We start from the raw sequence: 62055 nt of genomic DNA on the forward strand, positions 1-62055 counted from the left end.
CCTTGAAACAGAACGTGGACATCAAATGCACTCGAAAATAGGCTAAATTAATCAGAGGAAAAGTTCTAGATCACCACAAATTGGATGAATTTCGCTGAAACTTGGAACTTCCAAGTGCGGTTTCTGTGTTTCGTCAGATGTTTTGGCGCAGCACCTGTTGTGGTTGAGTTGACTGAAAAAATGCATGTCTTATATGCGCTCCAGGAACACAGCGCATGCGCATGTGAGACACGGTGGTCAAGCTGTGACGAAGTCGACTGCAGAGTCAAGCGGTGAGGAAGAAGCGGTCTGTTAGACAACCTCATAATCATCATTGGAGACATGTGACATGTCCTTGAGGCTGGCTAATAGATAGATGGATGATATTTTTACTGACTGACTGATTTGTTTATATGTGAAGGCTTTGTATTTATTTATTATAACACTATTAAATGACATAATACATGCATCTATTATAATTTTTTTTAAATTAATGTATATATTCAGTCACCCATTTATTCATCCATTCAGTCTCATGCATTCATTTGTTTATAGGCAACCTACAGTTAAATTAAACACCATAGTGGTCACTCAACCACAATTCTGGTAAATAGATGAGGGATGGGGTTCGAGAAAAGTAACCGCTGTCAGAGAGCTATTGATTCAACTACATTTTCAAGCTATACAGTGTTTGTTTAGATGTATATTGTTTCAAACAATGTCATAAAAAAGTACATTTTGGGATTCTGTTGAGGTAAGACAGGTGAATTGAGCTCATGAGGCCTTTACAAGTTATATATTCTTCAAGAGTCAATAGGTAGCCTGCGTATCATTCATTTAAAAGTCCAAAATTGGATGTAGAAATCCCAGAAATTGCCCCTTTAACTAAGCATATTCAAGACGATGAAATGTAGTATTTTTAGGAATTAGGATTTAGGTATTGTTCTACTAAGCCTACGATAATGTAATCACAACACATTAGCACATTGGTTCATTTAGTCTCTCGTAAGTAATAAATAATCAAATGTTAATGTTAGCCTGATTATTCAGATACAGACGTTATAAAATGGTTGAAGATGCTAACAGTACGAGATCAATATTAAATAATCATCTCTCACTCCCTCTGTCACATACACACGCACGCACAGAGAGAGAAACAAACAAGCAAATAGCAGTTTTGTGAAGTACACACATTGTAGTAGGCCTTCCCTTAGTCCAAAAAAATGCTATTAGTTAAATAATGGTGTTTACAAAGACATAGAAGAGGTCTATTGCATTCATTGTAAAGTTAAGGGGACGATACTCTCTCTCTCTCTCTCTCTCTCTCTCTCTATGTCTTTCTTAGCAACGGTTGAGCCTATGACTTAAGGGGCAAAACTTTCCTAAATTCATTCATTTCAACTATTAATTTAGCGAGACACCCTTTCACTTTGTGTACATCCTTTAAATCCTCACTATTTAAGTTAACCCGCAGATATGGGATCAGACATCAGAACACAAACCACATTCTGACTGGAGGAAATTTGCAATATACTGGCAACAGGTAAGTCAACAACATGCTATCATTTGATCACTGCTTCAGGCTTCAAATAATTAATTATTTTCAGGATTATATTCAACTAACAATGACCATCTGCTGCAGATCATCTAACTACCATAAGAATGGCAATTCAGACTATCACTTGGATGAGCGCCTTCCTCTGCCTCGTGCAAGTTTTCTCGATGCCCATGCCTTGCCAGCTACAAGGACAGCTGGTGCGAACAACCCACAACCTACTGAGAGACATGGTAGATTTTATAAATTACTTTTGACTTGAGATGTATTATCCAACTATGTTTAACTGAATAGCTCAACGTGAAAAATGTGTTTTCTCCTTCTTTCAGGGAGGTCATTTTCCTCTGGAGTGCCTGCAGGAGAATGTATCATTGGCATCATTGCCACGGGTAAGGGCAAGCGAGCATATTCAAGTGTTCTTCACAGCATGAAAGAGTATTTGCAACCGTTAGGATTAGAAAGTAGAACACTTTACACGGCCATTTATGTTAATTGAAATTATTGTTGTTGTCCGTTTCAGTTGAGCAGCAGTGCTGCTAAGGCTATTTATGAGACATTAAAGAACATCGACACATTGTTTGGAACTGACGAACTGCCGACAATGTGGGACCAACAGAAGTTGGAGTATTTTCAGAACATTATCTACCGTCAGATTGAAGAGAGCGAGTGTGTGAGTACCTACCTAGGCCAATACAGATAGCTTAACTGTTTAAGTGTGGTATGGTGACATTTGAATTATTTTATTCTTGTGTCAGATGATGGGGAGTGTGGTTATCTAGTCAGGGCAAAGATGCTGAATACCTACTTTAGGAACATCGCGGCAGTCATAAAATAAAAAGTAGGGTACAAGCAAATACACTATAATGGATGCATTTTAATTATTATTCATCGCCTGCCTCTTTCTTCCTTTCTTTCCCATATCTGCGGATTATCTTAAATAGTGAGGATTGAATGGATGTACAAAAAGTGAAAGGGTGTCTCGCTAAATTAAGAGTTGAAATGAATGAATTTGGGAAAGTTTTGCCAAGTGAACCGCAAGACCGGATTTCTCTTTTCGTGTGCTCCACTTCCCTCTCATCATGTTTCGAGTTTTCCTTCATAGGAGGAACATTTTCCTAAGTAGGTTAAAAAAAGAACTCATAGAGAGAGAGAGAGCGAGAGAGAGAGAGAATAGAGAGAGAGAGAGAGAGAGAGATAATCGACCCCTTAATTTTACAATGCGTGCAGTAGACCTCTTTATGTCTTTATAAACACCAATATTTATCTAATAGCACTTTTATGAACTAAGGGAAGACCTACTACAATGTTTGTTTTTTAATCACAAACCTGCTATTAGCATGTTTGTGTGTTTCTCACTCTATGTGACACGCGTTCGTGCGTGTGAATGTGACAGAGGGAGTGAGAGATGATGATTTAAAATGGATCTCGTTCTGTTTGCATCTTCTGTCGTTAATCCCATTCATGTCGATACATTCGAATGAAACTGTTGATAATAACTGATGATGAAATAGAAATCATCCAGCATTTGATGACGTCTGTATCTGAATAATCAGGCTAACATTACCATTTGACTATTTATTACTTACTAGAGACTAAATAAACCAATGTGCTAATGTGTTTTGATAACATTGTCGTGGGTTTAGTAGAAAAATACCTAATTCCTAATAACACTATTTTTCATCGTCTTGGATATGCTTAGTTAAAGGGGCAATTTCTGCGAATGCTACATTTAATGTAGGACTTTTAACTGAATGATACACAGGCTACCCATTGACTCTTGGATAATATATAACTTTTAAAGGCACAATGAGCTCAGTTCACGTGTCTTATCCTCAACAGAACCCAAAATGTACTTTTTTATTACATTGTTTGAGACAATATACATCTAAACAAACACTGTATAGCTTAAAAATGTATTTGAAACTATAATGTTGATCTTTTGGATGGTCATTACTTGAATCAATAGCTCTCTGACAGCGGTTACTTTTCTCGACCCACATCCCTCATTTCCCAGAATAGTGGTTGAGTGACCACTATGGTGTTTAATTTAACTGTAGATTGCCTATAAACAAATGAATGCATGAGACTGAATGGATGAATAAATGGATGACTGAATATATAAATGAATGGAAAAAAACTATATGATAATAGATGCATGTATTATGTCATTTAATAGTGTTATAATACATAAATACAAAGCCTTCACATATAAACATATCAGTCAGTCAGTAAAAATATCATCCATCTATCTATTAGCCAGCCTCAAGGACATGTCACATGTCTCCAATGATGATTATGAGGTTGTCTAACAGACCGCTTCTTCCTCACCGCTTGACTCTGCAGTCGACTTCGTCACAGTTTGACCATGGTGTCAAGGAATTTTTAAAACTGCACCAGTTTGTAGCGAAGCTCCTCTCCCACGATCTCACATGCTCATGCGCTTTTTTACTGGAGCGCATACAAGACATGCATTTTTTTCAGTCAACTCAACCACAGCAGGTGCTGCGCCAACGCATCCGACGACACACAAAAAAACGGCGCTTGGAAGTTCCAAGTTTCAGCGAAATTCCTCCGATTTGTGGTGATCTAGAACTTTTCCTCTGATTAATTTAGCCTATTTTCGAGTGCATTTGATATTGGAAACCTTCTGTATCAAGATTGTGTTCAGCTTGTTGAAATACGTTTTCAGAGACCCTTTGCCTGAAGTCACTGACACTCCATCTCCAGAGGATGCTCCAACACCAAACCCGACCTGAAGACAATAGAAAATGGTTGTGAGTGAATTAGTTCCGTCTTAAGAAAAGTACATAAAAAAATATATCGCTTAGATTAAATCACAAAATAAAGACCTGTGCCAATTATTGTCTGCCCCCCAAATATAACTTAGGCTACAAGATGCGGGATCATTACTTACGCATCCCTCCAATTTCTTAACTTAACTAGGTCATCTGTTTTTGAACAGGTTCAGTGTTTCTTTGTTCCATGTGACAAGAGTCAGGCTGTTAAATAATTGGGCCATATACTCCAAAGCCTCTAATGCATTCACAGAGACGTCCTCGCCCTGTATGAAAGAAAACAACGTTTTTGGCATTAGGATGTCTCATAAATTCCATGGTTAAACTTCCAATTTATCATTTTGAAATGGAAAAACATCAAACTCTCTAGTTGATTCTATCCAAATCTTGCTACATGATACACTTCAGTATCTTACCTGTGTGTTCTTGTAAATCAATCAATCAAATTTATTTTATATAGCCCTTCGTACATCAGCTGATATCTCAAAGTGCTGTACAGAAACCCAGCCTAAAACCCCAAACAGCAAGCAATGCAGGTGAAGAAGCACGGTGGCTAGGAAAAACTCCCTAGAAAGGCCAAAACCTAGGAAGAAACCTAGAGAGGAACCAGGCTATGTGGGGTGGCCAGTCCTCTTCTGGCTGTGCCGGGTGGAGATTATAACAAAACATGGTCAAGATGTTCAAATGTTCATAAATGACCAGCATGGTCGAATAATAATAAGGCAGAATAGTTGAAACTGGAGCAGCAGCACAGTCAGGTGGACTGGGGACAGCAAGGAGTCATCATGTCAGGTATTCCTGGGGCATGGTCCTAGGGCTCAGGTCCTCCGAGAGAGAGAAAGAAAGAGAGAATTAGAGAGAGCATATGTGGGATGGCCAGTCCTCTTCTGGCTGTGCCGGGTGGAGATTATAACAGAACATGGCCAAGATGTTGAAATGTTCATAAATGATCAGCATGGTCGAATAATAATAAGGCAGAACAGTTGAAACTGGAGCAGCAGCACAGCCAGGTGGACTGGGGACAGCAAGGAGTCATCATGTCAGGTAGTCCTGGGGCATGGTCCTAGGGCTCAGGTCCTCCGAGAGAGAGAAAGAGAGAAGGAGAGAATTAGAGAACGCACACTTAGATTCACACAGGACACCGAATAGGACAGGAGAAGTACTCCAGATAAAACAAACTGACCCTAGCCCCCCGACACATAAACTACTGCAGCATAAATACTGGAGGCTGAGACAGGAGGGGTCAGGAGACACTGTGGCCCACTCCGAGGACACCCCCGGACAGGGCCAAACAGGAAGGATATAACCCCACCCACTTTGCCAAAGCACAGCCCCCACACCACTAGAGGGATATCTTCAACCACCAACTTACCATCCTGAGACAAGGCTGAGTATAGCCCACAAAGACCTCCGCCACGGCACAACTTAAGGGGGGGGGGGGGCGCCAACCCAGACAGGATGATCACATCAGTGACTCAACCCACTCAGGTGACGCACCTCCTCCAGGGACGGCATGAGAGAGCCCCAGTAAAGCCAGTGACTCAGCCCCTGTAATAGGGTTAGAGGCAGAGAATCCCAGTGGAAAGAGGGGAACCGGCCAGGCAGAGACAGCAAGGGTGGTTCGTTGCTCCAGAGCCTTTCCGTTCACCCTCCCACTCCTGGGCCAGACTACACTCAATCATATGACCCACTGAAGAGATGAGTCTTCAGTAGAGACTTAAAGGTTGAGACCGAGTTTGCGTCTCTGACATGGGTAGGCAGACCGTTCCATAAAAATGGAGCTCTATAGGAGAAAGCCCTGCCTCCAGCTGTTTGCTTAAAAATTCTAGGGACAATTAGGAGGCCTGCGTCTTGTGACCGTAGCGTACGTGTAGGTATGTACGGCAGGACCAAATCAGAGAGATAGATAGGAGCAAGCCCATGTAATGCTTTGTAGGTTAGCAGTAAAACCTTGAAATCAGCCCTTGCTTTGACAGGAAGCCAGTGTAGAGAGGCTAGCACTGGAGTAATATGATCAAATTTTTTGGTTCTAGTCAGGATTCTAGCAGCCGTATTTAGCACTAACTGAAGTTTATTTAGTGCTTTATCCGGGTAGCCGGAAAGTAGAGCATTGCAGTAGTCTAACCTGGAAGTGACAAAAGCATGGATTAATTTTTCTGCATCATTTTTGGACAGAAAGTTCCTGATTTTTGCAATGTTACGTAGATGGAAAAAAGCTGTCCTTGAAATGGTCTTGATATGTTCTTCAAAAGAGAGATCAGGGTCCAGAGTAACGCCGAGGTCCTTCACAGTTTTATTTGAGACGACTGTACAACCATTAAGATTAATTGTCAGATTCAACAGAAGATCTCTTTGTTTCTTGGGACCTAGAACAAGCATCTCTGTTTTGTCCGAGTTTAAAAGTAGAAAGTTTGCAGCCATCCACTTCCTTATGTCTGAAACACATTCTTCTAGCAAGGGCAATTTTGGGGCTTCACCATGTTTAATTGAAATGTACAGCTGTGTGTCATCTGCATAGCAGTGAAAGTTAACATTATGTTTTCGAATAACATCCCCAAGAGGTAAAATATATAGTGAAAACAATAGTGGTCCTAAAACGGAACCTTGAGGAACACCGAAATTTACAGTTGATTTGTCAGAGGACAGACCATTCACAGAGACAAACTGATATCTTTCCGACAGATAAGATCTAAACCAGGCCAGAACTTGTCCGTGTAGACCAATTTGGGTTTCCAATCTCTCCAAAAGAATGTGGTGATCGATGGTATCAAAAGCAGCACTAAGGTCTAGGAGCACGAGGACAGATGCAGAGCCTCGGTCCGATGCCATTAAAATGTCATTTACCACCTTCACAAGTGCCGTCTCAGTGCTATGATGGGGTCTAAAACCAGACTGAAGCATTTCGTATACATTGTTTGTCTTCAGGAAGGCAGTGAGTTGTTGCGCAACAGCCTTTTCTAAAATTTTTGAGAGGAATGGAAGATTCGATATAGGCCGATAGTTTTTTATATTTTCTGGGTCAAGGTTTGGCTTTTTCAAGAGAGGCTTTATTACTGCCACTTTTAGTGAGTTTGGTACACATCCGGTGGATAGAGAGCCGTTTATTATGTTCAACATAGTAGGGCCAAGCACAGGAAGCAGCTCTTTCAGTAGTTTAGTTGGACATGCTCTGGAAACATGCGCTCGACTTTTCTTTACGGAAACAGAACTGGAAATTTTCCACCCTGAAATAAAGTCATATCAATATCAAAAACTGAACTGTATTGGAATAGTATCCATAAATGAAACATTGTGGTACAGAGAGTGAAGGCATTGGTTATATAAAACGTCCTATAATAAAATAAAATAAATTGAGGTCTAATAATGAGATATATTGAGTATCAAATTTTGCACATCAAATAGTGGACAGGTGCAAAAATAACGCACTAGTGCATGAATTGCGTCCACATGCACAGTTCAGATGCTGCCGTGTATAAGCAGAACAGAACAGAGTCAGGTAGATACTCAACCATTTAAAGGCTAGCATGAATATTTGAATTTTTCGTCGTTCGGGGAGACTAGCAGACCTGCAAGAATAAACCACTTTACCAATGTGTTGTGATAACATTATCGTAGGTAAAACACGTAGGTAAAACATGGTACAGCTTCCAAATGTAGTTCAAACTAGCCCATAACTTTAATCTCGTAGATGGACATTCCTTTCATTCTTTGACAATGATTACTTTTCTCCAATCCACAGCTATTGAGAAAAATAGTGGTTCATTGACCGTTTTGGTATTGTTTGAACAGCAGACTGCTCCTTTAAAAAGTCTATAAACAAATGAATGCATGAAACAATGAAAGGATGAATGACTGAATATATAAACGAATAAAAAAAATGATGAGAGAATAATTATTTGATTTCATTATAAAGGAACAACTTCATAGCCTTCACATGTTTATAAATAAATCATTCAGTCAGTAAATATATCAGCTGTCAATCTATTAGCCGGGATCAGAAACATGTCACATGTCTCCAATGATGATTATGTGGTTTTCCAACAGACCTCTTCTTCCTCATGGCTTGACTCTGCTGTCGAGGAATTTATTGAACTGCACCAGGTTGTCGCGAACCTCCACTCGCGTGATCTCCCATCCGCATGCGCTATGTTCCTGGAGAGCACACAATATATATATATATATTTTATGTCTTCACTCAACTCAACCACAGCAGGTGCGCTGCCAAGGCGTCCTATGACACCACAAAGGCGCTTGGAAGTTCCCAGTTTCATATGTGATTTGTGGCAGCAAAATGCATCCTATTTGTGGTGATTTAGAATTTGCTCAGATTCATTTAGCCTCTATTCGAGAGCATTTGATATTGGACCCACCCAGTGGCGACCGGTTTTCCAACCGTACCCCACCTGTTTTGAGCCCCATATGTTTAACTACAACAAAAAAAGTTTAGCCACAACAGCAGAAAAATTACATTTGTTTAACTTTTTTTTGTTGTTGCCTGTTTTACTTGCTATTTTGGCATCAATAAGTTTCACATATCAGTTTGTAAACAATGTAGAAAAACAACAACAATCATTGAGTTAATAAAGCTGCATACAAAAATGGTCTCTTTTTTGCTTTCTTGAGTAATCGAATATTTTTAGATCGTTCATTGTCTGCTTATACGCCCCGTGTTTTAATCCTTCGGTTCTGACTTGGTGTACAGGGAAAACACTGTGAAGAAGGTTGAATGATTCCCTTGATAAGCCCCAATTTTCAACGGGTGACTCTTAGTTATGCTATTGTGAAATGAATCATGAAAAACGTAAAGACAGTGAACAGTTTTCGTACATGTCTATGCAAAGAATTACATTGGAGCAATGCATTTCATGATAACAGAATACACTGTGCACTTTTGCATTCTATTCGGCGAATATTACTCCTAATACGTTATTGATTGTGGAACACAATGACATAGATGGGTTGGAAGCGTAGAATTAGCAATTCTAATAATGAAATAGTATCTCCATGGTTGGAACGGAAGTTGTATAGGTGCTCAAAGTACACTGTTCAAAACAGGCCAGCCCTGTCCAAACCAGGCCAGCCCTGTCCAGTGATAAAACACACTTAATTGAAAAAAAGCATTTGAATATATCTACATTTTGAGAAGATACATTTGACTTGTTTTAATGGCTTTCCTTTATGGATTAGTAGGCTGGCTATAGGACTAATTGTACTGCCATCCGTACATATGTCCTGAGCATGTTTAATACAAATCTTAATGTCCGCTATGGGGGTGCCACAAGGTTAAATTCTCGGGCTGACTCTTTTCTATGAATATATCAATGATGTAGCTCTTGCTGCTGATGATTCTCTGATCCACCTCTACGCAGACGACACCATTCTGTAGACATCTAGTCCTTGTTTGGACACTGTGCTAACAAACCTCCAAACGAGCTTCAACGCCATACAACACTCATTCCGTGGCCTCCAACTGCTTTTAATTGCTAGTAAAACTACGTGCATGCTCTTCCATCGATTGCTGCCGCACCCTCTTGCATTAATAGCAACACGACTCTGGACGGTTTTGACTTAGAATTATGTGAAACAACTACAAATACCTAGGTGTCTGGTTAGCCTGTAAACTCTCCTTCCAGACTCACATTAAGCATCTCCAACCCCAAATTAAATCTAGAATCGGCGTCCTACTTCACAACAAAGCCTCCATCACCCATGCTACCAAACATACCCTCGTAAAACTGACAATCCTACCAATCCTTGACTTCGGCGATGTCATTTACTAAATATCCTCCTACACTCTACTTAGCAAACTGGATGTAGTCTATCATCGCGCCATCCGTTTTGTCACCAAAGCCCCATATACTACCCACCGCTGCGACCTGTATGCTCTCTCTGGCTGGCCCTCACTACATATTCGTTGCCAAACCCACTGGCTCCAGGTTATCTATACGTTTTTGCTAGGTAAAGTCCCGCCTTATTCCAAATCAGTGGTCACCATAGCAACACCCACCCTTAGCACGCCCTCCAGCAGGTATATGCAGGTATATTTCACTGGTCATCCGCAAAGCCAACACTTGCTTTAGCCGCCATTCCTTCCAGTTCTCTGCTGCCAATGACTGGAATTAATTGCACAAATCACTGAAGCTGGAGACACATGTCTCCCTCTCTAACTTTAAGCATCAGCTGTCAGAGCAGCTTACCGATCACTGCAGCTGTACACAGCCAATCTGTAAATTGCAAACCAAACTACCTCATCCCCATATTATTACTTACCCTCTTGCTCTTTTGCACCCCAGTATGTCCACTTGCACATCATCATCTGCACGTCTATCACTCCATTGTTAATGCTAAATTGTAATAATTTTGCCTCTATGGCCTGTTTATTGTCTTATCTCCCATACTCTTCTACATTTGCACACACTGCACATAGATTTTTCTATTGTGTTATTGACTGTACGTTTGTTTATGTGTAACTCTGTGTTGTTGCTTTTGTCGCACTGCTTTGCTTTATCTTGGCAGTGTCGCAGTTGTAAATGATAATTTGTTCTGAACTGGCCTACCTGGTTAAATAAAGGTGAAATAGAAAATAACTACATAAAATCACACCTTGGACTTGGATACAGAATGAGCACTGAGATTACCAATATTTAAAAGTATTTTTTATTTTATTAACTTAACATTTGATGAAGAGCAACAAAAGGCACGATTTTCAAATAGATAAATAGATTCATAAATAGGCCTACATCAATAAATAACCTTGATAAATAAATACATAAATAAATACATGTATGATATTGCTGTTTGACATTGCACATTGCATGATTGTAGAATAGAAGGCTTTAAAAATCAAGCACAATTGTAAAACACATTAGTAAAAAAAGATCTGCAAGTTCAAATTCATGTTCTGTTGGACCACAGAAGGCTGTCAGAGTTGTGTTTCAGAATGAATTCTAGGGTGTACAGGAGTTCTTTTCGAACCACTTCCCAGGCGCAGTAACTGAAATTCTGTGAAAATAAAAATAAATTGTTAGGGCAATATTATCCTATGTAGAGATATTATCAAAACAAAGTGTCTATTTGTTTTCAACCTATATCCTACCTTTTCCTTTAAAACTGCTGCAATGTTCCCAAAGTATGTCTTCAGGCCCTCTGCCCTGATGGGATAATCACTTGTATCCACACTGCTCATCTGCCAGAAAGGAGGAAAGAGGCAGGCGATGAATAATAATTAAAATGCATCCATTATAGTGCATTTGCTTGTACCCTACTTTTTATTTTATGACTGCCGCGATGTTCCTAAAGTAGGTATTCAGCATCTTTGCCCTGACTAGATAACCACACTCCCCATCATCTGACACAAGAATAAAATAATTCAAATGTCACCATACCACACTTAAACAGTTAAGCTATCTGTATTGGCCTAGGTAGGTACTCACACACTCGCTCTCTTCAATCTGACGGTAGATAATGTTCTGAAAATACTCCAACTTCTGTTGGTCCCACATTGTCGGCAGTTCGTCAGTTCCGAACAATGTGTCGATGTTCTTCAATGTCTCATAAATAGCCTTAGCAGCACTGCTGCTCAACTGAAACGGACAACAACAATAATTTCAATTAACATAAATGGCCGTGTAAAGTGTTCTACTTTCTAATCCTAACGGTTGCAAATACTCTTTCATGCTGTAAAGAACTCTTGAATATGCTCGCTTGCCCTTACCTGTGGCGCCCCGGAGGTTGCAAATGAGGTGGCTGGGAATGCCATGAAGACATTCTCCTGCAGGCACTCCAGAGGAAAATGACCGCCCTGAAAGAAGGAGAAAACACATTTTTCATGTTGAGCTATTCAGTTAAACATAGTTGGATAATACATCTCAAGTCAAAAGTAATTTATAAAATCTACCATGTCTCTCAGTAGGTTGTGGGTTGTTCGCAGCAGCTGTCCTTGTAGCTGGCAAGGCATGGGCATCGAGAAAACCTGCGCGAGGCAGAGGAAGGCGCTCATCCAAGTGATAGTCTGAATTGCCATTCTTATGGTAGTTAGATGATCTGCAACAGATGGTCATTGTTAGTTGAATATAATCCTGAAAATAATTAATTAATTGAAGCCCGAAGCAATGATCAAATGATAGCATGTTGTTGACTTACCTGTTGCCAGTATATTGCAAATTTCCTCCAGTCAGAATTTGGTTTGTGTTCTGATCCCATATCTGCGGATTATCTTAAATAGTGAGGATTGAATGGATGTACAAAAAGTGAAAGGGTGTCTCGCTAAATTAAGAGTTGAAATGAATGAATTTGGGAAAGTTTTGCCAAGTGAACCGCAAGACCGGATTTCTCTTTTCGTGTGCTCCACTTCCCTCTCATCATGTTTCGAGTTTTCCTTCATAGGAGGAACATTTTCCTAAGTAGGTTAAAAAAAGAACTCATAGAGAGAGAGAGAGCGAGAGAGAGAGAGAGAGAATAGAGAGAGAGAGAGAGATAATCGACCCCTTAATTTTACAATGCGTGCAGTAGACCTCTTTATGTCTTTATAAACACCAATATGTATCTAATAGCACTTTTATGAACTAAGGGAAGACCTACTACAATGTTTGTTTTTTAATCACAAACCTGCTATTAGCATGTTTGTGTGTTTCTCACTCTATGTGACACGCGTTCGTGCGTGTGAATGTGACAGAGGGAGTGAGAGATGATGATTTAAAATGGATCTCGTTCTGTTTGCATCTTCTGTCGTTAATCCCATTCATGTCGATACATTCGAATGAAACTGTTGATAATAACTGATGATTAAATAGAAATCATCCAGCATTTGATGACGTCTGTATCTGAATAGTCAGGCTAACATTACCATTTGACTATTTATTACTTACTAGAGACTAAATAAACCAATGTGCTAATGTGTTTTGATAACATTGTCGTGGGTTTAGTAGAAAAATACCTAATTCCTAATAACACTATTTTTCATCGTCTTGGATATGCTTAGTTAAAGGGGCAATTTCTGCGAATGCTACATTTAATTTTGGACTTTTAACTGAATGATACACAGGCTACCTATTGACTCTTGGATAATATATAACTTTTAAAGGCACAATGAGCTCAGTTCACGTGTCTTATCCTCAACAGAACCCAAAATGTACTTTTTTATTACATTGTTTGAAACAATATACATCTAAACAAACACTGTATAGCTTAAAAATGTATTTGAAATTATAAAGTTGATCTTTTGGATGGTCATGACTTGAATCAATAGCTCTCTGACAGCGGTTACTTTTCTCGACCCACATCCCTCATTTCCCAGAATAGTGGTTGAGTGACCACTATGGTGTTTAATTTAACTGTAGATTGCCTATAAACAAATGAATGCATGAGACTGAATGGATGAATAAATGGGTGACTGAATATATAAATGAATGGAAAAAAACTATATGATAATAGATGCATGTATTATGTCATTTAATAGTGTTATAATACATAAATACAAAGCCTTCACATATAAACATATCAGTCAGTCAGTAAAAATATCATCCATCTATCTATTAGCCAGCCTCAAGGACATGTCACATGTCTCCAATGATGATTATGAGGTTGTCTAACAGACCGCTTCTTCCTCACCGCTTGACTGCAGTCGACTTCGTCACAGTTTGACCATGGTGTCAAGGAATTTTTAAAACTGCACCAGTTTGTAGCGAAGCTCCTCTCCCACGATCTCACATGCTCATGCGCTGTGTTCCTGGAGCGCATACAAGACATGCATTTTTTTCAGTCAACTCAACCACAGCAGGTGCTGCGCCAACGCATCCGACGACACACAAAAAAACGGCGCTTGGAAGTTCCAAGTTTCAGCGAAATTCCTCCGATTTGTGGTGATCTAGAACTTTTCCTCTGATTAATTTAGCCTATTTTCGAGTACATTTGATATTGGAAACCTTCTGTATCAAGATTGTGTTCAGCTTGTTGAAATACGTTTTCAGAGACCCTTTGCCTGAAGTCACTGACCCTCCATCTCCAGAGGATGCTCCAACTCCAAACCCGACCTGAAGACAATATAAAATGGTTGTGAGTGAATAAATAAATAAAGACCTGTGCTAATTATTGTCTGCCCCCCAAATATAACTTAGGCTACAAGATGCGGGATCATACTTACGCATCCCTCCAATTTCTTAACTTAACTAGGTCATCTGTTTTTGAACAGGTTCAGTGTTTCTTTGTTCCATGTGACAAGAGTCAGGCTGTTAAATAATTGGGCCATATACTCCAAAGCCTCTAATGCATTCACAGAGACGTCCTCGCCCTGTATGAAAGAAAACAACGTTTTAGGCATTAGGATGTCTCATAAATTCCATGGTTAAACTTCCAATTTATCATTTTGAAATGGAAAAACATCAAACTCTCTAGTTGATTCTATCCAAATCTTGCTACATGATACACTTCAGTATCTTACCTGTGTGTTCTTGTAAACATGCTCTGGAAACATGCGCTCGACTTTTCTTTACGGAAACAGAACTGGAAATTGTCCACCCTGAAATAAAGTCATATCAATATCAAACACTGAACTGTATTGGAATAGTATCCATAAATGAAACATTGTGGTACAGAGAGTGAAGGCATTGGTTATATAAAACGTCCTAAAATAAAATAAATTGAGGTCTAATAATGAGATATATTGAGTATCAAATTTTGCACATCAAATAGTGGACAGGTGCAAAAATAACGCACTAGTGCATGAATTGCGTCCACATGCACAGTTCAGATGCTGCCGTGTATAAGCAGAACAGAACAGAGTCAGGTAGATACTCAACCATTTAAAGGCTAGCATGAATATTTGAATTTTTCGTCGTTCGGGGAGACTAGCAGACCTGCAAGAATAAACCACTTTACCAATGTGTTGTGATAACATTATCGTAGGTAAAACACGTAGGTAAAACACGGTACAGCTTCCAAATGTAGTTCAAACTAGCCCATAACTTTAATCTCGTAGATGGACATTCCTTTCATCCTTAGTTCTTTGACAATGATTACTTTTCTCCAATCCACAGCTATTGAGAAAAATAGTGGTTCATTGACCGTTTTGGTATTGTTTAAAGAGCAGACTGCTCCTTTAAAAAGTCAGTCTATAAACAAATGAATGCATGAAACAATGAAAGGATGAATGACTGAATATATAAACGAATTAATAAAAATGATGAGAGAATAATTATTTGATTTTATTATAAAGGAACAACTTCATAGCCTTCACATGTTTATAAATAAATCATTCAGTCAGTAAATATATCAGCTGTCAATCTATTAGCCGGGATCAGAAACATGTCACATGTCTCCAATGATGATTATGTGGTTTTCCAACAGACCTCTTCTTCCTCATGGCTTGACTCTGCTGTCGAGGAATTTCTTGAACTGCACCAGGTTGTCGCGAACCTCCACTCGCGTGATCTCCCATGCGCATGCGCTATGTTCCTGGAGAGCACACAATATATATATATATTTTATGTCTTCACTCAACTCAACCACAGCAGGTGCGCTGCCAAGGCGTCCTATGACACCACAAAGGCGCTTGGAAGTTCCCAGTTTCATATGTGATTTGTGGCAGCAAAATGCATCCTATTTGTGGTGATTTACAATTTGCTCAGATTCATTTAGCCTCTATTCGAGAGCATTTGATATTGGACCCACCCAGTGGCGACCGGTTTTCCAACCGTACCCCACCTGTTTTGAGCCCCATATGTTTAACTACAACAAAAAAAGTTTAGCCACAACAGCAGAAAAATTACATTTGTTTAACTTTTTTTTGTTGTTGCCTGTTTTACTTGCTATTTTGGCATCAATAAGTTTCACATATCAGTTTGTAAACAATGTAGAAAAACAACAACAATCATTGAGTTAATAAAGCTGCATACAAAAATGGTCTCTTTTTTGCTTTCTTGAGTAATCGAATATTTTTAGCTCGTTCATTGTCTGCTTATATGCCCCGTTTTTTAATCCTTCGGTTCTGACTTGGTGTACAGGGAAAACACTGTGAAGAAGGTTGAATGATTCCCTTGATAAGCCCCAATTTTCAACGGGTGACTCTTAATTATGCTATTGTGAAATGAATCTTGAAAAACGTAAAGACAGTGAACAGTTTTCGTACATGTCTATGCAAAGAATTACATTGGAGCAATGCATTTCATGATAACAGAATACACTGTGCACTTTTGCATTCTATTCGGCGAATATTACTCCTAATACGTTATTGATTGTGGAACACAATTTCATAGATGGGTTGGAAGCGTAGAATTAGCAATTCTAATATTGTAATAGTATCTCCATGGTTGGAACGGAAGTTGTATAGGTGCTCAAAGTACACTGTTCAAAACAGGCCAGCCCTGTCCAAACCAGGCCAGCCCTGTCCAGTGATAAAACACACTTAATTGAAAAAAAGCATTTGAATATATCTACATTTTGAGAAGATACATTTGACTTGTTTTAATGGCTTTCCTTTATGGATTAGTAGGCTGGCTATAGGACTAATTGTACTGCCATCCGTGCATATGTCCTGAGCATGTTTAATACAAATCTTAATGTCCGCTATGGGGGTGCCACAAGGTTAAATTCTTGGGCTGACTCTTTTCTATGAATATATCAATGATGTAGCTCTTGCTGCTGATGATTCTCTGATCCACCTCTACGCAGACGACACCATTCTGTAGACATCTAGTCCTTGTTTGGACACTGTGCTAACAAACCTCCAAACGAGCTTCAACGCCATACAACACTCATTCCGTGGCCTCCAACTGCTTTTAATTGCTAGTAAAACTAAGTGCATGCTCTTCCATCGATTGCTGCCGCACCCTCTTGCATTAATAGCAACACGACTCTGGACGGTTTTGACTTAGAATATGTGAAACAACTACAAATACCTAGGTGTCTGGTTAGCCTGTAAACTCTCCTTCCAGACTCACATTAAGCATCTCCAACCCAAAATTAAATCTAGAATCGGCGTCCTACTTCACAACAAAGCCTCCATCACCCATGCTACCAAACATACCCTCGTAAAACTGACAATCCTACCAATCCTTGACTTCGGCGATGTCATTTACTAAATATCCTCCTACACTCTACTTAGCAAACTGGATGTAGTCTATCATCGCGCCATCCGTTTTGTCACCAAAGCCCCATATACTACCCACCGCTGCGACCTGTATGCTCTCTCTGGCTGGCCCTCACTACATATTCGTTGCCAAACCCACTGGCTCCAGGTTATCTATACGTTTTTGCTAGGTAAAGTCCCGCCTTATTCCAAATCAGTGGTCACCATAGCAACACCCACCCTTAGCACGCCCTCCAGCAGGTATATGCAGGTATATTTCACTGGTCATCCGCAAAGCCAACACTTGCTTTAGCCGCCATTCCTTCCAGTTCTCTGCTGCCAATGACTGGAATTAATTGCACAAATCACTGAAGCTGGAGACACATGTCTCCCTCTCTAACTTTAAGCATCAGCTGTCAGAGCAGCTTACCGATCACTGCAGCTGTACACAGCCAATCTGTAAATTGCAAACCAAACTACCTCATCCCCATATTATTACTTACCCTCTTGCTCTTTTGCACCCCAGTATGTCCACTTGCACATCATCATCTGCACGTCTATCACTCCGTTGTTAATGCTAAATTGTAATAATTTTGCCTCTATGGCCTGTTTATTGTCTTATCTCCCATACTCTTCTACATTTGCACACACTGCACATAGATTTTTCTATTGTGTTATTGACTGTACGTTTGTTTATGTGTAACTCTGTGTTGTTGCTTTTGTCGCATTGCTTTGCTTTATCTTGGCAGTGTCGCAGTTGTAAATGATAATTTGTTCTGAACTGGCCTACCTGGTTAAATAAAGGTGAAATAGAAAATAACTACATAAAATCACACCTTGGACTTGGATACAGAATGAGCACTGAGATTACCAATATTTAAAAGTATTTTTTATTTTATTAACTTAACATTTGATGAAGAGCAACAAAAGGCACGATTTTCAAATAGATAAATAGATTCATAAATAGGCCTACATCAATAAATAACCTTGATAAATAAATACATAAATAAATACATGTATGATATTGCTGTTTGACATTGCACATTGCATGATTGTAGAATAGAAGGCTTTAAAAATCAAGCACAATTGTAAAACACATTAGTAAAAAAAGATCTGCAAGTTCAAATTCATGTTCTGTTGGACCACAGAAGGCTGTCAGAGTTGTGTTTCAGAATGAATTCTAGGGTGTACAGGAGTTCTTTTCGAACCACTTCCCAGGCGCAGTAACTGAAATTCTGTGAAAATAAAAATAAATTGTTAGGGCAATATTATCCTATGTAGAGATATTATCAAAACAAAGTGTCTATTTGTTTTCAACCTATATCCTACCTTTTCTTTTAAAACTGCTGCAATGTTCCCAAAGTATGTCTTCAGGCCCTCTGCCCTGATGGGATAATCACTTGTATCCACACTGCTCATCTGCCAGAAAGGAGGAAAGAGGCAGGCGATGAATAATAATTAAAATGCATCCATTATAGTGCATTTGCTTGTACCCTACTTTTTATTTTATGACTGCCGCGATGTTCCTAAAGTAGGTATTCAGCATCTTTGCCCTGACTAGATAACCACACTCCCCATCATCTGACACAAGAATAAAATAATTCAAATGTCACCATACCACACTTAAACAGTTAAGCTATCTGTATTGGCCTAGGTAGGTACTCACACACTCGCTCTCTTCAATCTGACGGTAGATAATGTTCTGAAAATACTCCAACTTCTGTTGGTCCCACATTGTCGGCAGTTCGTCAGTTCCGAACAATGTGTCGATGTTCTTCAATGTCTCATAAATAGCCTTAGCAGCACTGCTGCTCAACTGAAACGGACAACAACAATAATTCCAATTAACATAAATGGCCGTGTAAAGTGTTCTACTTTCTAATCCTAACGGTTGCAAATACTCTTTCATGCTGTAAAGAACTCTTGAATATGCTCGCTTGCCCTTACCTGTGGCGCCCCGGAGGTTGCAAATGAGGTGGCTGGGAATGCCATGAAGACATTCTCCTGCAGGCACTCCAGAGGAAAATGACCGCCCTGAAAGAAGGAGAAAACACATTTTTCATGTTGAGCTATTCAGTTAAACATAGTTGGATAATACATCTCAAGTCAAAAGTAATTTATAAAATCTACCATGTCTCTCAGTAGGTTGTGGGTTGTTCGCAGCAGCTGTCCTTGTAGCTGGCAAGGCATGGGCATCGAGAAAACCTGCGCGAGGCAGAGGAAGGCGCTCATCCAAGTGATAGTCTGAATTGCCATTCTTATGGTAGTTAGATGATCTGCAACAGATGGTCATTGTTAGTTGAATATAATCCTGAAAATAATTAATTAATTGAAGCCCGAAGCAATGATCAAATGATAGCATGTTGTTGACTTACCTGTTGCCAGTATATTGCAAATTTCCTCCAGTCAGAATTTGGTTTGTGTTCTGATCCCATATCTGCGGATTATCTTAAATAGTGAGGATTGAATGGATGTACAAAAAGTGAAAGGGTGTCTCGCTAAATTAAGAGTTGAAATGAATGAATTTGGGAAAGTTTTGCCAAGTGAACCGCAAGACCGGATTTCTCTTTTCGTGTGCTCCACTTCCCTCTCATCATGTTTCGAGTTTTCCTTTATAGGAGGAACATTTTCCTAAGTAGGTTAAAAAAAGAACTCATAGAGAGAGAGAGAGAGAGAGCGAGAGAGAGAGAGAGAGAGAATAGAGAGAGAGAGAGAGAGAGAGAGAGATAATCGACCCCTTAATTTTACAATGCGTGCAGTAGACCTCTTTATGTCTTTATAAACACCAATATTTATCTAATAGCACTTTTATGAACTAAGGGAAGACCTACTACAATGTTTGTTTTTTAATCACAAACCTGCTATTAGCATGTTTGTGTGTTTCTCACTCTATGTGACACGCGTTCGTGCGTGTGAATGTGACAGAGGGAGTGAGAGATGATGATTTAAAATGGATCTCGTTCTGTTTGCATCTTCTGTCGTTAATCCCATTCATGTCGATACATTCGAATGAAACTGTTGATAATAACTGATGATTAAATAGAAATCATCCAGCATTTGATGACGTCTGTATCTGAATAATCAGGCTAACATTACCATTTGACTATTTATTACTTACTAGAGACTAAATAAACCAATGTGCTAATGTGTTTTGATAACATTGTCGTGGGTTTAGTAGAAAAATACCTAATTCCTAATAACACTATTTTTCATCGTCTTGGATATGCTTAGTTAAAGGGGCAATTTCTGCGAATGCTACATTTAATTTTGGACTTTTAACTGAATGATACACAGGCTACCTATTGACTCTTGGATAATATATAACTTTTAAAGGCACAATGAGCTCAGTTCACGTGTCTTATCCTCAACAGAACCCAAAATGTACTTTTTTATTACATTGTTTGAAACAATATACATCTAAACAAACACTGTATAGCTTAAAAATGTATTTGAAACTATAAAGTTGATCTTTTGGATGGTCATGACTTGAATCAATAGCTCTCTGACAGCGGTTACTTTTCTCGACCCACATCCCTCATTTCCCAGAATAGTGGTTGAGTGACCACTATGGTGTTTAATTTAACTGTAGATTGCCTATAAACAAATGAATGCATGAGACTGAATGGATGAATAAATGGGTGACTGAATATATAAATGAATGGAAAAAAACTATATGATAATAGATGCATGTATTATGTCATTTAATAGTGTTATAATACATAAATACAAAGCCTTCACATATAAACATATCAGTCAGTCAGTAAAAATATCATCCATCTATCTATTAGCCAGCCTCAAGGACATGTCACATGTCTCCAATGATGATTATGAGGTTGTCTAACAGACCGCTTCTTCCTCACCGCTTGACTCTGCAGTCGACTTCGTCACAGTTTGACCATGGTGTCAAGGAATTTTTAAAACTGCACCAGTTTGTAGCGAAGCTCCTCTCCCACGATCTCACATGCTCATGCGCTGTGTTCCTGGAGCGCATACAAGACATGCATTTTTTTCAGTCAACTCAACCACAGCAGGTGCTGCGCCAACGCATCCGACGACACACAAAAAAACGGCGCTTGGAAGTTCCAAGTTTCAGCGAAATTCCTCCGATTTGTGGTGATCTAGAACTTTTCCTCTGATTAATTTAGCCTATTTTCGAGTGCATTTGATATTGGAAACCTTCTGTATCAAGATTGTGTTCAGCTTGTTGAAATACGTTTTCAGAGACCCTTTGCCTGAAGTCACTGACCCTCCATCTCCAGAGGATGCTCCAACTCCAAACCCGACCTGAAGACAATAGAAAATGGTTGTGAGTGAATAAATAAATAAAGACCTGTGCTAATTATTGTCTGCCCCCCAAATATAACTTAGGCTACAAGATGCGGGATCATACTTACGCATCCCTCCAATTTCTTAACTTAACTAGGTCATCTGTTTTTGAACAGGTTCAGTGTTTCTTTGTTCCATGTGACAAGAGTCAGGCTGTTAAATAATTGGGCCATATACTCCAAAGCCTCTAATGCATTCACAGAGACGTCCTCGCCCTGTATGAAAGAAAACAACGTTTTAGGCATTAGGATGTCTCATAAATTCCATGGTTAAACTTCCAATTTATCATTTTGAAATGGAAAAACATCAAACTCTCTAGTTGATTCTATCCAAATCTTGCTACATGATACACTTCAGTATCTTACCTGTGTGTTCTTGTAAACATGCTCTGGAAACATGCGCTCGACTTTTCTTTACGGAAACAGAACTGGAAATTGTCCACCCTGAAATAAAGTCATATCAATATCAAACACTGAACTGTATTGGAATAGTATCCATAAATGAAACATTGTGGTACAGAGAGTGAAGGCATTGGTTATATAAAACGTCCTATAATAAAATAAAATAAATTGAGGTCTAATAATGAGATATATTGAGTATCAAATTTTGCACATCAAATAGTGGACAGGTGCAAAAATAACGCACTAGTGCATGAATTGCGTCCACATGCACAGTTCAGATGCTGCCGTGTATAAGCAGAACAGAACAGAGTCAGGTAGATACTCAACCATTTAAAGGCTAGCATGAATATTTGAATTTTTCGTCGTTCGGGGAGACTAGCAGACCTGCAAGAATAAACCACTTTACCAATGTGTTGTGATAACATTATCGTAGGTAAAACACGTAGGTAAAACACGGTACAGCTTCCAAATGTAGTTCAAACTAGCCCATAACTTTAATCTCGTAGATGGACATTCCTTTCATCCTTAGTTCTTTGACAATGATTACTTTTCTCCAATCCACAGCTATTGAGAAAAATAGTGGTTCATTGACCGTTTTGGTATTGTTTAAAGAGCAGACTGCTCCTTTAAAAAGTCAGTCTATAAACAAATGAATGCATGAAACAATGAAAGGATGAATGACTGAATATATAAACGAATTAATAAAAATGATGAGAGAATAATTATTTGATTTTATTATAAAGGAACAACTTCATAGCCTTCACATGTTTATAAATAAATCATTCAGTCAGTAAATATATCAGCTGTCAATCTATTAGCCGGGATCAGAAACATGTCACATGTCTCCAATGATGATTATGTGGTTTTCCAACAGACCTCTTCTTCCTCATGGCTTGACTCTGCTGTCGAGGAATTTCTTGAACTGCACCAGGTTGTCGCGAACCTCCACTCGCGTGATCTCCCATGCGCATGCGCTATGTTCCTGGAGAGCACACAATATATATATATATTTTATGTCTTCACTCAACTCAACCACAGCAGGTGCGCTGCCAAGGCGTCCTATGACACCACAAAGGCGCTTGGAAGTTCCCAGTTTCATATGTGATTTGTGGCAGCAAAATGCATCCTATTTGTGGTGATTTACAATTTGCTCAGATTCATTTAGCCTCTATTCGAGAGCATTTGATATTGGACCCACCCAGTGGCGACCGGTTTTCCAACCGTACCCCACCTGTTTTGAGCCCCATATGTTTAACTACAACAAAAAAAGTTTAGCCACAACAGCAGAAAAATTACATTTGTTTAACTTTTTTTTGTTGTTGCCTGTTTTACTTGCTATTTTGGCATCAATAAGTTTCACATATCAGTTTGTAAACAATGTAGAAAAACAACAACAATCATTGAGTTAATAAAGCTGCATACAAAAATGGTCTCTTTTTTGCTTTCTTGAGTAATCGAATATTTTTAGCTCGTTCATTGTCTGCTTATATGCCCCGTTTTTTAATCCTTCGGTTCTGACTTGGTGTACAGGGAAAACACTGTGAAGAAGGTTGAATGATTCCCTTGATAAGCCCCAATTTTCAACGGGTGACTCTTAATTATGCTATTGTGAAATGAATCTTGAAAAACGTAAAGACAGTGAACAGTTTTCGTACATGTCTATGCAAAGAATTACATTGGAGCAATGCATTTCATGATAACAGAATACACTGTGCACTTTTGCATTCTATTCGGCGAATATTACTCCTAATACGTTATTGATTGTGGAACACAATTTCATAGATGGGTTGGAAGCGTAGAATTAGCAATTCTAATAATGTAATAGTATCTCCATGGTTGGAACGGAAGTTGTATAGGTGCTCAAAGTACACTGTTCAAAACAGGCCAGCCCTGTCCAAACCAGGCCAGCCCTGTCCAGTGATAAAACACACTTAATTGAAAAAAAGCATTTGAATATATCTACATTTTGAGAAGATACATTTGACTTGTTTTAATGGCTTTCCTTTATGGATTAGTAGGCTGGCTATAGGACTAATTGTACTGCCATCCGTGCATATGTCCTGAGCATGTTTAATACAAATCTTAATGTCCGCTATGGGGGTGCCACAAGGTTAAATTCTTGGGCTGACTCTTTTCTATGAATATATCAATGATGTAGCTCTTGCTGCTGATGATTCTCTGATCCACCTCTACGCAGACGACACCATTCTGTAGACATCTAGTCCTTGTTTGGACACTGTGCTAACAAACCTCCAAACGAGCTTCAACGCCATACAACACTCATTCCGTGGCCTCCAACTGCTTTTAATTGCTAGTAAAACTAAGTGCATGCTCTTCCATCGATTGCTGCCGCACCCTCTTGCATTAATAGCAACACGACTCTGGACGGTTTTGACTTAGAATATGTGAAACAACTACAAATACCTAGGTGTCTGGTTAGCCTGTAAACTCTCCTTCCAGACTCACATTAAGCATCTCCAACCCCAAATTAAATCTAGAATCGGCGTCCTACTTCACAAAAAAGCCTCCATCACCCATGCTACCAAACATACCCTCGTAAAACTGACAATCCTACCAATCCTTGACTTCGGCGATGTCATTTACTAAATATCCTCCTACACTCTACTTAGCAAACTGGATGTAGTCTATCATCGCGCCATCCGTTTTGTCACCAAAGCCCCATATACTACCCACCGCTGCGACCTGTATGCTCTCTCTGGCTGGCCCTCACTACATATTCGTTGCCAAACCCACTGGCTCCAGGTTATCTATACGTTTTTGCTAGGTAAAGTCCCGCCTTATTCCAAATCAGTGGTCACCATAGCAACACCCACCCTTAGCACGCCCTCCAGCAGGTATATGCAGGTATATTTCACTGGCCATCCGCAAAGCCAACACTTGCTTTAGCCGCCATTCCTTCCAGTTCTCTGCTGCCAATGACTGGAATTAATTGCACAAATCACTGAAGCTGGAGACACATGTCTCCCTCTCTAACTTTAAGCATCAGCTGTCAGAGCAGCTTACCGATCACTGCAGCTGTACACAGCCAATCTGTAAATAGCAAACCAAACTACCTCATCCCCATATTATTACTTACCCTCTTGCTCTTTTGCACCCCAGTATGTCCACTTGCACATCATCATCTGCACGTCTATCACTCCATTGTTAATGCTAAATTGTAATAATTTTGCCTCTATGGCCTGTTTATTGTCTTATCTCCCATACTCTTCTACATTTGCACACACTGCACATAGATTTTTCTATTGTGTTATTGACTGTACGTTTGTTTATGTGTAACTCTGTGTTGTTGCTTTTGTCGCACTGCTTTGCTTTATCTTGGCAGTGTCGCAGTTGTAAATGATAATTTGTTCTGAACTGGCCTACCTGGTTAAATAAAGGTGAAATAGAAAATAACTACATAAAATCACACCTTGGACTTGGATACAGAATGAGCACTGAGATTACCAATATTTAAAAGTATTTTTTATTTTATTAACTTAACATTTGATGAAGAGCAACAAAAGGCACGATTTTCAAATAGATAAATAGATTCATAAATAGGCCTACATCAATAAATAACCTTGATAAATAAATACATAAATAAATACATGTATGATATTGCTGTTTGACATTGCACATTGCATGATTGTAGAATAGAAGGCTTTAAAAATCAAGCACAATTGTAAAACACATTAGTAAAAAAAGATCTGCAAGTTCAAATTCATGTTCTGTTGGACCACAGAAGGCTGTCAGAGTTGTGTTTCAGAATGAATTCTAGGGTGTACAGGAGTTCTTTTCGAACCACTTCCCAGGCGCAGTAACTGAAATTCTGTGTAAAAAAAAAAAAAATTGTTAGGGCAATATTATCCTATGTAGAGATATTATCAAAACAAAGTGTCTATTTGTTTTCAACCTATATCCTACCTTTTCTTTTAAAACTGCTGCAATGTTCCCAAAGTATGTCTTCAGGCCCTCTGCCCTGATGGGATAATCACTTGTATCCACACTGCTCATCTGCCAGAAAGGAGGAAAGAGGCAGGCGATGAATAATAATTAAAATGCATCCATTATAGTGCATTTGCTTGTACCCTACTTTTTATTTTATGACTGCCGCGATGTTCCTAAAGTAGGTATTCAGCATCTTTGCCCTGACTAGATAACCACACTCCCCATCATCTGACACAAGAATAAAATAATTCAAATGTCACCATACCACACTTAAACAGTTAAGCTATCTGTATTGGCCTAGGTAGGTACTCACACACTCGCTCTCTTCAATCTGACGGTAGATAATGTTCTGAAAATACTCCAACTTCTGTTGGTCCCACATTGTCGGCAGTTCGTCAGTTCCGAACAATGTGTCGATGTTCTTCAATGTCTCATAAATAGCCTTAGCAGCACTGCTGCTCAACTGAAACGGACAACAACAATAATTCCAATTAACATAAATGGCCGTGTAAAGTGTTCTACTTTCTAATCCTAACGGTTGCAAATACTCTTTCATGCTGTAAAGAACTCTTGAATATGCTCGCTTGCCCTTACCTGTGGCGCCCCGGAGGTTGCAAATGAGGTGGCTGGGAATGCCATGAAGACATTCTCCTGCAGGCACTCCAGAGGAAAATGACCGCCCTGAAAGAAGGAGAAAACACATTTTTCATGTTGAGCTATTCAGTTAAACATAGTTGGATAATACATCTCAAGTCAAAAGTAATTTATAAAATCTACCATGTCTCTCAGTAGGTTGTGGGTTGTTCGCAGCAGCTGTCCTTGTAGCTGGCAAGGCATGGGCATCGAGAAAACCTGCGCGAGGCAGAGGAAGGCGCTCATCCAAGTGATAGTCTGAATTGCCATTCTTATGGTAGTTAGATGATCTGCAACAGATGGTCATTGTTAGTTGAATATAATCCTGAAAATAATTAATTAATTGAAGCCCGAAGCAATGATCAAATGATAGCATGTTGTTGACTTACCTGTTGCCAGTATATTGCAAATTTCCTCCAGTCAGAATTTGGTTTGTGTTCTGATCCCATATCTGCGGATTATCTTAAATAGTGAGGATTGAATGGATGTACAAAAAGTGAAAGGGTGTCTCGCTAAATTAAGAGTTGAAATGAATGAATTTGGGAAAGTTTTGCCAAGTGAACCGCAAGACCGGATTTCTCTTTTCGTGTGCTCCACTTCCCTCTCATCATGTTTCGAGTTTTCCTTTATAGGAGGAACATTTTCCTAAGTAGGTTAAAAAAAGAACTCATAGAGAGAGAGAGAGAGAGAGCGAGAGAGAGAGAGAATAGAGAGAGAGAGAGAGAGAGAGAGAGAGATAATCGACCCCTTAATTTTACAATGCGTGCAGTAGACCTCTTTATGTCTTTATAAACACCAATATTTATCTAATAGCACTTTTATGAACTAAGGGAAGACCTACTACAATGTTTGTTTTTTAATCACAAACCTGCTATTAGCATGTTTGTGTGTTTCTCACTCTATGTGACACGCGTTCGTGCGTGTGAATGTGACAGAGGGAGTGAGAGATGATGATTTAAAATGGATCTCGTTCTGTTTGCATCTTCTGTCGTTAATCCCATTCATGTCGATACATTCGAATGAAACTGTTGATAATAACTGATGATTAAATAGAAATCATCCAGCATTTGATGACGTCTGTATCTGAATAATCAGGCTAACATTACCATTTGACTATTTATTACTTACGAGAGACTAAATAAACCAATGTGCTAATTAATGTGTTTTGATAACATTGTCGTGGGTTTAGTAGAAAAATACCTAATTCCTAATAACACTATTTTTCATCGTCTTGGATATGCTTAGTTAAAGGGGCAATTTCTGCGAATGCTACATTTAATGTAGGACTTTTAACTGAATGATACACAGGCTACCCATTGACTCTTGGATAATATATAACTTTTAAAGGCACAATGAGCTCAGTTCACGTGTCTTATCCTCAACAGAACCCAAAATGTACTTTTTTATTACATTGTTTGAGACAATATACATCTAAACAAACACTGTATAGCTTAAAAATGTATTTGAAACTATAATGTTGATCTTTTGGATGGTCATTACTTGAATCAATAGCTCTCTGACAGCGGTTACTTTTCTCGACCCACATCCCTCATTTCCCAGAATAGTGGTTGAGTGACCACTATGGTGTTTAATTTAACTGTAGATTGCCTATAAACAAATGAATGCATGAGACTGAATGGATGAATAAATGGATGACTGAATATATAAATGAATGGAAAAAAACTATATGATAATAGATGCATGTATTATGTCATTTAATAGTGTTATAATACATAAATACAAAGCCTTCACATATAAACATATCAGTCAGTCAGTAAAAATATCATCCATCTATCTATTAGCCAGCCTCAAGGACATGTCACATGTCTCCAATGATGATTATGAGGTTGTCTAACATACCGCTTCTTCCTCACCGCTTGACTCTGCAGTCGACTTCGTCACAGTTTGACCATGGTGTCAAGGAATTTTTAAAACTGCACCAGTTTGTAGCGAAGCTCCTCTCCCACGATCTCACATGCTCATGCGCTTTTTTACTGGAGCGCATACAAGACATGCATTTTTTTCAGTCAACTCAACCACAGCAGGTGCTGCGCCAACGCATCCGACGACACACAAAAAAACGGCGCTTGAAGTTCCAAGTTTCAGCGAAATTCCTCCGATTTGTGGTGATCTAGAACTTTTCCTCTGATTAATTTAGCCTATTTTCGAGTGCATTTGATATTGGAAACCTTCTGTATCAAGATTGTGTTCAGCTTGTTGAAATACGTTTTCAGAGACCCTTTGCCTGAAGTCACTGACACTCCATCTCCAGAGGATGCTCCAACTCCAAACCCGACCTGAAGACAATAGAAAATGGTTGTGAGTGAATAAATAAATAAAGACCTGTGCTAATTATTGTCTGCCCCCCAAATATAACTTAGGCTACAAGATGCGGGATCATACTTACGCATCCCTCCAATTTCTTAACTTAACTAGGTCATCTGTTTTTGAACAGGTTCAGTGTTTCTTTGTTCCATGTGACAAGAGTCAGGCTGTTAAATAATTGGGCCATATACTCCAAAGCCTCTAATGCATTCACAGAGACGTCCTCGCCCTGTATGAAAGAAAACAACGTTTTAGGCATTAGGATGTCTCATAAATTCCATGGTTAAACTTCCAATTTATCATTTTGAAATGGAAAAACATCAAACTCTCTAGTTGATTCTATCCAAATCTTGCTACATGATACACTTCAGTATCTTACCTGTGTGTTCTTGTAAACATGCTCTGGAAACATGCGCTCGACTTTTCTTTACGGAAACAGAACTGGAAATTGTCCACCCTGAAATAAAGTCATATCAATATCAAACACTGAACTGTATTGGAATAGTATCCATAAATGAAACATTGTGGTACAGAGAGTGAAGGCATTGGTTATATAAAACGTCCTATAATAAAATAAAATAAATTGAGGTCTAATAATGAGATATATTGAGTATCAAATTTTGCACATCAAATAGTGGACAGGTGCAAAAATAACGCACTAGTGCATGAATTGCGTCCACATGCACAGTTCAGATGCTGCCGTGTATAAGCAGAACAGAACAGAGTCAGGTAGATACTCAACCATTTAAAGGCTAGCATGAATATTTGAATTTTTCGTCGTTCGGGGAGACTAGCAGACCTGCAAGAATAAACCACTTTACCAATGTGTTGTGATAACATTATCGTAGGTAAAACACGTAGGTAAAACACGGTACAGCTTCCAAATGTAGTTCAAACTAGCCCATAACTTTAATCTCGTAGATGGACATTCCTTTCATCCTTAGTTCTTTGACAATGATTACTTTTCTCCAATCCACAGCTATTGAGAAAAATAGTGGTTCATTGACCGTTTTGGTATTGTTTAAAGAGCAGACTGCTCCTTTAAAAAGTCAGTCTATAAACAAATGAATGCATGAAACAATGAAAGGATGAATGACTGAATATATAAACGAATTAATAAAAATGATGAGAGAATAATTATTTGATTTTATTATAAAGGAACAACTTCATAGCCTTCACATGTTTATAAATAAATCATTCAGTCAGTAAATATATCAGCTGTCAATCTATTAGCCGGGATCAGAAACATGTCACATGTCTCCAATGATGATTATGTGGTTTTCCAACAGACCTCTTCTTCCTCATGGCTTGACTCTGCTGTCGAGGAATTTCTTGAACTGCACCAGGTTGTCGCGAACCTCCACTCGCGTGATCTCCCATGCGCATGCGCTATGTTCCTGGAGAGCACACAATATATATATATATTTTATGTCTTCACTCAACTCAACCACAGCAGGTGCGCTGCCAAGGCGTCCTATGACACCACAAAGGCGCTTGGAAGTTCCCAGTTTCATATGTGATTTGTGGCAGCAAAATGCATCCTATTTGTGGTGATTTACAATTTGCTCAGATTCATTTAGCCTCTATTCGAGAGCATTTGATATTGGACCCACCCAGTGGCGACCGGTTTTCCAACCGTACCCCACCTGTTTTGAGCCCCATATGTTTAACTACAACAAAAAAAGTTTAGCCACAACAGCAGAAAAATTACATTTGTTAAACTTTTTTTTGTTGTTGCCTGTTTTACTTGCTATTTTGGCATCAATAAGTTTCACATATCAGTTTGTAAACAATGTAGAAAAACAACAACAATCATTGAGTTAATAAAGCTGCATACAAAAATGGTCTCTTTTTTGCTTTCTTGAGTAATCGAATATTTTTAGATCGTTCATTGTCTGCTTATATGCCCCGTTTTTTAATCCTTCGGTTCTGACTTGGTGTACAGGGAAAACACTGTGAAGAAGGTTGAATGATTCCCTTGATAAGCCCCAATTTTCAACGGGTGACTCTTAATTATGCTATTGTGAAATGAATCATGAAAAACGTAAAGACAGTGAACAGTTTTCGTACATGTCTATGCAAAGAATTACATTGGAGCAATGCATTTCATGATAACAGAATACACTGTGCACTTTTGCATTCTATTCGGCGAATATTACTCCTAATACGTTATTGATTGTGGAACACAATTTCATAGATGGGTTGGAAGCGTAGAATTAGCAATTCTAATAATGTAATAGTATCTCCATGGTTGGAACGGAAGTTGTATAGGTGCTCAAAGTACACTGTTCAAAACAGGCCAGCCCTGTCCAAACCAGGCCAGCCCTGTCCAGTGATAAAACACACTTAATTGAAAAAAAGCATTTGAATATATCTACATTTTGAGAAGATACATTTGACTTGTTTTAATGGCTTTCCTTTATGGATTAGTAGGCTGGCTATAGGACTAATTGTACTGCCATCCGTGCATATGTCCTGAGCATGTTTAATACAAATCTTAATGTCCGCTATGGGGTGCCACAAGGTTCAATTCTTGGGCTGACTCTTTTCTATGAATATATCAATGATGTAGCTCTTGCTGCTGATGATTCTCTGATCCACCTCTACGCAGACGACACCATTCTGTAGACATCTAGTCCTTGTTTGGACACTGTGCTAACAAACCTCCAAACGAGCTTCAACGCCATACAACACTCATTCCGTGGCCTCCAACTGCTTTTAATTGCTAGTAAAACTAAGTGCATGCTCTTCCATCGATTGCTGCCGCACCCTCTTGCATTAATAGCAACACGACTCTGGACGGTTTTGACTTAGAATATGTGAAACAACTACAAATACCTAGGTGTCTGGTTAGCCTGTAAACTCTCCTTCCAGACTCACATTAAGCATCTCCAACCCAAAATTAAATCTAGAATCGGCGTCCTACTTCACAACAAAGCCTCCATCACCCATGCTACCAAACATACCCTCGTAAAACTGACAATCCTACCAATCCTTGACTTCGGCGATGTCATTTACTAAATATCCTCCTACACTCTACTTAGCAAACTGGATGTAGTCTATCATCGCGCCATCCGTTTTGTCACCAAAGCCCCATATACTACCCACCGCTGCGACCTGTATGCTCTCTCTGGCTGGCCCTCACTACATATTCGTTGCCAAACCCACTGGCTCCAGGTTATCTATACGTTTTTGCTAGGTAAAGTCCCGCCTTATTCCAAATCAGTGGTCACCATAGCAACACCCACCCTTAGCACGCCCTCCAGCAGGTATATGCAGGTATATTTCACTGGCCATCCGCAAAGCCAACACTTGCTTTAGCCGCCATTCCTTCCAGTTCTCTGCTGCCAATGACTGGAATTAATTGCACAAATCACTGAAGCTGGAGACACATGTCTCCCTCTCTAACTTTAAGCATCAGCTGTCAGAGCAGCTTACCGATCACTGCAGCTGTACACAGCCAATCTGTAAATAGCAAACCAAACTACCTCATCCCCATATTATTACTTACCCTCTTGCTCTTTTGCACCCCAGTATGTCCACTTGCACATCATCATCTGCACGTCTATCACTCCATTGTTAATGCTAAATTGTAATAATTTTGCCTCTATGGCCTGTTTATTGTCTTATCTCCCATACTCTTCTACATTTGCACACACTGCACATAGATTTTTCTATTGTGTTATTGACTGTACGTTTGTTTATGTGTAACTCTGTGTTGTTGCTTTTGTCGCACTGCTTTGCTTTATCTTGGCAGTGTCGCAGTTGTAAATGATAATTTGTTCTGAACTGGCCTACCTGGTTAAATAAAGGTGAAATAGAAAATAACTACATAAAATCACACCTTGGACTTGGATACAGAATGAGCACTGAGATTACCAATATTTAAAAGTATTTTTTATTTTATTAACTTAACATTTGATGAAGAGCAACAAAAGGCACGATTTTCAAATAGATAAATAGATTCATAAATAGGCCTACATCAATAAATAACCTTGATAAATAAATACATAAATAAATACATGTATGATATTGCTGTTTGACATTGCACATTGCATGATTGTAGAATAGAAGGCTTTAAAAATCAAGCACAATTGTAAAACACATTAGTAAAAAAAGATCTGCAAGTTCAAATTCATGTTCTGTTGGACCACAGAAGGCTGTCAGAGTTGTGTTTCAGAATGAATTCTAGGGTGTACAGGAGTTCTTTTCGAACCACTTCCCAGGCGCAGTAACTGAAATTCTGTGAAAATAAAAATAAATTGTTAGGGCAATATTATCCTATGTAGAGATATTATCAAAACAAAGTGTCTATTTGTTTTCAACCTATATCCTACCTTTTCTTTTAAAACTGCTGCAATGTTCCCAAAGTATGTCTTCAGGCCCTCTGCCCTGATGGGATAATCACTTGTATCCACACTGCTCATCTGCCAGAAAGGAGGAAAGAGGCAGGCGATGAATAATAATTAAAATGCATCCATTATAGTGCATTTGCTTGTACCCTACTTTTTATTTTATGACTGCCGCGATGTTCCTAAAGTAGGTATTCAGCATCTTTGCCCTGACTAGATAACCACACTCTCCATCATCTGACACAAGAATAAAATAATTCAAATGTCACCATACCACACTTAAACAGTTAAGCTATCTGTATTGGCCTAGGTAGGTACTCACACACTCGCTCTCTTCAATCTGACGGTAGATAATGTTCTGAAAATACTCCAACTTTTGTTGGTCCCACATTGTCGGCAGTTCGTCAGTTCCGAACAATGTGTCGATGTTCTTCAATGTCTCATAAATAGCCTTAGCAGCACTGCTGCTCAACTGAAACGGACAACAACAATAATTTCAATTAACATAAGTGGCCGTGTAAAGTGTTCTACTTTCTAATCCTAACGGTTGCAAATACTCTTTCATGCTGTAAAGAACTCTTGAATATGCTCGCTTGCCCTTACCTGTGGCGCCCCGGAGGTTGCAAATGAGGTGGCTGGGAATGCCATGAAGACATTCTCCTGCAGGCACTCCAGAGGAAAATGACCGCCCTGAAAGAAGGAGAAAACACATTTTTCATGTTGAGCTATTCAGTTAAACATAGTTGGATAATACATCTCAAGTCAAAAGTAATTTATAAAATCTACCATGTCTCTCAGTAGGTTGTGGGTTGTTCGCAGCAGCTGTCCTTGTAGCTGGCAAGGCATGGGCATCGAGAAAACCTGCGCGAGGCAGAGGAAGGCGCTCATCCAAGTGATAGTCTGAATTGCCATTCTTATGGTAGTTAGATGATCTGCAACAGATGGTCATTGTTAGTTGAATATAATCCTGAAAATAATTAATTAATTGAAGCCCGAAGCAATGATCAAATGATAGCATGTTGTTGACTTACCTGTTGCCAGTATATTGCAAATTTCCTCCAGTCAGAATTTGGTTTGTGTTCTGATCCCATATCTGCGGATTATCTTAAATAGTGAGGATTGAATGGATGTACAAAAAGTGAAAGGGTGTCTCGCTAAATTAAGAGTTGAAATGAATGAATTTGGGAAAGTTTTGCCAAGTGAACCGCAAGACCGGATTTCTCTTTTCGTGTGCTCCACTTCCCTCTCATCATGTTTCGAGTTTTCCTTCATAGGAGGAACATTTTCCAAAGTAGGTTAAAAAAAGAACTCATAGAGAGAGAGAGAGCGAGAGAGAGAGAGAATAGAGAGAGAGAGAGAGAGAGAGAGATAATCGACCCCTTAACTTTACAATGCGTGCAGTAGACCTCTTTATGTCTTTATAAACACCAATATTTATCTAATAGCACTTTTATGAACTAAGGGAAGACCTACTACAATGTTTGTTTTTTAATCACAAACCTGCTATTAGCATGTTTGTGTGTTTCTCACTCTATGTGACACGCGTTCGTGCGTGTGAATGTGACAGAGGGAGTGAGAGATGATGATTTAAAATGGATCTCGTTCTGTTTGCATCTTCTGTCGTTAATCCCATTCATGTCGATACATTCGAATGAAACTGTTGATAATAACTGATGATTAAATAGAAATCATCCAGCATTTGATGACGTCTGTATCTGAATAATCAGGCTAACATTACCATTTGACTATTTATTACTTACGAGAGACTAAATAAACCAATGTGCTAATTAATGTGTTTTGATAACATTGTCGTGGGTTTAGTAGAAAAATACCTAATTCCTAATAACACTATTTTTCATCGTCTTGGATATGCTTAGTTAAAGGGGCAATTTCTGCGAATGCTACATTTAATTTAGGACTTTTAACTGAATGATACACAGGCTACCCATTGACTCTTGGATAATATATAACTTTTAAAGGCACAATGAGCTCAGTTCACGTGTCTTATCCTCAACAGAACCCAAAATGTACTTTTTTATTACATTGTTTGAGACAATATACATCTAAACAAACACTGTATAGCTTAAAAATGTATTTGAAACTATAATGTTGATCTTTTGGATGGTCATTACTTGAATCAATAGCTCTCTGACAGCGGTTACTTTTCTCGACCCACATCCCTCATTTCCCAGAATAGTGGTTGAGTGACCACTATGGTGTTTAATTTAACTGTAGATTGCCTATAAACAAATGAATGCATGAGACTGAATGGATGAATAAATGGATGACTGAATATATAAATGAATGGAAAAAAACTATATGATAATAGATGCATGTATTATGTCATTTAATAGTGTTATAATACATAAATACAAAGCCTTCACATATAAACAAATCAGTCAGTCAGTAAAAATATCATCCATCTATCTATTAGCCAGCCTCAAGGACATGTCACATGTCTCCAATGATGATTATGAGGTTGTCTAACAGACCGCTTCTTCCTCACCGCTTGACTCTGCAGTCGACTTCGTCACAGTTTGACCATGGTGTCAAGGAATTTTTAAAACTGCACCAGTTTGTAGCGAAGCTCCTCTCCCACGATCTCACATGCTCATGCGCTTTTTTACTGGAGCGCATACAAGACATGCATTTTTTTCAGTCAACTCAACCACAGCAGGTGCTGCGCCAACGCATCCGACGACACACAAAAAAACGGCGCTTGGAAATTCCAAGTTTCAGCGAAATTCCTCCGATTTGTGGTGATCTAGAACTTTTCCTCTGATTAATTTAGCCTACTTTCGAGTGCATTTGATATTGGAAACCTTCTGTATCAAGATTGTGTTCAGCTTGTTGAAATACGTTTTCAGAGACCCTTTGCCTGAAGTCACTGACACTCCATCTCCAGAGGATGCTCCAACACCAAACCCGACCTGAAGACAATAGAAAATGGTTGTGAGTGAATTAGTTCCGTCTTAAGAAAAGTACATAAAAAAAATATATCGCTTAGATTAAATCACAAAATAAAGACCTGTGCTAATTATTGTCTGCCCCCCAAATATAACTTAGGCTACAAGATGCGGGATCATACTTACGCATCCCTCCAATTTCTTAACTTAACTAGGTCATCTGTTTTTGAACAGGTTCAGTGTTTCTTTGTTCCATGTGACAAGAGTCAGGCTGTTAAATAATTGGGCCATATACTCCAAAGCCTCTAATGCATTCACAGAGACGTCCTCGCCCTGTATGAAAGAAAACAACGTTTTAGGCATTAGGATGTCTCATAAATTCCATGGTTAAACTTCCAATTTATCATTTTGAAATGGAAAAACATCAAACTCTCTAGTTGATTCTATCCAAATCTTGCTACATGATACACTTCAGTATCTTACCTGTGTGTTCTTGTAAACATGCTCTGGAAACATGCGCTCGACTTTTTTTTACGGAAACAGAACTGGAAATTGTCCACCCTGAAATAAAGTCATATCAATATCAAAAACTGAACTGTATTGGAATAGTATCCATAAATGAAACATTGTGGTACAGAGAGTGAAGGCATTGGTTATATAAAACGTCCTATAATAAAATAAAATAAATTGAGGTCTAATAATGAGATATATTGAGTATCAAATTTTGCACATCAAATAGTGGACAGGTGCAAAAATAACGCACTAGTGCATGAATTGCGTCCACATGCACAGTTCAGATGCTGCCGTGTATAAGCAGAACAGAACAGAGTCAGGTAGATACTCAACCATTTAAAGGCTAGCATGAATATTTGAATTTTTCGTCGTTCGGGGAGACTAGCAGACCTGCAAGAATAAACCACTTTACCAATGTGTTGTGATAACATTATCGTAGGTAAAACACGTAGGTAAAACAAGGTACAGCTTCCAAATGTAGTTCAAACTAGCCCATAACTTTAATCTCGTAGATGGACATTCCTTTCATCCTTAGTTCTTTGACAATGATTACTTTTCTCCAATCCACAGCTATTGAGAAAAATAGTGGTTCATTGACCGTTTTGGTATTGTTTGAACAGCAGACTGCTCCTTTAAAAATTCAGTCTATAAACAAATGAATGCATGAAACAATGAAAGGATGAATGACTGAATATATAAACGAATAAATAAAAATGATGAGAGAATAATTATTTGATTTCATTATAAAGGAACAACTTCATAGCCTTCACATGTTTATAAATAAATAATTCAGTCAGTAAATATATCAGCTGTCAATCTATTAGCCGGGATCAGAAACATGTCACATGTCTCCAATGATGATTATGTGGTTTTCCAACAGACCTCTTCTTCCTCATGGCTTGACTCTGCTGTCGAGGAATTTCTTGAACTGCACCAGGTTGTCGCGAACCTCCAATCGCGTGATCTCCCATGCGCATGCGCTATGTTCCTGGAGAGCACACAATATATATATATATTTTATGTCTTCACTCAACTCAACCACAGCAGGTGCGCTGCCAAGGCGTCCTATGACACCACAAAGGCGCTTGGAAGTTCCCAGTTTCATATGTGATTTGTGGCAGCAAAATGCATCCTATTTGTGGTGATTTACAATTTGCTCAGATTCATTTAGCCTCTATTCGAGAGCATTTGATATTGGACCCACCCAGTGGCGACCGGTTTTCCAACCGTACCCCACCTGTTTTGAGCCCCATATGTTTAACTACAACAAAAAAAGTTTAGCCACAACAGCAGAAAAATTACATTTGTTTAACTTTTTTTTGTTGTTGCCTGTTTTACTTGCTATTTTGGCATCAATAAGTTTCACATATCAGTTTGTAAACAATGTAGAAAAACAACAACAATCATTGAGTTAATAAAGCTGCATACAAAAATGGTCTCTTTTTTGCTTTCTTGAGTAATCAAATATTTTTAGATCGTTCATTGTCTGCTTATATGCCCCGTTTTTTAATCCTTCGGTTCTGACTTGGTGTACAGGGAAAACACTGTGAAGAAGGTTGAATGATTCCCTTGATAAGCCCCAATTTTCAACGGGTGACTCTTAATTATGCTATTGTGAAATGAATCATGAAAAACGTAAAGACAGTGAACAGTTTTCGTACATGTCTATGCAAAGAATTACATTGGAGCAATGCATTTCATGATAACAGAATACACTGTGCACTTTTGCATTCTATTCGGCGAATATTACTCCTAATACGTTATTGATTGTGGAACACAATTTCATAGATGGGTTGGAAGCGTAGAATTAGCAATTCTAATAATGTAATAGTATCTCCATGGTTGGAACGGAAGTTGTATAGGTGCTCAAAGTACACTGTTCAAAACAGGCCAGCCCTGTCCAAACCAGGCCAGCCCTGTCCAGTGATAAAACACACTTAATTGAAAAAAAGCATTTGAATATATCTACATTTTGAGAAGATACATTTGACTTGTTTTAATGGCTTTCCTTTATGGATTAGTAGGCTGGCTATAGGACTAATTGTACTGCCATCCGTGCATATGTCCTGAGCATGTTTAATACAAATCTTAATGTCCGCTATGGGGTGCCACAAGGTTCAATTCTTGGGCTGACTCTTTTCTATGAATATATCAATGATGTAGCTCTTGCTGCTGATGATTCTCTGATCCACCTCTACGCAGACGACACCATTCTGTAGACATCTAGTCCTTGTTTGGACACTGTGCTAACAAACCTCCAAACGAGCTTCAACGCCATACAACACTCATTCCGTGGCCTCCAACTGCTTTTAATTGCTAGTAAAACTAAGTGCATGCTCTTCCATCGATTGCTGCCGCACCCTCTTGCATTAATAGCAACACGACTCTGGACGGTTTTGACTTAGAATATGTGAAACAACTACAAATACCTAGGTGTCTGGTTAGCCTGTAAACTCTCCTTCCAGACTCACATTAAGCATCTCCAACCCAAAATTAAATCTAGAATCGGCGTCCTACTTCACAACAAAGCCTCCATCACCCATGCTACCAAACATACCCTCGTAAAACTGACAATCCTACCAATCCTTGACTTCGGCGATGTCATTTACTAAATATCCTCCTACACTCTACTTAGCAAACTGGATGTAGTCTATCATCGCGCCATCCGTTTTGTCACCAAAGCCCCATATACTACCCACCGCTGCGACCTGTATGCTCTCTCTGGCTGGCCCTCACTACATATTCGTTGCCAAACCCACTGGCTCCAGGTTATCTATACGTTTTTGCTAGGTAAAGTCCCGCCTTATTCCAAATCACTGGTCACCATAGCAACACCCACCCTTAGCACGCCCTCCAGCAGGTATATGCAGGTATATTTCACTGGTCATCCGCAAAGCCAACACTTGCTTTATCCGCCATTCCTTCCAGTTCTCTGCTGCCAATGACTGGAATTAATTGCACAAATCACTGAAGCTGGAGACACATGTCTCCCTCTCTAACTTTAAGCATCAGCTGTCAGAGCAGCTTACCGATCACTGCAGCTGTACACAGCCAATCTGTAAATAGCAAACCAAACTACCTCATCCCCATATTATTACTTACCCTCTTGCTCTTTTGCACACCAGTATCTCCACTTGCACATCATCATCTGCACGTCTATCACTCCATTGTTAATGCTAAATTGTAATAATTTTGCCTCTATGGCCTGTTTATTGTCTTATCTCCCATACTCTTCTACATTTGCACACACTGCACATAGATTTTTCTATTGTGTTATTGACTGTACGTTTGTTTATGTGTAACTCTGTGTTGTTGCTTTTGTCGCACTGCTTAGCTTTATCTTGGCAGTGTCGCAGTTGTAAATGATAATTTGTTCTGAACTGGCCTACCTGGTTAAATAAAGGTGAAATAGAAAATAACTACATAAAATCACACCTTGGACTTGGATACAGAATGAGCACTGAGATTACCAATATTTAAAAGTATTTTTTATTTTATTAACTTAACATTTGATGAAGAGCAACAAAAGGCACGATTTTCAAATAGATAAATAGATTCATAAATAGGCCTACATCAATAAATAACCTTGATAAATAAATACATAAATAAATACATGTATGATATTGCTGTTTGACATTGCACATTGCATGATTGTAGAATAGAAGGCTTTAAAAATCAAGCACAATTGTAAAACACATTAGTAAAAAAAGATCTGCAAGTTCAAATTCATGTTCTGTTGGACCACAGAAGGCTGTCAGAGTTGTGTTTCAGAATGAATTCTAGGGTGTACAGGAGTTCTTTTCGAACCACTTCCCAGGCGCAGTAACTGAAATTCTGTGAAAATAAAAATAAATTGTTAGGGCAATATTATCCTATGTAGAGATATTATCAAAACAAAGTGTCTATTTGTTTTCAACCTATATCCTACCTTTTCTTTTAAAACTGCTGCAATGTTCCCAAAGTATGTCTTCAGGCCCTCTGCCCTGATGGGATAATCACTTGTATCCACACTGCTCATCTGCCAGAAAGGAGGAAAGAGGCAGGCGATGAATAATAATTAAAATGCATCCATTATAGTGCATTTGCTTGTACCCTACTTTTTATTTTATGACTGCCGCGATGTTCCTAAAGTAGGTATTCAGCATCTTTGCCCTGACTAGATAACCACACTCCCCATCATCTGACACAAGAATAAAATAATTCAAATGTCACCATACCACACTTAAACAGTTAAGCTATCTGTATTGGCCTAGGTAGGTACTCACACACTCGCTCTCTTCAATCTGACGGTAGATAATGTTCTGAAAATACTCCAACTTTTGTTGGTCCCACATTGTCGGCAGTTCGTCAGTTCCGAACAATGTGTCGATGTTCTTCAATGTCTCATAAATAGCCTTAGCAGCACTGCTGCTCAACTGAAACGGACAACAACAATAATTTCAATTAACATAAGTGGCCGTGTAAAGTGTTCTACTTTCTAATCCTAACGGTTGCAAATACTCTTTCATGCTGTAAAGAACTCTTGAATATGCTCGCTTGCCCTTACCTGTGGCGCCCCGGAGGTTGCAAATGAGGTGGCTGGGAATGCCATGAAGACATTCTCCTGCAGGCACTCCAGAGGAAAATGACCGCCCTGAAAGAAGGAGAAAACACATTTTTCATGTTGAGCTATTCAGTTAAACATAGTTGGATAATACATCTCAAGTCAAAAGTAATTTATAAAATCTACCATGTCTCTCAGTAGGTTGTGGGTTGTTCGCAGCAGCTGTCCTTGTAGCTGGCAAGGCATGGGCATCGAGAAAACCTGCGCGAGGCAGAGGAAGGCGCTCATCCAAGTGATAGTCTGAATTGCCATTCTTATGGTAGTTAGATGATCTGCAACAGATGGTCATTGTTAGTTGAATATAATCCTGAAAATAATTAATTAATTGAAGCCCGAAGCAATGATCAAATGATAGCATGTTGTTGACTTACCTGTTGCCAGTATATTGCAAATTTCCTCCAGTCAGAATTTGGTTTGTGTTCTGATCCCATATCTGCGGATTATCTTAAATAGTGAGGATTGAATGGATGTACAAAAAGTGAAAGGGTGTCTCGCTAAATTAAGAGTTGAAATGAATGAATTTGGGAAAGTTTTGCCAAGTGAACCGCAAGACCGGATTTCTCTTTTCGTGTGCTCCACTTCCCTCTCATCATGTTTCGAGTTTTCCTTCATAGGAGGAACATTTTCCAAAGTAGGTTAAAAAAAGAACTCATAGAGAGAGAGAGAGCGAGAGAGAGAGAGAATAGAGAGAGAGAGAGAGAGAGAGAGAGATAATCGACCCCTTAACTTTACAATGCGTGCAGTAGACCTCTTTATGTCTTTATAAACACCAATATTTATCTAATAGCACTTTTATGAACTAAGGGAAGACCTACTACAATGTTTGTTTTTTAATCACAAACCTGCTATTAGCATGTTTGTGTGTTTCTCACTCTATGTGACACGCGTTCGTGCGTGTGAATGTGACAGAGGGAGTGAGAGATGATGATTTAAAATGGATCTCGTTCTGTTTGCATCTTCTGTCGTTAATCCCATTCATGTCGATACATTCGAATGAAACTGTTGATAATAACTGATGATTAAATAGAAATCATCCAGCATTTGATGACGTCTGTATCTGAATAATCAGGCTAACATTACCATTTGACTATTTATTACTTACGAGAGACTAAATAAACCAATGTGCTAATTAATGTGTTTTGATAACATTGTCGTGGGTTTAGTAGAAAAATACCTAATTCCTAATAACACTATTTTTCATCGTCTTGGATATGCTTAGTTAAAGGGGCAATTTCTGCGAATGCTACATTTAATTTAGGACTTTTAACTGAATGATACACAGGCTACCCATTGACTCTTGGATAATATATAACTTTTAAAGGCACAATGAGCTCAGTTCACGTGTCTTATCCTCAACAGAACCCAAAATGTACTTTTTTATTACATTGTTTGAGACAATATACATCTAAACAAACACTGTATAGCTTAAAAATGTATTTGAAACTATAATGTTGATCTTTTGGATGGTCATTACTTGAATCAATAGCTCTCTGACAGCGGTTACTTTTCTCGACCCACATCCCTCATTTCCCAGAATAGTGGTTGAGTGACCACTATGGTGTTTAATTTAACTGTAGATTGCCTATAAACAAATGAATGCATGAGACTGAATGGATGAATAAATGGATGACTGAATATATAAATGAATGGAAAAAAACTATATGATAATAGATGCATGTATTATGTCATTTAATAGTGTTATAATACATAAATACAAAGCCTTCACATATAAACAAATCAGTCAGTCAGTAAAAATATCATCCATCTATCTATTAGCCAGCCTCAAGGACATGTCACATGTCTCCAATGATGATTATGAGGTTGTCTAACAGACCGCTTCTTCCTCACCGCTTGACTCTGCAGTCGACTTCGTCACAGTTTGACCATGGTGTCAAGGAATTTTTAAAACTGCACCAGTTTGTAGCGAAGCTCCTCTCCCACGATCTCACATGCTCATGCGCTTTTTTACTGGAGCGCATACAAGACATGCATTTTTTTCAGTCAACTCAACCACAGCAGGTGCTGCGCCAACGCATCCGACGACACACAAAAAAACGGCGCTTGGAAATTCCAAGTTTCAGCGAAATTCCTCCGATTTGTGGTGATCTAGAACTTTTCCTCTGATTAATTTAGCCTATTTTCGAGTGCATTTGATATTGGAAACCTTCTGTATCAAGATTGTGTTCAGCTTGTTGAAATACGTTTTCAGAGACCCTTTGCCTGAAGTCACTGACACTCCATCTCCAGAGGATGCTCCAACACCAAACCCGACCTGAAGACAATAGAAAATGGTTGTGAGTGAATTAGTTCCGTCTTAAGAAAAGTACATAAAAAAAATATATCGCTTAGATTAAATCACAAAATAAAGACCTGTGCTAATTATTGTCTGCCCCCCAAATATAACTTAGGCTACAAGATGCGGGATCATACTTACGCATCCCTCCAATTTCTTAACTTAACTAGGTCATCTGTTTTTGAACAGGTTCAGTGTTTCTTTGTTCCATGTGACAAGAGTCAGGCTGTTAAATAATTGGGCCATATACTCCAAAGCCTCTAATGCATTCACAGAGACGTCCTCGCCCTGTATGAAAGAAAACAACGTTTTAGGCATTAGGATGTCTCATAAATTCCATGGTTAAACTTCCAATTTATCATTTTGAAATGGAAAAACATCAAACTCTCTAGTTGATTCTATCCAAATCTTGCTACATGATACACTTCAGTATCTTACCTGTGTGTTCTTGTAAACATGCTCTGGAAACATGCGCTCGACTTTTTTTTACGGAAACAGAACTGGAAATTGTCCACCCTGAAATAAAGTCATATCAATATCAAAAACTGAACTGTATTGGAATAGTATCCATAAATGAAACATTGTGGTACAGAGAGTGAAGGCATTGGTTATATAAAACGTCCTATAATAAAATAAAATAAATTGAGGTCTAATAATGAGATATATTGAGTATCAAATTTTGCACATCAAATAGTGGACAGGTGCAAAAATAACGCACTAGTGCATGAATTGCGTCCACATGCACAGTTCAGATGCTGCCGTGTATAAGCAGAACAGAACAGAGTCAGGTAGATACTCAACCATTTAAAGGCTAGCATGAATATTTGAATTTTTCGTCGTTCGGGGAGACTAGCAGACCTGCAAGAATAAACCACTTTACCAATGTGTTGTGATAACATTATCGTAGGTAAAACATGTAGGTAAAACAAGGTACAGCTTCCAAATGTAGTTTTAACTAGCCCATAACTTTAATCTCGTAGATGGACATTCCTTTCATCCTTAGTTCTTTGACAATGATTACTTTTCTCCAATCCACAGCTATTGAGAAAAATAGTGGTTCATTGACCGTTTTGGTATTGTTTGAACAGCAGACTGCTCCTTTAAAAATTCAGTCTATAAACAAATGAATGCATGAAACAATGAAAGGATGAATGACTGAATATATAAACGAATAAATAAAAATGATGAGAGAATAATTATTTGATTTCATTATAAAGGAACAACTTCATAGCCTTCACATGTTTATAAATAAATAATTCAGTCAGTAAATATATCAGCTGTCAATCTATTAGCCGGGATCAGAAACATGTCACATGTCTCCAATGATGATTATGTGGTTTTCCAACAGACCTCTTCTTCCTCATGGCTTGACTCTGCTGTCGAGGAATTTCTTGAACTGCACCAGGTTGTCGCGAACCTCCAATCGCGTGATCTCCCATGCGCATGCGCTATGTTCCTGGAGAGCACACAATATATATATATATTTTATGTCTTCACTCAACTCAACCACAGCAGGTGCGCTGCCAAGGCGTCCTATGACACCACAAAGGCGCTTGGAAGTTCCCAGTTTCATATGTGATTTGTGGCAGCAAAATGCATCCTATTTGTGGTGATTTACAATTTGCTCAGATTCATTTAGCCTCTATTCGAGAGCATTTGATATTGGACCCACCCAGTGGCGACCGGTTTTCCAACCGTACCCCACCTGTTTTGAGCCCCATATGTTTAACTACAACAAAAAAAGTTTAGCCACAACAGCAGAAAAATTACATTTGTTTAACTTTTTTTTGTTGTTGCCTGTTTTACTTGCTATTTTGGCATCAATAAGTTTCACATATCAGTTTGTAAACAATGTAGAAAAACAACAACAATCATTGAGTTAATAAAGCTGCATACAAAAATGGTCTCTTTTTTGCTTTCTTGAGTAATCAAATATTTTTAGATCGTTCATTGTCTGCTTATATGCCCCGTTTTTTAATCCTTCGGTTCTGACTTGGTGTACAGGGAAAACACTGTGAAGAAGGTTGAATGATTCCCTTGATAAGCCCCAATTTTCAACGGGTGACTCTTAATTATGCTATTGTGAAATGAATCATGAAAAACGTAAAGACAGTGAACAGTTTTCGTACATGTCTATGCAAAGAATTACATTGGAGCAATGCATTTCATGATAACAGAATACACTGTGCACTTTTGCATTCTATTCGGCGAATATTACTCCTAATACGTTATTGATTGTGGAACACAATTTCATAGATGGGTTGGAAGCGTAGAATTAGCAATTCTAATAATGTAATAGTATCTCCATGGTTGGAACGGAAGTTGTATAGGTGCTCAAAGTACACTGTTCAAAACAGGCCAGCCCTGTCCAAACCAGGCCAGCCCTGTCCAGTGATAAAACACACTTAATTGAAAAAAAGCATTTGAATATATCTACATTTTGAGAAGATACATTTGACTTGTTTTAATGGCTTTCCTTTATGGATTAGTAGGCTGGCTATAGGACTAATTGTACTGCCATCCGTGCATATGTCCTGAGCATGTTTAATACAAATCTTAATGTCCGCTATGGGGGTGCCACAAGGTTAAATTCTTGGGCTGACTCTTTTCTATGAATATATCAATGATGTAGCTCTTGCTGCTGATGATTCTCTGATCCACCTCTACGCAGACGACACCATTCTGTAGACATCTAGTCCTTGTTTGGACACTGTGCTAACAAACCTCCAAACGAGCTTCAACGCCATACAACACTCATTCCGTGGCTTCCAACTGCTTTTAATTGCTAGTAAAACTAAGTGCATGCTCTTCCATCGATTGCTGCCGCACCCTCTTGCATTAATAGCAACACGACTCTGGACGGTTTTGACTTAGAATATGTGAAACAACTACAAATACCTAGGTGTCTGGTTAGCCTGTAAACTCTCCTTCCAGACTCACATTAAGCATCTCCAACCCCAAATTAAATCTAGAATCGGCGTCCTACTTCACAAAAAAGCCTCCATCACCCATGCTACCAAACATACCCTCGTAAAACTGACAATCCTACCAATCCTTGACTTCGGCGATGTCATTTACTAAATATCCTCCTACACTCTACTTAGCAAACTGGATGTAGTCTATCATCGCGCCATCCGTTTTGTCACCAAAGCCCCATATACTACCCACCGCTGCGACCTGTATGCTCTCTCTGGCTGGCCCTCACTACATATTCGTTGCCAAACCCACTGGCTCCAGGTTATCTATACGTTTTTGCTAGGTAAAGTCCCGCCTTATTCCAAATCAGTGGTCACCATAGCAACACCCACCCTTAGCACGCCCTCCAGCAGGTATATGCAGGTATATTTCACTGGCCATCCGCAAAGCCAACACTTGCTTTAGCCGCCATTCCTTCCAGTTCTCTGCTGCCAATGACTGGAATTAATTGCACAAATCACTGAAGCTGGAGACACATGTCTCCCTCTCTAACTTTAAGCATCAGCTGTCAGAGCAGCTTACCGATCACTGCAGCTGTACACAGCCAATCTGTAAATAGCAAACCAAACTACCTCATCCCCATATTATTACTTACCCTCTTGCTCTTTTGCACCCCAGTATGTCCACTTGCACATCATCATCTGCACGTCTATCACTCCATTGTTAATGCTAAATTGTAATAATTTTGCCTCTATGGCCTGTTTATTGTCTTATCTCCCATACTCTTCTACATTTGCACACACTGCACATAGATTTTTCTATTGTGTTATTGACTGTACGTTTGTTTATGTGTAACTCTGTGTTGTTGCTTTTGTCGCACTGCTTTGCTTTATCTTGGCAGTGTCGCAGTTGTAAATGATCATTTGTTCTGAACTGGCCTACCTGGTTAAATAAAGGTGAAATAGAAAATAACTACATAAAATCACACCTTGGACTTGGATACAGAATGAGCACTGAGATTACCAATATTTAAAAGTATTTTTTATTTTATTAACTTAACATTTGATGAAGAGCAACAAAAGGCACGATTTTCAAATAGATAAATAGATTCATAAATAGGCCTACATCAATAAATAACCTTGACAAATAAATGAATAAATATAGAAGTAGGCCTACATCAATAAATAACCTTGATAAATAAATACAGAAATAAATACATGTATGATATTGCTGTTTGACATTGCACATTGCATGATTGTAGAATAGAAGGCTTTAAAAATCAAGCACAATTGTAAAACACATTAGTAAAAAAAGATCTGCAAGTTCAAATTCATGTTCTGTTGGACCACAGAAGGCTGTCAGAGTTGTGTTTCAGAATGAATTCTAGGGTGTACAGGAGTTCTTTTCGAACCACTTCCCAGGCGCAGTAACTGAAATTCTGTGAAAATAAAAATAAATTGTTAGGGCAATATTATCCTATGTAGAGATATTATCAAAACAAAGTGTCTATTTGTTTTCAACCTATATCCTACCTTTTCTTTTAAAACTGCTGCAATGTTCCCAAAGTATGTCTTCAGGCCCTCTGCCCTGATGGGATAATCACTTGTATCCACACTGCTCATCTGCCAGAAAGGAGGAAAGAGGCAGGCGATGAATAATAATTAAAATGCATCCATTATAGTGCATTTGCTTGTACCCTACTTTTTATTTTATGACTGCCGCGATGTTCCTAAAGTAGGTATTCAGCATCTTTGCCCTGACTAGATAACCACACTCCCCATCATCTGACACAAGAATAAAATAATTCAAATGTCACCATACCACACTTAAACAGTTAAGCTATCTGTATTGGCCTAGGTAGGTACTCACACACTCGCTCTCTTCAATCTGACGGTAGATAATGTTCTGAAAATACTCCAACTTCTGTTGGTCCCACATTGTCGGCAGTTCGTCAGTTCCGAACAATGTGTCGATGTTCTTCAATGTCTCATAAATAGCCTTAGCAGCACTGCTGCTCAACTGAAACGGACAACAACAATAATTTCAATTAACATAAATGGCCGTGTAAAGTGTTCTACTTTCTAATCCTAACGGTTGCAAATACTCTTTCATGCTGTAAAGAACTCTTGAATATGCTCGCTTGCCCTTACCTGTGGCGCCCCGGAGGTTGCAAATGAGGTGGCTGGGAATGCCATGAAGACATTCTCCTGCAGGCACTCCAGAGGAAAATGACCGCCCTGAAAGAAGGAGAAAACACATTTTTCATGTTGAGCTATTCAGTTAAACATAGTTGGATAATACATCTCAAGTCAAAAGTAATTTATAAAATCTACCATGTCTCTCAGTAGGTTGTGGGTTGTTCGCAGCAGCTGTCCTTGTAGCTGGCAAGGCATGGGCATCGAGAAAACCTGCGCGAGGCAGAGGAAGGCGCTCATCCAAGTGATAGTCTGAATTGCCATTCTTATGGTAGTTAGATGATCTGCAACAGATGGTCATTGTTAGTTGAATATAATCCTGAAAATAATTAATTAATTGAAGCCCGAAGCAATGATCAAATGATAGCATGTTGTTGACTTACCTGTTGCCAGTATATTGCAAATTTCCTCCAGTCAGAATTTGGTTTGTGTTCTGATCCCATATCTGCGGATTATCTTAAATAGTGAGGATTGAATGGATGTACAAAAAGTGAAAGGGTGTCTCGCTAAATTAAGAGTTGAAATGAATGAATTTGGGAAAGTTTTGCCAAGTGAACCGCAAGACCGGATTTCTCTTTTCGTGTGCTCCACTTCCCTCTCATCATGTTTCGAGTTTTCCTTCATAGGAGGAACATTTTCCTAAGTAGGTTAAAAAAAGAACTCATAGAGAGAGAGAGAGAGCGAGAGAGAGAGAGAGAGAATAGAGAGAGAGAGAGAGAGATAATCGACCCCTTAATTTTACAATGCGTGCAGTAGACCTCTTTATGTCTTTATAAACACCAATATTTATCTAATAGCACTTTTATGAACTAAGGGAAGACCTACTACAATGTTTGTTTTTTAATCACAAACCTGCTATTAGCATGTTTGTGTGTTTCTCACTCTATGTGACACGCGTTCGTGCGTGTGAATGTGACAGAGGGAGTGAGAGATGATGATTTAAAATGGATCTCGTTCTGTTTGCATCTTCTGTCGTTAATCCCATTCATGTCGATACATTCGAATGAAACTGTTGATAATAACTGATGATTAAATAGAAATCATCCAGCATTTGATGACGTCTGTATCTGAATAATCAGGCTAACATTACCATTTGACTATTTATTACTTACTAGAGACTAAATAAACCAATGTGCTAATGTGTTTTGATAACATTGTCGTGGGTTTAGTAGAAAAATACCTAATTCCTAATAACACTATTTTTCATCGTCTTGGATATGCTTAGTTAAAGGGGCAATTTCTGCGAATGCTACATTTAATTTAGGACTTTTAACTGAATGATACACAGGCTACCCATTGACTCTTGGATAATATATAACTTTTAAAGGCACAATGAGCTCAGTTCACGTGTCTTATCCTCAACAGAACCCAAAATGTACTTTTTTATTACATTGTTTGAAACAATATACATCTAAACAAACACTGTATAGCTTAAAAATGTATTTGAAACTATAAAGTTGATCTTTTGGATGGTCATTACTTGAATCAATAGCTCTCTGACAGCGGTTACTTTTCTCGACCCACATCCCTCATTTACCAGAATAGTGGTTGAGTGACCACTATGGTGTTTAATTTAACTGTAGATTGCCTATAAACAAATGAATGCATGAGACTGAATGGATGAATAAATGGGTGACTGAATATATAAATGAATGGAAAAACACTATATGATAATAGATGCATGTATTATGTCATTTAATAGTGTTATAATACATAAATACAAAGCCTTCACATATAAACATATCAGTCAGTCAGTAAAAATATCATCCATCTATCTATTAGCCAGCCTCAAGGACATGTCACATGTCTCCAATGATGATTATGAGGTTGTCTAACAGACCGCTTCTTCCTCACCGCTTGACTCTGCAGTCGACTTCGTCACAGTTTGACCATGGTGTCAAGGAATTTTTAAAACTGCACCAGTTTGTAGCGAAGCTCCTCTCCCACGATCTCACATGCTCATGCGCTGTGTTCCTGGAGCGCATACAAGACATGCATTTTTTTCAGTCAACTCAACCACAGCAGGTGCTGCGCCAACGCATCCGACGACACACAAAAAAACGGCGCTTGGAAGTTCCAAGTTTCAGCGAAATTCCTCCGATTTGTGGTGATCTAGAACTTTTCCTCTGATTAATTTAGCCTATTTTCGAGTGCATTTGATATTGGAAACCTTCTGTATCAAGATTGTGTTCAGCTTGTTGAAATACGTTTTCAGAGACCCTTTGCCTGAAGTCACTGACCCTCCATCTCCAGAGGATGCTCCAACTCCAAACCCGACCTGAAGACAATAGAAAATGGTTGTGAGTGAATTAGTTCCCTCTTAAGAAAAGTACATAAAAAAATATATCGCTTAGATTAAATCACAAAATAAAGACCTGTGCCAATTATTGTCTGCCCCCCAAATATAACTTAGGCTACAAGATGCGGGATCATACTTACGCATCCCTCCAATTTCTTAACTTAACTAGGTCATCTGTTTTTGAACAGGTTCAGTGTTTCTTTGTTCCATGTGACAAGAGTCAGGCTGTTAAATAATTGGGCCATATACTCCAAAGCCTCTAATGCATTCACAGAGACGTCCTCGCCCTGTATGAAAGAAAACAACGTTTTAGGCATTAGGATGTCTCATAAATTCCATGGTTAAACTTCCAATTTATCATTTTGAAATGGAAAAACATCAAACTCTCTAGTTGATTCTATCCAAATCTTGCTACATGATACACTTCAGTATCTTACCTGTGTGTTCTTGTAAACATGCTCTGGAAACATGCGCTCGACTTTTCTTTACGGAAACAGAACTGGAAATTGTCCACCCTGAAATAAAGTCATATCAATATCAAAAACTGAACTGTATTGGAATAGTATCCATAAATGAAACATTGTGGTACAGAGAGTGAAGGCATTGGTTATATAAAACGTCCTATAATAAAATAAAATAAATTGAGGTCTAATAATGAGATATATTGAGTATCAAATTTTGCACATCAAATAGTGGACAGGTGCAAAAATAACGCACTAGTGCATGAATTGCGTCCACATGCACAGTTCAGATGCTGCCGTGTATAAGCAGAACAGAACAGAGTCAGGTAGATACTCAACCATTTAAAGGCTAGCATGAATATTTGAATTTTTCGTCGTTCGGGGAGACTAGCAGACCTGCAAGAATAAACCACTTTACCAATGTGTTGTGATAACATTATCGTAGGTAAAACACGTAGGTAAAACAAGGTACAGCTTCCAAATGCAGTTCAAACTAGCCCATAACTTTAATCTCGTAGATGGACATTCCTTTCATCCTTAGTTCTTTGACAATGATTACTTTTCTCCAATCCACAGCTATTGAGAAAAATAGTGGTTCATTGACCGTTTTGGTATTGTTTAAAGAGCAGACTGCTCCTTTAAAAAGTCAGTCTATAAACAAATGAATGCATGAAACAATGAAAGGATGAATGACTGAATATATAAACGAATTAATAAAAATGATGAGAGAATAATTATTTGATTTTATTATAAAGGAACAACTTCATAGCCTTCACATGTTTATAAATAAATCATTCAGTCAGTAAATATATCAGCTGTCAATCTATTAGCCGGGATCAGAAACATGTCACATGTCTCCAATGATGATTATGTGGTTTTCCAACAGACCTCTTCTTCCTCATGGCTTGACTCTGCTGTCGAGGAATTTCTTGAACTGCACCAGGTTGTCGCGAACCTCCACTCGCGTGATCTCCCATGCGCATGCGCTACGTTCCTGGAGAGCACACAATATATATATATATTTTATGTCTTCACTCAACTCAACCACAGCAGGTGCGCTGCCAAGGCGTCCTATGACACCACAAAGGCGCTTGGAAGTTCCCAGTTTCATATGTGATTTGTGGCAGCAAAATGCATCCTATTTGTGGTGATTTACAATTTGCTCAGATTCATTTAGCCTCTATTCGAGAGCATTTGATATTGGACCCACCCAGTGGCGACCGGTTTTCCAACCGTACCCCACCTGTTTTGAGCCCCATATGTTTAACTACAACAAAAAAAGTTTAGCCACAACAGCAGAAAAATTACATTTGTTTAACTTTTTTTTGTTGTTGCCTGTTTTACTTGCTATTTTGGCATCAATAAGTTTCACATATCAGTTTGTAAACAATGTAGAAAAACAACAACAATCATTGAGTTAATAAAGCTGCATACAAAAATGGTCTCTTTTTTGCTTTCTTGAGTAATCAAATATTTTTAGATCGTTCATTGTCTGCTTATATGCCCCGTTTTTTAATCCTTCGGTTCTGACTTGGTGTACAGGGAAAACACTGTGAAGAAGGTTGAATGATTCCCTTGATAAGCCCCAATTTTCAACGGGTGACTCTTAATTATGCTATTGTGAAATGAATCATGAAAAACGTAAAGACAGTGAACAGTTTTCGTACATGTCTATGCAAAGAATTACATTGGAGCAAAGCATTTCATGATAACAGAATACACTGTGCACTTTTGCATTCTATTCGGCGAATATTACTCCTAATACGTTATTGATTGTGGAACACAATTTCATAGATGGGTTGGAAGCGTAGAATTAGCAATTCTAATAATGTAATAGTATCTCCATGGTTGGAACGGAAGTTGTATAGGTGCTCAAAGTACACTGTTCAAAACAGGCCAGCCCTGTCCAAACCAGGCCAGCCCTGTCCAGTGATAAAACACACTTAATTGAAAAAAAGCATTTGAATATATCTACATTTTGAGAAGATACATTTGACTTGTTTTAATGGCTTTCCTTTATGGATTAGTAGGCTGGCTATAGGACTAATTGTACTGCCATCCGTACATATGTCCTGAGCATGTTTAATACAAATCTTAATGTCCGCTATGGGGGTGCCACAAGGTTAAATTCTCGGGCTGACTCTTTTCTATGAATATATCAATGATGTAGCTCTTGCTGCTGATGATTCTCTGATCCACCTCTACGCAGACGACACCATTCTGTAGACATCTAGTCCTTGTTTGGACACTGTGCTAACAAACCTCCAAACGAGCTTCAACGCCATACAACACTCATTCCGTGGCCTCCAACTGCTTTTAATTGCTAGTAAAACTAAGTGCATGCTCTTCCATCGATTGCTGCCGCACCCTCTTGCATTAATAGCAACACGACTCTGGACGGTTTTGACTTAGAATTATGTGAAACAACTACAAATACCTAGGTGTCTGGTTAGCCTGTAAACTCTCCTTCCAGACTCACATTAAGCATCTCCAACCCAAAACTAAATCTAGAATCGGCGTCCTACTTCACAACAAAGCCTCCATCACCCATGCCACCAAACATACCCTCGTAAAACTGACTATCCTACCAATCCTTGACTTCGGCGATGTCATTTACTAAATATCCTCTTACACTCTACTTAGCAAACTGAATATAGTCTATCACAGCGCCATCCGTTTTGTCACCAAAGCCCCATATACTACCCACCGCTGCGACCTGTATGCTCTCGCTGGCTGGCCCTCACTACATATTCGTTGCCAAACCCACTGGCTCCAGGTTTTCTATACGTTTTTGCTAGGTAAAGTCCCGCCTTATCCCAGATCACTGGTCACCATAGCAACACCCACCCTTAGCACGCCCTCCAGCAGGTATATGCAGGTATATTTGGTCATCTGGTCATCCCCAAAGCCAACACTTGCTTTAGCCGCCATTCCTTCCAGTTCTCTGCTGCCAATGACTGGAATTAATTGCAAAAATCACTGAAGCTGGAGACACATGTCTCCCTCTCTAACTTTAAGCATCAGCTGTCAGAGCAGCTTACCGATCACTGCAGCTGAACACAGCCAATCTGTAAATAGCAAAGCAAACTACCTCATCCCCATATTATTACTTACCCTCTTGCTCTTTTGCACCCCAGTATGTCCACTTGCACATCATCATCTGCACGTCTATCACTCCATTGTTAATGCTAAATTGTAATAATTTTGCCTCTATGGCCTGTTTATTGTCTTATCTCCCATACTCTTCTACATTTTCACACACTGCACATAGATTTTTCTATTGTGTTATTGACTGTACGTTTGTTTATGTGTAACTCTGTGTTGTTGCTTTTGTCGCACTGCTTTGCTTTATCTTGGCAGTGTCGCAGTTGTAAATGATAATTTGTTCTGAACTGGCCTACCTGGTTAAATAAAGGTGAAATAGAAAATAACTACATAAAATCACACCTTGGACTTGGATACAGAATGAGCACTGAGATTACCAATATTTAAAAGTATTTTTTATTTTATTAACTTAACATTTGATGAAGAGCAACAAAAGGCACGATTTTCAAATAGATAAATAGATTCATAAATAGGCCTACATCAATAAATAACCTTGATAAATAAATACATAAATAAATACATGTATGATATTGCTGTTTGACATTGCACATTGCATGATTGTAGAATAGAAGGCTTTAAAAATCAAGCACAATTGTAAAACACATTAGTAAAAAAAGATCTGCAAGTTCAAATTCATGTTCTGTTGGACCACAGAAGGCTGTCAGAGTTGTGTTTCAGAATGAATTCTAGGGTGTACAGGAGTTCTTTTCGAACCACTTCCCAGGCGCAGTAACTGAAATTCTGTGAAAATAAAAATAAATTGTTAGGGCAATGTAGGGTAATATTATCCTATGTAGAGATATTATCAAAACAATGTGTCTATTTGTTTTCAAACTATATCCTACCTTCTCTTTTAAAACTGCTGCAATGTTCCCAAAGTATGTCTTCAGGCCCTCTGCCCTGATGGGATAATCACTTGTATCCACACTGCTCATCTGCCAGAAAGGAAGAAAGAGGCAGGCGATGAATGATAATTAAAATGCATCCATTATAGTGTATTTGCTTGTACCCTACTTTTTATTTTATGACTGCCGCGATGTTCCTAAAGTAGGTATTCAGCATCTTTGCCCTGACTAGATAACCACACTCCCCATCATCTGACACAAGAATAAAATAATTCAAATGTCACCATACCACACTTAAACAGTTAAGCTATCTGTATTGGCCTAGGTAGGTACTCACACACTCGCTCTCTTCAATCTGACGGTAGATAATGTTCTGAAAATACTCCAACTTCTGTTGGTCCCACATTGTCGGCAGTTCGTCAGTTCCGAACAATGTGTCGATGTTCTTCAATGTCTCATAAATAGCCTTAGCAGCACTGCTGCTCAACTGAAACGGACAACAACAATAATTTCAATAAACATAAATGGCCGTGTAAAGTGTTCTACTTTCTAATCCTAATGGTTGCAAATACTATTTCATGCTGTGAAGAACTCTTGAATATGCTCGCTTGCCCTTACCTGTGGCGCCCCGGAGGTTGCAAATGAGGTGGCTGGGAATGCCATGAAGACATTCTCCAGCAGGCACTCCAGAGGAAAATGACCCCCCTGAAAGAAGGAGAAAACACATTTTTCATGTTGAGCTATTCAGTTAAACATAGTTGGATAATACATCTCAAGTCAAAAGTAATTTATAAAATCTACCATGTCTCTCAGTAGGTTGTGGGTTGTTCGCAGCAGCTGTCCTTGTAGCTGGCAAGGCATGGGCATCGAGAAAACCTGCGCGAGGCAGAGGAAGGCGCTCATCCAAGTGATAGTCTGAATTGCCATTTTTATGGTAGTTAGATGATCTGCAACAGATGGTAATTGTTAGTTGAATATAATCCTGAAAATAATTAATTAATTGAAGCCTGAATCAATGATCAAATGATAGCATGTTGTTGATTTACCTGTTGCCAGTATATTGCAAATTTCCTCCAGTCAGAATTTGGTTTGTGTTCTGATCCCATATCTGCGGATTATCTTAAATAGTGAGGATTGAATGGATGTACACAAAGTGAAAGGGTGCCTCGCTAAATTAAGAGTTGAAATGAATGAATTTGGGAAAGTTTTGCCAAGTGAACCGCAAGACCGGATTTCTCTTTTCACTTCCCTCTCATCAGTTTCCTTCATAGGAGGAACATTGTCTTAAGTAGGTTAAAAAAATGAACTCATCGGCTCAAACGAGAAGGAGAAGGAGAGAGAGAGAGAGATTACTTACGAGAGACTAAACGAGACTTACGTTATTACTTACGAGAGACTAAATAAACCAATGTGCTAATGTGTTTTGATAACATTGTCGTGGGTTTAGTAGAAAAAAACCTAATTCCCAATAACACTATTTTTCATCGTCTTGGATATGCTTAGTTAAAGGGGCAATTTCTGCGAATGCTACATTTAATTTAGGACTTTTGAATGAATGATACACAGGCTACCCATTGACTCTTGGATAATATATAACTTTTAAAGGCCCAATGAGCTCAGTTCACGTGTCTTAACTCAACAGAACCCAAAATGTACCTTTTTATTACATTGTTTGAAACAATATGCATCTAAACAAACCCTGTAAAGCTTGAAAATGTATTTGAAACTGTCATGTTGATCTCTTGGATGGTCATTACTTGAATCAATAGCTCTCTGACAGCGGTTACTTTTCTCGACCCACATCCCTCATTTACCAGAATAGTGGTTGAGTGACCACTATGGTGTTTAATTTAACTGTAGATTGCCTATAAACAAATGAATGCATGAGACTGAATGGATGAATAAACGAATGACTGAATATATAAATTAATGAAAAAAAACTATATGATAATAGATGCATGTATTATGTCATTTAATAGTGTTATAATAAATAAATACAAAGCCTTCACATATAAACAAATCAGTCAGTCAGTAAAAATATCATCCATCTATCTATTAGCCAGCCTCAAGGTTATGTCACATGTCTCCAATGATGATTATGAGGTTGTCCAACAGACCGCTTCTTCCTCACCGCTTGACTCTGCAGTCGACTTCGTCATAACTTGACCATGACTGTCAATGATTTTTTTAAACTGCACCAGTTTGTAGCTAAGCTCCTCTCCCACGATCTCACATGCTCACATGCCAACGCATCCGACGACACGGCGCTTGGAAGTTCCAAGTTTCAGCGAAATTCCTCCGATTTGTGGTGATCTAGAACTTTTCCTCTGATTAATTTAGCCTATTTTCGAGTGCATTTGATATTGGAAACCTTCTGTTTCAAGGTAGTGTTCAGCTTGTTGAAATACGTTTTCAGAGACCCTTTGCCTGAAGTCACTGAACCTCCATCTCCAGAGGATGCCCCAACACCAAACCCGACCTGAAGACAATAGAAAATGGTTGTGAGTGAATTAGTTCCGTCTTAATTAAGAAAAGTACAGAAAAAATAAATATATATCGCTTAGATTAAATCACAAAATAAAGACCTGTGCCAATTATTGTCTGCGCCCCAAATATAACTTAGGCTACAACATGAGGGATCATACTTACGCATCCCTCCAATTTCTTTTAACTTAACTAGGTCATCTGTTTTTGAACAGGATCCGTGTTTCTTTATTCCATGTGACAAGAGTCAGGCTGTTAAATAATTGGGCCATATACTCCAAAGCCTCTAATGCAACCACAGAGACGTCCTCGCCCTGTACAATAGAAAACAACGTTTTAAGCATTAGGATGTCTCATAAATTCCATGGTTAAACTTCCAATTGATCATTTTGAAATTTGAAAATAATCAAACTCTCTAGTTTGTTCTATCCAAATCTTGCTACATGATACACTTCAGTATCTTACCTGTGTGTTCTTGTAAACATGCTCTGGAAACATGTCATATCAATATCAAAAAGTGAACTGTATTGGAATAGTATCCACAAATGAAACATTGTGGTACAGAGAGTGAAGGCATTGGTTATATAAAACGTCCTATAATAAAATAAAATAAATTGAGGTATAATAATGAGCTATGTTGAGCATCAAATTGTACACATCAAATAGTGGACAGGTGAAAAAATGTGTGTGCTAGTGCATGAATTGCGTTCACATGCACAGTTCAGATGCTGCCGTGTATAAGCAGAACAGAACAGAGTCAGGTGGATAATCAACCATTTCAAGGCTAGAATGAATATTTGAATTTTTCGTCGCTCGGAGAGACTAGCAGGCCTGCAAGAATAAACCAATTTACCAATGTGTTGTGATAACATTATCGTAGGTTAATCATTTTTGAAATCCTCATGAGTTTAGTTCAATTACTGTCTTAACTCATCAGAAGCCAAAATAAGAAATGTTTATGACATTGTTTGAAACCATGTAAATGTTTTTAAAAAAACACACAAAAAAACACGGTACAGCTTCCAAATGTAGTTCAAACTAGCCCGAAGCTTTAATCTCGTAGATGGACATTCCTTTCATCCTTCGTTATTTGACAATGATTACTTTTCTCCAACCCCAATTCTCAGCTATTGAGAAAAATATTGGTTAATTGACCGTGTTGGTATTGTTTGAACAGCAGACTACTCCTTTAAAAAGTCAGTCTATAAACAAATAAATGCATGAAAGAATGAAAGGATGAATGACTGAATATATAAATGAATTAATAAAAATTATAATTATTTGATTTTGTTATAAAGGTTTAAATACATAGTCTGCACATATAATTGTCAGTCAACCAATGTTTATAAATAAATAAATATATCAGCTGTCAATCTATTAGCCGGGCTCAGAAACATGTCACATGTCTCCAATGATGATTATGTGGTTTTCCAACTGACCTCTTCTTCCTCATGGCTTGACTCTGCTGTCGAGGAATTTCTTGAACTGCACCAGGTTGTCGAGAACCTCCACTCGAGTGATCTCCCATGCGCATGCGCTATGTTCCTGGAGCGCACACAATATGTATATAGTTTTTTTTTCAACAATCAATTCAACCACAGCAGGTGCTGTGCCAACCAGTGGCGATCGGTTTGTTTAACCACAACAACAAAAAAGTTCACATTTGATTAACTTTTTTTGTTGTTGCCTGTTTTACTCGTTATTTAGGCATCAATACATTTCACATATCAGTATGTAAACAATGTAAAAAAACAATAACAACAATCATTGCGTTAATAAAGCTGCATACAAACATGGTCTCTTTTTTGCTTTCTTGAGTAAGGCAGTTCCAAAATGCAGGTCTTTTAGCCTAGCTCGGTCATTTCAGTGGTGTTGTGGCAGCCAGCCACAAACAAACACTACACAAGAAGTTGGAAATCGCAAATTCAGCAATGAGTGGTTTGGAAGGAATCTGTGGCTATCTGCAAGCATTTCAAATCAGTTACTAGCCTGCTATTCAGTGGAGTGGGTGTGTGGTAAATCTGGGTTTAACGTTCCCTTTTCCACGTTTAAAGGGATAAACATTCAACATTGGCCATGCTTTCAATACAGCACGACTTCTGCAGTGTTCAAAACAACTGGCAACTCTGAACTGTGAAATGTCAGACTTCAGAGCGTTCAAGACAACTCGAAACTCTGAAAAAAAACTAGGAAAATACGTTTTGAACGGTCATCTAACTTGCAAGTTGGGAACTCGGGCCTCTAACGAGAGCTCCGATGTGAAGATTACTGACGTCATGTTAAGACATGTTTTTTTTTCTGAGTTCCCAGTTGTCTTGAAAGCACCATAAATCCAAACAATTCCAGACTTGAATGACTTTGAATTTGCCCTCTAAGGACCACTGCGCCACCTTCCTGTTCACGTGAGCACAGCACAACAAGGTGAGTTCAAAAATGTACTGTATGCTTGTACTGTATGCTTCTGCATAAAAAATGTAACATGCCAGGGAGATACGTATACTGTAGCTAATAAAGTAATACTACGTGTATATTGTTTAGTGAGCTGTTAGTAGGTCATGTTTATTTAACAAAAATAATTCACCTTTAATTAACCAGGTAGGCTAGTTGAGAACCAGTTCTCATTTGCAACTGCGACCTGGCCAAGATAAAGCAAAGCAGTTCGACACACACAACAACACAGAGTTACACATGGAATAAACAAACATACAGTAGAAAAATCTATATACAGCATGTGCAAATGAGGTAGGATAAGAGAGGTAAGGCAATAAATAGGCCATGGTGGCGAAGTAATTACAATATAGCAAATTATTAACACTGGAATGGTAGAATGTGCAGAAGATGAATGTGCAAGTAGAGATACTGGGGTGCAAAGGAGCAAGATAAATAAATACAGTATGGGGATGAGATAGATGGGCTATTTCCAGATGAGCTATGTACAGGTGCAGTGATCTGTGAGCTGCTCTGACAGCTGGTGCTTAAAGCTAGTGAGGGTGGTAAGAGTCTCCAGCTTTAGTGATTTTAGCAGTTCGTTCCAGTCATTGGCTGCAGAGAACTGGAAGGAGAGGCGGCCGAAGAAAGAATTGGCTTTGAGGGTGACCAGTGAGATATACCTGCTGGAGCGCGTGATATGGGTGGATGCTGCTGTGGTGACCAGTGAGCTGAGACAAGGTGGGGGCTTTACCTAGCAGAGACTTGTAGATGACCTGGAGTCAGTGGGTTTGGCGATGAGTATTAAATGAGGGCCAGCCAATGAGAGCATACAGGTCGCAGTGGTGGGTAGTATATGGGGATTTGGTGACAAAATGGATGGCACTGTGATAGACTGTATCCAATTTGTTTAGTAGAGTGTTGGAGGCTATTTTGTAAATGTCATCACCGAAGTCGAGGATCGGTAGGATGGTCAGTTTTACGAGGGTATGTTTGCAACATGAATGAAGGATGCTTTGTTGCGGAATAGGAAGCCAATTCTAGATTTAATTTTGGATTGGAGATGTTCAATGTTAGTCAGGAAGGAGAGTTTACAGTCTAACCAGACACCTAGGTATTTGTAGTTGTCCACATATTCTAAGTCAGAACCATCCAGAGTAGTGATGCTGGACAGGCGGGCAGGTGCGGGCAGCGATCGGTTGAAGAGCATGCTTTTAGTTTTACTTGCATTTAAGAGCAGTTGGAGGCCACGGAAGGAGAGTTGTAATGGCATAGTATCTCGTCTGGAGGTTAGTTAGCACAGTGTCCAAAGAAGGGCCAGAGGAATACTGAACTATGTCGTCCGCGTAGATGTGGATCAAAGAATCACTCGCAGCAAGAGCGACATCATTGATGTATACAGAGAAGAGAGTCGGCCCAAGAATTGAACCCTGTGGCACTCCCATGGAGACTGCCAGATGTCTGGACAACAGGCCCTCCGATTTGACATACTGAACTCTCAGAGAAGTATCAGAGAAGTAGTTGGTGAACCAGGCGTGGCAATCATTTGGGAAACAAAGGCTGTCGAGTCTGCCAATAAGAATGTTGTGATTGACAGAGTCGAAAGCCTTAGCCAGGTCGATGAATACGGC

At 38.8% G+C, this 62055-nt stretch overlaps 7 protein-coding genes across 7 annotated transcripts; all 7 read right to left on the minus strand.

The window, feature by feature from the left end:
- Positions 1-10440: 10440 nt before the first annotated feature.
- Positions 10441-12700, minus strand: LOC118938271 (interferon alpha-7-like). Its single transcript, XM_036940788.2, has 5 exons — positions 12227-12700; positions 12044-12130; positions 11763-11912; positions 11426-11515; positions 10441-11331 (listed from the first exon to the last, which is right to left on the minus strand). The coding sequence occupies exons 1-5, from the start codon at positions 12350-12352 to the stop codon at positions 11224-11226; spliced, it is 561 nt and encodes a 186-aa protein (XP_036796683.2). The 5' UTR covers positions 12353-12700; the 3' UTR covers positions 10441-11223.
- A 2984-nt stretch (positions 12701-15684) lies between these two features.
- Positions 15685-19827, minus strand: LOC118938270 (interferon alpha-1-like). Its single transcript, XM_090194344.1, has 6 exons — positions 19768-19827; positions 19523-19597; positions 19340-19426; positions 19059-19208; positions 18722-18811; positions 15685-15780 (listed from the first exon to the last, which is right to left on the minus strand). Exons 1-6 carry the CDS (start codon positions 19825-19827, stop codon positions 15685-15687), a joined length of 558 nt encoding a protein of 185 aa, XP_090050470.1.
- A 3178-nt stretch (positions 19828-23005) lies between these two features.
- On the minus strand, positions 23006-27149 carry LOC149978887 (interferon alpha-1-like). The gene is made up of 6 exons (XM_090194345.1): positions 27090-27149; positions 26845-26919; positions 26662-26748; positions 26381-26530; positions 26044-26133; positions 23006-23101 (listed from the first exon to the last, which is right to left on the minus strand). The coding sequence occupies exons 1-6, from the start codon at positions 27147-27149 to the stop codon at positions 23006-23008; spliced, it is 558 nt and encodes a 185-aa protein (XP_090050471.1).
- Positions 27150-31575: 4426 nt separating this feature from the next.
- LOC149978888 (interferon alpha-7-like) lies at positions 31576-35381 on the minus strand. Its single transcript, XM_090194306.1, has 5 exons — positions 34164-35381; positions 33981-34067; positions 33700-33849; positions 33363-33452; positions 31576-33268 (listed from the first exon to the last, which is right to left on the minus strand). Exons 1-5 carry the CDS (start codon positions 34287-34289, stop codon positions 33161-33163), a joined length of 561 nt encoding a protein of 186 aa, XP_090050432.1. The 5' UTR covers positions 34290-35381; the 3' UTR covers positions 31576-33160.
- A 4761-nt stretch (positions 35382-40142) lies between these two features.
- On the minus strand, positions 40143-42105 carry LOC118938268 (interferon alpha-7-like). Its single transcript, XM_036940784.2, has 5 exons — positions 41526-42105; positions 41343-41429; positions 41062-41211; positions 40725-40814; positions 40143-40630 (listed from the first exon to the last, which is right to left on the minus strand). Exons 1-5 carry the CDS (start codon positions 41649-41651, stop codon positions 40523-40525), a joined length of 561 nt encoding a protein of 186 aa, XP_036796679.2. The 5' UTR covers positions 41652-42105; the 3' UTR covers positions 40143-40522.
- Positions 42106-45052: 2947 nt separating this feature from the next.
- On the minus strand, positions 45053-49246 carry LOC118938066 (interferon alpha-1-like). The gene is made up of 6 exons (XM_090194346.1): positions 49187-49246; positions 48942-49016; positions 48759-48845; positions 48478-48627; positions 48141-48230; positions 45053-45148 (listed from the first exon to the last, which is right to left on the minus strand). The coding sequence occupies exons 1-6, from the start codon at positions 49244-49246 to the stop codon at positions 45053-45055; spliced, it is 558 nt and encodes a 185-aa protein (XP_090050472.1).
- Positions 49247-55146: 5900 nt separating this feature from the next.
- On the minus strand, positions 55147-56440 carry LOC110485148 (interferon alpha-7-like). The gene is made up of 5 exons (XM_036940792.2): positions 56315-56440; positions 56132-56218; positions 55851-56000; positions 55514-55603; positions 55147-55409 (listed from the first exon to the last, which is right to left on the minus strand). Exons 1-5 carry the CDS (start codon positions 56438-56440, stop codon positions 55302-55304), a joined length of 561 nt encoding a protein of 186 aa, XP_036796687.1. The 3' UTR covers positions 55147-55301.
- Positions 56441-62055: the final 5615 nt, after the last annotated feature.

Source organism: Oncorhynchus mykiss, chromosome 13 (assembly GCF_057628025.1).
Source record: "Oncorhynchus mykiss isolate SJ-2025 chromosome 13, ASM5762802v1, whole genome shotgun sequence".
NCBI classification, from domain to species: Eukaryota; Metazoa; Chordata; class Actinopteri; order Salmoniformes; family Salmonidae; genus Oncorhynchus; species Oncorhynchus mykiss.

What these genes read in the sequence shown, in the direction of transcription:
- LOC110485148 (XM_036940792.2), bottom strand. Translation starts at nt 56,440, where the DNA reads ATGGCAATTCAGACTATCACTTGGATGAGCGCCTTCCTCTGCCTCGCG. An exon ending in ACAACCTACTGAGAGACATG is followed by an intron (nt 56,219 to 56,314) that starts GTAGATTTTATA and finishes TCCTTCTTTCAG; the next exon opens with GGGGGTCATTTTCCTCTGGA. An exon ending in AGATTGAAGAGAGCGAGTGT is followed by an intron (nt 55,604 to 55,850) that starts GTGAGTACCTAC and finishes CCTTTCTGGCAG; the next exon opens with ATGAGCAGTGTGGATACAAG.
- LOC149978888 (XM_090194306.1), bottom strand. Translation starts at nt 34,289, where the DNA reads ATGGCAATTCAGACTATCACTTGGATGAGCGCCTTCCTCTGCCTCGCG. An exon ending in ACAACCTACTGAGAGACATG is followed by an intron (nt 34,068 to 34,163) that starts GTAGATTTTATA and finishes TCCTTCTTTCAG; the next exon opens with GGCGGTCATTTTCCTCTGGA. An exon ending in AGATTGAAGAGAGCGAGTGT is followed by an intron (nt 33,453 to 33,699) that starts GTGAGTACCTAC and finishes CCTTTCTGGCAG; the next exon opens with ATGAGCAGTGTGGATACAAG.
- LOC118938271 (XM_036940788.2), bottom strand. Translation starts at nt 12,352, where the DNA reads ATGGCAATTCAGACTATCACTTGGATGAGCGCCTTCCTCTGCCTCGCG. An exon ending in AGATTGAAGAGAGCGAGTGT is followed by an intron (nt 11,516 to 11,762) that starts GTGAGTACCTAC and finishes CCTTTCTGGCAG; the next exon opens with ATGAGCAGTGTGGATACAAG. An exon ending in CAGCAGTTTTAAAGGAAAAG is followed by an intron (nt 11,332 to 11,425) that starts GTAGGATATAGG and finishes TTATTTTCACAG; the next exon opens with AATTTCAGTTACTGCGCCTG.
- LOC149978887 (XM_090194345.1), bottom strand. Translation starts at nt 27,149, where the DNA reads ATGGGATCAGAACACAAACCAAATTCTGACTGGAGGAAATTTGCAATA. An exon ending in ACAACCTACTGAGAGACATG is followed by an intron (nt 26,749 to 26,844) that starts GTAGATTTTATA and finishes TCCTTCTTTCAG; the next exon opens with GGCGGTCATTTTCCTCTGGA. An exon ending in AGATTGAAGAGAGCGAGTGT is followed by an intron (nt 26,134 to 26,380) that starts GTGAGTACCTAC and finishes CCTTTCTGGCAG; the next exon opens with ATGAGCAGTGTGGATACAAG.
- LOC118938270 (XM_090194344.1), bottom strand. Translation starts at nt 19,827, where the DNA reads ATGGGATCAGAACACAAACCAAATTCTGACTGGAGGAAATTTGCAATA. An exon ending in ACAACCTACTGAGAGACATG is followed by an intron (nt 19,427 to 19,522) that starts GTAGATTTTATA and finishes TCCTTCTTTCAG; the next exon opens with GGCGGTCATTTTCCTCTGGA. An exon ending in CAGCAGTTTTAAAAGAAAAG is followed by an intron (nt 15,781 to 18,721) that starts GTAGGATATAGG and finishes TGTGCTCTCCAG; the next exon opens with GAACATAGCGCATGCGCATG.
- LOC118938066 (XM_090194346.1), bottom strand. Translation starts at nt 49,246, where the DNA reads ATGGGATCAGAACACAAACCAAATTCTGACTGGAGGAAATTTGCAATA. An exon ending in ACAACCTACTGAGAGACATG is followed by an intron (nt 48,846 to 48,941) that starts GTAGATTTTATA and finishes TCCTTCTTTCAG; the next exon opens with GGCGGTCATTTTCCTCTGGA. An exon ending in CAACCTCCGGGGCGCCACAG is followed by an intron (nt 48,628 to 48,758) that starts GTAAGGGCAAGC and finishes TGTCCGTTTCAG; the next exon opens with TTGAGCAGCAGTGCTGCTAA.
- LOC118938268 (XM_036940784.2), bottom strand. Translation starts at nt 41,651, where the DNA reads ATGGCAATTCAGACTATCACTTGGATGAGCGCCTTCCTCTGCCTCGCG. An exon ending in AGATTGAAGAGAGCGAGTGT is followed by an intron (nt 40,815 to 41,061) that starts GTGAGTACCTAC and finishes CCTTTCTGGCAG; the next exon opens with ATGAGCAGTGTGGATACAAG. An exon ending in CAGCAGTTTTAAAAGAAAAG is followed by an intron (nt 40,631 to 40,724) that starts GTAGGATATAGG and finishes TTATTTTCACAG; the next exon opens with AATTTCAGTTACTGCGCCTG.